Source organism: Ornithodoros turicata, chromosome 1, assembly GCF_037126465.1.
Source record: "Ornithodoros turicata isolate Travis chromosome 1, ASM3712646v1, whole genome shotgun sequence".
NCBI classification, from domain to species: domain Eukaryota; kingdom Metazoa; phylum Arthropoda; class Arachnida; order Ixodida; family Argasidae; genus Ornithodoros; species Ornithodoros turicata.
Genome location: NC_088201.1, coordinates 108,526,697 through 108,598,785, shown reverse-complemented (window position 1 = coordinate 108,598,785; position 72,089 = coordinate 108,526,697). Strand labels below are relative to the sequence as shown.

General features: G+C 46.7%; 1 long non-coding RNA gene across 1 annotated transcript; it reads right to left on the bottom strand.

The window, feature by feature from the left end:
• Positions 1-16,084: 16,084 nt before the first annotated feature.
• LOC135367552 (uncharacterized) lies at positions 16,085-71,087 on the bottom strand. The gene is made up of 3 exons (XR_010414490.1): positions 70,921-71,087; positions 19,798-19,990; positions 16,085-16,176 (listed from the first exon to the last, which is right to left on the bottom strand). It is a non-coding gene; the product is annotated as an uncharacterized LOC135367552 (long non-coding RNA).
• Positions 71,088-72,089: the final 1,002 nt, after the last annotated feature.

The window sequence follows — 72,089 nt, the reverse complement described above, 5'->3', positions numbered from 1 at the left end:
CAGAAGATGTGGGTTCCTTTTTAGTGACTTACTTCTTTCTTCAAAAATTTTATGTTCGAAAACGTCCACTTCTTACATAAATATACATAAACTAGAGTTCCTTCATAAAAGCCGGCAATGAAATGGATTCCCAAAATTGGAAGTAATTCGTATAAGCGCAAGTGTTTTCCGCAATTGAAACGTGTTCAGTATTTGACCTTGTAAGCTTACATATGCGTTACACGTACTAGGTTGGTTGCATGCGTGCAACCTCCATTCACAGCTGATACGCGCCGCCATTGAAATAAAGAGTACAGCGATGCAGCTGGACGGCGCGGCGCGTGTCATCCACCTGCGTGCTTTCATGCTTTTCATGCATTTCAGGGAACACTCAGGTGCATGATGCTCCGTCACAGTTAGGCGGGCTACAATCTTTTTGAGCTCAGGCGGATTATTAGACGGGATTAGACTGAGGAACATAGAGGTGTTACAGCAGGAATGGGGTCTCCCATTCCGTTTCAATTCCATTCCGAGGAATGGAGATTTGCGATAATTCCACACTCTTAAAACAGAGCTTCACTGCATAGCACGCTGTGCGCCAACCATTGCCACGAATGATAGGGTTATCGCTTCCGATTCGAGGAGAGAAGGGGGCGTACGCCTTTTTTGTGGCAATTTGGGTATATGGTAATTGCCACAAAAAGGCGAACGCCTCCCTCTCTCCTCGAATCAAAAGCGATAACCCTATCATTCGTGGCAATGATTGGCGCGCTACGTGCTATGCGGTGAAGTTCTGTTTTTAGAGTGCATTCCTTCCAATTCCTCGGAATGAAAAGGTATGGTCAGTTCCCACTCCTGGAATGGCTTGGCAACCCAATTCCATTCCGTTAATTCCCCCAATAAAAAGAACAGGACCGGTAACCATACTGGCAAGTCCAGCAGTGTTAGAGGAGATTGACATTACCAAGCACGGAAAAAAGCACAAAGACTAGGTTATTTCACTCTTGACCGTGTGTATGGTGCGGTGCAAAGCGTGCGAGGGCAGAAACCAGCAGGTTGAAACCAAAACTGCCACCGGGGCACCCAGACCATTCCATTCCCATTCCTAGGACAGTTTCCGCCATTTCATTCTAATTCCATTCTGTATATGGAATATGCTATGGAATATGCTATATCTGGAATGATTCCAGAATCATTCCAACTCCGGAGTGGCAACTCTGCAACCCTGGTGAGGACTGTCTCCTCCGTTACTCGTAGCCTGGACGAATGTGAACGTCATCAGCGAAGCAACCGCGTGAGCAGCAAACATCGGGAAAACACAGAGAGATAAAACCAGAATACAGGGTGTGTAAATTTGTATAGAGATTTTGCTCAATTTATCTTATACTCAAGCTGCTTGTTTTTTTATTAATGATTTCATTTTTCAATGTGTGAAGAATTTTTCTTTTCATTTTTCTGTTGGTGTATGACATAGTGCACCATCCCAGAGGGATATTTCTGTTGGTGAGCGCTTTCAAATAAATAAAGAAAGGGTGAGCTACAAAAGTGTAATGCGTGGGTTTGACTTTTATTGCTTAGAATCATAATTTTTTATAATGTTATCATTTAATAATTCACTACTTTTTTCTACCGATAATAGATATGTTGAGATATGCAGAATTTTCCTTTATTATGTTCTGTGTATGAGCATATTTATGTAATACAAAGTACAATATGCTGTAGAATGTTAATTTACTTTAATTTGAATGTTGATTACATCGCGAAATTTGAGCAAATGATAACAAACGTAACTGGCATTATATCTACTATAACGTATCTCGTGAACTCGAATAATCATGTCTATCATGATAACTCGAAACACGAATTTGAAACGAATGTGAGTGTCACACGTTTAATTGATGGAGTTGCTTTTCGTGCGGAACACAATTCATAACATAAAATACAACGACAACAATGAATTAATGAATAGTGATGACGGCAATACAATACGTTACGAACTTGGAGAAAAACGGAAAAACTTAACGTACAGAAGTGCGACCTTGTTCGTTCTCTGGAGCAGTTCGATCGTCGTCTAATTCAACGGCGAACGTACTTTGATATAATCCAGTTCAATCCGATGCAATCCTTACTGTAGCTGCAAAGCCTCGACAACGTATATTTTTAAAGTTGTCTGCTTGCTTCAGAGCACAATTAGAAAAGAAAAAAACACAAAAAAAACAAGAAGAATAAGAAAGCAAGACAAACAGCAATAGAAAAGTTACTATTTGTACCCTATTGAACCCTCGTTGTGCTCGAGACCCAACGGAGGCAGCGGCAGCACACTCTTAATCTTATCGTAATCACTAATGACACGCTAATTAGGCACGCGGAATAATAAAAGAAAAAGGGATGGCGTTCTTTCCTAATGAATTAGCCGATTAGCACACGAACAAATCGACCTGCCTGTGGCTCGCTGATGTATTATTGTTTCTGGAAAGTCGAACACCTGCGCAAAAGCATTTCCTGTCATGACGCTAAGCCCCTGATGTTTCATTGTCTAACGGAAATCTAAAGGACAAGCGCGAGATTATTACAGTCGGTTGTATAATACACATTGTGTCCTCAGCTGTGTGGAGGAACGCGGACACCGAATGCGAGCGGCGCTAGGAAATCATCGAACACCGTCAGACCTGCCTCTATATATGCTCTTTGGCAACACGCTCACAGGAGACAATGAAGTCCCACGCTGTCCGGGCATCGAATTGCGCGAGACTATCGGCGTTTAAGAAGAACACGCGGCCATTATAATTTTCTGCGCTATAGCTCACAGTGAAGCTGATCATTATATCTTTACCAAATTGCCGGTGGTAATGGGGTATACATGTATAGAGTATCGCTTCTGGCGATAAAACGCCCCGTTCATTATCACTACGATAAAGCTGTTGTTTTTTTTCTTGTCTAGAATTGACGACTTTTAGTGAACACTGCTCTACGAATGCGACAGATCAGAACACACACATTTTCTACCACGTACTCAACTTTATTCAACAGAGGTGTACACCAAGTTAATGCATGCATTAGATACACGCATTTCCCCAGCACTCATTTAACCCTTCCGAAAGATATTACCACTCCCCGCACCCCTAAATTTTCACTTAAATAGAGGGCTATTCATAATGATCAAATTCCATTACATTACCGCTGTATTCGTGGGAGTGCTGTGCTATTAGAACTTGCAGCTGCTTTTCCTACTGCTACTGCTACTGCTAGTGCTGGAGTAATAGCGCTATTACTCCAGCAGTTGTAGCGCACCGTATTAGTTGTAAGCGTTGTACCGTAAGTTGTACCGTACGACGTAGGTGCATGTAAATCTACCCCAGTAATTCCTATATGAATAATGTACTCGGCATTAGCCGTGTTTCGTAGCGGGACCCGTGACGTAACACGTCTCCAAGAAGGAAGGAGAGGGTCGCGCGGTTATGCTGTTTTAATACCATTGTTCGTTACGCTCGCTAGTTCGGGCATTGTGAGCCAGTTCTTTTATGGAGGATGACATTTGGGAAATGTTCGGCGAACTTTCTAGTGCCCCCTTTAAAATTCGCTTAAACTTTTTCTTGCATTTCATAGGGACCGGATCCGGTGTCCACGCCCGCTGGTTCATGTAATGCTCGTAAATTCAAACTCCGTCTTCAGCAGTTTCGTAGCAGAGTACGAGTGGTACGGTACAAGTTGTTCAGGTACGACGCCCAAGTCTCGAGACTTCAACGTACATCAAAGATGGCGTGCCGGGTCATTGCATCAATCGCGACATAACAATCAACGGACATGCACGCCGCTGCTACCAATATACTGTTGTATAACTTAGAATAAATTATAACTTTTGTAATTATAATACGGAAGACAAAGTAACGGAATGATATAGCGGAACGCAGCGGCTCTATAAACTGTTCTCGGTAAAAGGGAATAATAGATCCCTACCCGAGAAACGTCATCATGACGTTGACAGACAGACCGAAACCGAAACAAATCGGAAGGGGAGGGCTGGGGTCCACGAAAGGGCACTTGTTCGCTGCCTCCTATTGAAAGAAAAGTAGGAACGAAGGTCATGTCCCTTTTAGAGACCATGGTAATTCCCTCAAGACCGTGTCTTTCGGCCGCGACCTTGTTCACCTCTAGCATCAAGCATATAGTTCAACTCTACCAAATTGGTGGCGCTGTCGAACACTATAACGTTATTTGTTTACAAACAGGGAGAGGTCTATTCATAATGATCAAATTCCATTACGTTACAGCTGTATTCGTGGGAGTGCTGTGCTATTAGAACTTCCAGCTGCTTTTCCTACTGCTACTGCTATTACTCCAGCAGTTGTAGCGCACCGTATTAGTTGTAAGCGACGTACCGTACGACGTAGGTGCATGTAAATGTACCCCAGCTATCTTATACCAACAATGTGCGAAAGGGATGCCTAAACGTTTTGGGACGCTAATGAAATTGGGTGTCGCCACTGCGCATGCCCAACTATACTATACTATACGAAATACTATACCGAAATACTATAGCGTGAGTACCCAAAGTAAACTTGCATCGTGTTACGAGAGAACCGCACGGTAAAAAAAAGCGAAAGAAAGACACACCGTTTCATGTAACATACATTCAGCGACGATATTTGGGACGAAAGTTCATATTTTTCGAATTAAATGAATTTCGGACGCCCGCTAATTGACGGTGCTACAAGCGCAAAGTGCTTGGGTTTTGGGTTTTAAACCCTGTTCTAATGCTCTCTCGGCGTTCCTTTCGTTTGCGTCCCCGTGTACGACCCGTTTATATACTGGGTACGCTAAAACTGCGCCCGCTATTCTATAGAATTAGCGAAGGGACTCTTTAATTGGCGAGTGATTCAGCGAGGGAAATGTTGAAGACTTTTCTAATGCGTGGGGATATCCATCTGCCTACTTATTCGAAACCAATTTAGAATGGACGAAGTATGAAGAAATAAAGAGTCACTTCGTCATAATTTACCACAGTTACTCAATCAACAGCTCAACAATAGTACTACTCCAAGTATACGTACTGAAAACGAACTTTCTTTGTTAAGAAATAGAAATGTTATTTTTACACCATTCCCAGTTATTGTACATTGTTATTATTTCCCACGCTTGGTATAAATAGTAGGAAGGGAGTTGCCTCAGGACAGAAGCCGCCGATATTTCGAACAGAGACTGTTCTTCTTCTGGACACCGTCCTCATCATTGGCATGGTATTTAAAGGGTGATTGATAAATAGTGATTGTTATGTTTAGTTTGTGTATGTATAATACATGACATGATGTATGCTGTTGAAACTTTGGGCGGCAGAGCCTTGTCAAGTTACTTCCGGTAACTTTTAGCTTTGCCACCATGTAATGTAGCAAACCAATAAATATAATTCAATTTAATTGAATTGAAATAAAGAGTGGAGAAATTATCCTGGAAGCTGGTAGTACGGGTACATGGGGGAGTTTTTCGGCTAATGCGAACACTCAGGAAAATTAGTCTAAATAGTTTTGCGTTGCGGATTACACATAAATACTTATAGTGTGTAACGATTTGTAAGCAATGCGTGTTACATTAGGGACACTGTTAATCTCTAACCCCGTTAATACTGGTTGGCCCATACCTAAGCATGAAAATGTACTAAAGACGGCCGTGCACTGGAGTGGGCGGCTGCCTGTGGGTTGCTTCTACGGACATCCACATGTAACAAGCTGGTTCTGTGGACTGACAAGCAATGAGCCAGTCACACCTGCGCACTCACGTTGTCAATTCTATCATTGATAAAGAAAAACTTATCTGTCAATTCACTTGTTGTATTCATATATACTTCACATATAAATATATATAAATATCAATAAATAAATACAATAATAAATTAAAAAATACACAAATAAATATATAAATATACAGGTATACTTCGCTGTAAGTGCAGCAGGAGCATTGGTGCGTTGCTAACGAACCCCGTTCAATATTCAATATTACAAAAGCATTTCGTGATCCGCTCTTCGTAGCAACAGTCAACACTTTCATTATTTCACCTACTCTTTCGCTCTCATTATTTCATACCGCGCAGTATTCACGATCGTACAGTTTTAATATATTTTACGACATAATTCGTACGAATATTAAATAGGAGGAGTTGATCAGTTCACAGGCGTGCGAGTGGGCCGCAGTGAGAAAGCTTTGAATGTGAAACGCGTGAAGTACGTTATATAGAAACCACGGAGCTAAAAATACTACTCAAAGGAAATAGGATATACAAGGTACTCGTGCCAGCGGAAGTTCTCCTTAATCTACCGCAACGCAATTTCCGTTTTTCTTTCGTTTCTTCGAGTGCTTTTTTAGCAGACGACCCCCAGCACGTGCCTCGAATGATGACGTCCATACCGGAATCCTCATGGACGTGATTCGCAAACGAACGGACTACATGGAGAGGGGGGAATATACAGTGTGTCCCAGAAAACGTGTCCTTGAATTATAATAAACAAACTACACCACCTAGAGTCATGCGGTCAATGGCATTTGTTCTTACTGGGTTTTTGCCACGTTCCTCGTGTGAATGCCGTGTAACGTAAATTTAATTATGTAAATTTTTGCGAGCTTAAGTCGGAAATTTGCCAAGTAAAGGTCACTTTTTTACCCCACCAATGTGAAGAGCGTGTCTAATTTAGTCAAATTAATGATAATTGACAGGGATATTCAGAAGCTATCTCATCGGAAAAAATAGCCGAACATCATACTCTACGGACGTCGCACAGAATAGCGCACGATGAATTTTTCAGCGCAATCTTTGTCAGTCCGACGAAAGGAGGTTGCAAACCCAGCCCTCCCAGACACCGCAGAAAGAGATAAAACAGGCACGGCTTATCACGTCCGACTTTCGCTGGGATAATGCTTTCCCTCTCCCAATTTTAGGAACTGTTACTTTTTCTACTATCACTCTGTGGGCTGGCTTCGGAACTTCCTTTCGTCGCACTGCGAGTGATTGCCCTCAAAAAGTCATCGCGCGCTATGGTCCGGTGCTCCGAAAAGCATGATATTCGGCTATTTTTTCCGATGGGATAGCTCGTGAGTATCACTGTGAATTATCATGAATTTGAGTGAATTCGGCACGCTCTTCATATTGGTGGGGTAAAAAAGTGACCTTTACTTGGCAAATTTCCGAGTTCATATTTATAAATAAATTATGTAAATATTTACATAATTAAACTTGGAGTACATGACATTCACATTAGGAGGTGGCAAAAACCTAATAAGAACAAATGCTGTTGACCGCATGATTCTAGGTATCGTAGTTTTTTTTATTATAATTCAATGACACGTTTTCTGGGACACCCTGTAGAATAACACATCTCTATTTTTTTTCTTCCCAAGTACTACTTCTTTTAACATACTTTTTATGGTCTGCAGGGATTTTTTTTCTCTCTCTCTCTCTTTCAAATATTCTCGTTCTGGTTCGCGTGGTTTCTTTGAAAACGGCGTACAGGTGGTTCCCATGGTCGCCGAAAGATGGCCGAGGCTACTTAAAGGGAAGCAAAAGCTGCAGCAACCGTATAGGAAGACTAAGAACGCCTTAGATAGGATAAGAGTACGAGCGTACCTGGAATAGCATATTGTGAGTTACATTCAATAATGAGTTGTTGGCTGTACTGTAGTATAATGAAACAGCTCCAGGGGGCGCTGAGGGTGTTAGTGCTCTAGGTGGCTTTTAGCCGGTTTAGATCGGGGCTCGATGCTCAACTTTTTGGTATTCCGTACCGGGCGATAAGTGCTTACGCTTCGCTCTGATTCGTCACGAGCGATAACCGGTCTACGTCTACGTCTAATCCCAGTCTACAGAAACAGTTTTCACGAACCGGCACGTGATGTTTGAAGCGCGCTAACTTGAAATAATAGTGTGTTTTAGTATAGCGTACGCTGTTGCCTTTGCGTACGTAAGGGATAGCGTGATGGTTCTGCGCAATGCGCAATCGCACACGAATGCGAATGCGAATCTAAAAATATAAGAATTATAAAAATGTGTGATCGAGAACCTCTTTTATATGCATTCGAATGACGCCATCTGAAGCACTTCTACGGGAGAAACACGGAGTCACACTGGTTATACATTACACACGAACCTCCCGTCATACATACATGTATGACGAACGTGTATAACAAACATCCTCTAAACATGTATGATCATATAGCGCTGGTCACACTGCTCATACACCAACAAAATATGTTTTAAAACGCCTATGTATAACCAGTGTGACCGTGTCGTCATACAAGCAAGCGCTCTGACGATGTATTTGGGCACTGCCGAAGAACGGTGATGGACAAGTTGGATTAACTGGCGTATTTGCCGCGACAATTTTCGTTCGCACGAGTCAGTGTCAACGACATCGTGATGCGCGTGAGTTATTTTGCACCAGGGCGATTCCACGCGAAATCATCCAGCGGACCTGCTCGGCCCTCACAAAACTATCGCGAATTTTTACGAAAATTTTTTTAGCAGTCCCTAATAGTGCAAAACGACACACCACGAAACATTTCTTCCCAAATATCAATGTGGCGGGTGCTACACACGAGCAAAGTTCGCAGCACTGGCGAAAACCGTGCCTGGCGTGAACGGCAGCTGCGGCTCATAGAAAGCACCTAGAACTGTGCGGTTTTCTTTTGAGTATAGAGGAAACCATGCTTTACACGGCGCTCAAATCCAGGTTGTCGTGCTGTAATCGGTGCTGGTATACAAAGGCCGGAAGTTTCGCAATTTTCCTCCTACTTCGCGATTTTTTTGTGGAAAATCAAACCATTAAATTTTAATGAATATTTTTTCCTGTCAAGGCCCTAAGGAATACTTCAACAGGAAAAATCGCCAGACACGTAACTTTCATAGTCATTGCAGGAAAAAAAGAGGAAGTGTGCGATTTTTCAAAAATTCGCTACAATCGAGCGTAAAACACGCAATGAAGAGGTCGGAAGAGACGCCTGAAACCAAAACAGTTTTATAGAACGAGCCTTCCTCTACAACATATTAAAAAAACTCGAGGGTGTTTTTTCGTATACAGGAGAAAATATTTTTTTTTGTAGTAGAGGGTATTACGACCACAGTGACCCACGTTGCATGTGTCCAGTGGGGTGCTATACTTGTTTCTTGGGCTCCTGTTTTAATTCTTTTGATTTTCACTTTTTCTCTGGTCTGGTTGGGTTTTAATGAGCAAGCAATATGCTGTGGTACAGACTTCTGCAAGGTTACCATAGCCTTTGCTTCTGTAGCATAACACGCGTATTGCAATCCTGGGTGGTTAAGTTTATGGCATTGTTTCCGGTGTGCACGGTGCCGGCAACGGAGATTGGGGATTAGCGGTGATGGGCAGGTCTAAGTAATACTTTTTGTCGTGTGAGCTAAAGCCCTGCGGGGATGAGCTTTTTCACATCCGCAGCCTATCCGAAAAATCCGCGTCTCTCACGGCACGCAGCAATAGTTCAGTTTCTATGCTCGATATATCAGGCCAATTTTCCAGGAAATAAACGTTCCCGTCAGCACAAAGCAGAAAAAAAAAAGAAACAAAAAAAGCTGTCACCAAACTTCATCCACACGGGCGACTTCCTCTCTCTCGTTCCGACAGTGAGAACCCCGGAGCGGCATAGCTTTTTAGCGAGGACAGGTCCTGAGCGTCCATGATGCTACCAAAGGATACACGACAGCAAGTACAGATTTAGCTTCCACGAAAGATTATACGGCACCAAGCACAGCAACACATTTTGCACCAAACGGGATAAGTAGAGTTTATTGCAAGTGAAACGCAAGATCGGCGCCGAACGCGCACCTCGACTCGAGACGCCAGAGCCAGAGATCTCTCTCAGATGCGCGAGCTGCTTTCGTACACCTTGTACTCTATCTTCTGTACCTAGTGTGAAGCAAACTGATGGCGCAATCTCGCGGTTTATCCGAGTCTGACCCGCTCCTGATCCGGCGCCATCCACGTACGATCCGCAGATCACAACAAGCGTCCATATTTCATCCGAACCCAAAAGTTTCTTGCGGATATCCGCGGGTATACGCTTCCATACACGAGTGGTGCGAGGCTTTATATAGCTGTGAGCCTCACTGGAACCTAGGACAGCATGGACGATGAACCACCACCACGAGATTCCGTCGTTTCCAGTACTGCCATGTAAATGACTTTTTTGCACGTTCGTCTTTTCCTCTAGCGTTATAATTTGTTAGACTTTTCGTGGTTAATATTTTTGCTGAATTGTTCAGCATTCAGTTAAAGGAAACTTTCATCAACTGAACCTGCATCTACGCGCCTATAATATTCATACTGGTGAATTGGAACTCCACAGCGCTCAACTGGAGCGATGTTCCTTTGGTCCGGGTGGCTGTCATATTGAAAACCAACCAGAAAAAAAATCGGAAATACGAATAATTAAAACGGGAGCCCAAGAAACAAATATAGCACCCCGCCGGATACATGCAATGTGGGTCAGTGGCCGTAATACCCTCTACTGCAAAAAAATTATTTTCTAGAGTATACGAAAAAACACCCTCGAGATTTTTTAATATGTTGTAGAGGAAGGCTCATTCTATAAAACTGCATTGGTTTCAGGCGTCTCTTCCGACCTCTTCATTACGTGTTTTACGCTCGATTGTAGCGGATCTTGGAAAAATCGCATACTTCCTCTTTTTTTCCTGCAATGACTATGAAAGTTACGTGTCTGGCGATTTTTCCTGTTGAAGTATTCCTTAGGGCCTTGACAGGAAAAAATATTCATTAAAATTTAATGGTTTGATTTTCCACAAAAAAATCGCGAAGTAGGAGGAAAATTGCGAAACTTCCGGCCTTTGTATACCAGCACCGATTACAGCACGACAACCTGGATTTGAGCGCCGTGTAAAGCATGGTTTCCTCTATACGCAAAAGAAAACCGCACAGTTCTAGGTGCTTTCTATGAGCCGCAGCTGCCGTTCACGCCAGGCACGGTTTTCGCCAGTGCTGCGAACTTTGCTCGTGTGTAGCACCCGCCACATTGATATTTGGGAAGAAATGTTTCGTGGTGTGTCGTTTTGCACTATTAGGGACAGCTAAAAAAATTTTCGTAAAAATTCGCGATAGTTTTGTGAGGGCCGAGCGGGTCCGCTGGATGATTTCGCGTGGAATCGCCCACCAGTCACTTGTAAGTCAGTGTCAGCGACATTGTGTTGCATATGTGTTAACAATGGCGAGCTCTTTGTCTGCGCACATGCAGCATGAGACAATCGAAAATCAGGCAAGTGCAGCCCCGTCTTCGTCGTCTTCGTACATTTTGAATAGCGATGTCGGCGAATATAAACTCCACGGTTGGTTACTATCCTCCAGTGATGGGCACTAACTACTTCTAGAGTAGTTTAACTATAACTACTAACTATTTTACGATGGAGTAGTTTAACTAGTAGTTCAACTACTTTTCAGGGGAGGTACTTAAAACTGCTTCTTTAAAGCTCAGCTCCGCCGATTTTCGACTGCGACAGAATGGAGCCATGCTTGGGCTGTGCGTTCGTTTCCGCACTGGGAGCATACATGTGAAAAATTTTCACCCATTTGTTTGTAGTTTTTAAGAAAACAATTTTTAAAATTTTCCTGGCACGGCGGTCCTGTGGTCGGCAAACCCTGACCAATCCCGGCTTCGTCCTGGCTTAGCCGCGCTCGTGGCTTGGCTAACGCCAAATCGTCGATGCGATGGCGGAGATCTATGGGCGAAGGTGAATGTTTTGGGTGTGCTCCGTGATAATTGCAGTTGTTAATAGCCTCAAAGATAGTTTTGCCGGTCTTCTTTAACAAGCCTTACAGGATGGCCTCGTTGTGCAACGACGGCCGTCGTGAGCGGACATTCTGTGCCCGCACTGTGCTTCATGCTACCAACAAGACCTAACACCTAACGTGTGACGTACACATACGCATTCTCAATAGCTTTGGCAGCGCACTATGCGCGGACTTGCTGCGCGTGCAGAAAGCACCACCAAAGCTATTGAGAACGAGAACGTGCTCGAAGACGAAGTATTCCTTATAAGAAACATGATAAAACGGTGCGGTGGTCCCCGATAGCTCGTGACAGCTGTTTCAGCACGATACAGCGGCCATGACGGAGTGTAAACACAAACTGGTTGCCAGGCAGAGCTGGCTAGGTGTGGCCAATCCGCGCAGTTCCAAGTATGACGTCACAAGTGGAACCGCCGCCCGGTAGTTTTTCTCAAATTTCTCACGAAGGAGTATGGAAATTTGGAAAGCAATGTGCGTTTATGAATGAAGTTGGGACCACGGTTCTGAATATCACAACGTCTTCATACTTTCGGAACTACATCGCTAACTACATAACGTTGTCCATCAACACCAATCCCATTCTATAGTGTTCTTGGACACCTAAATATGAATCACAAGCAGCGATAAAAGCAAAGATTTAGTACACATGCACGGCACATTTGCTCTGCACCTCCGTTCTCATCAAACAAGTAGCTCAAGGTAAAAGTCGGAAGCACAATCGTGCCGTAAAGCTTGCGGCAAAATCGGAAGTAGTTGGCGCCTGCAGTAACCTAACTACTGTAGTTAACTACAGAAAATAGTAGTTTAACTAGTAGTTGCACACTACTTTTCTGCAAGTAGTTGATAACTACTTTTTAACTACAACCAGGTAGTTTAACTACATGTAGTTAACTACTGGCCATCACTGCTATCCTCACTCCGTTTGTCAGCGTCGGTACCGTGGGCGTTTTCAGGATTTTTTTCAAGGGGGGAAGTGCTTCAGGGGGGGGGGGGGCAACCGTGCAAACCCCACCTCTTTTTCTGGAGGCGGGCGTTGAGGCCTGTGCAGGTGTTGAGAGATTGCTCTTATGACATCGGAGAGAATAGTCATTACCATCTATGACAAAAGAGTGCACTATTTTCACATGCGACCTTGGAGCTCCGGGGGGGGGGGGGGCACCCCCCCTTCTTTTGCTCCACTCTCGATACGCCCATGGTCTGTACGCCGTTCATAGCTTCAGGTAGTGGTGATGGCGCTGCTTGTCGTAGTCGGCCACGCTCAACATATATAGCCACAGTTGCATAGTGGCGCTAACGCATTTTTCTTGCTCTTTTCTTTTTAAATCACGCGCTCCCAATGAAAATGGTCCATTCGACGCTCTCTTGTTCGTTCGTCGATCCTCGCTTGCACTTCGTTTTCGACGAGACCCGCCTGCTTTCACGCTGGTCGCACTTAACGGGAAAAATGTCGCTGCCTTTTAATGTTCCAACGTTCTTAACCATTAGCTGAGTAATGACAACCCACTTTGCGGAACTCGCCGTAACGATTGCTTTGCCCGTCCTTCGCCGGTTTTCGTTGAAACAGTTATTCGGTTTCTGCAGAAAAAAAAAAAAAACGGTGCCTGTACCGCTATGACAGGATGTTTTTGAAAGGTCCCGGGAAGCATTTGTCGAAACATCTGCGGCTCGGTCGTCCCTGAAATGCTGAACGGAGCGAAATAAAGGTTGGAAGGCGAATTACGGCGCTGCCACGTGAAATGAAATGTGAAATGAATGAGTGAGCGCGGACGCACATGTGGCAATGTTTCGTGAGTTTCAGCGTTGTATAGGGTTGTTCGGTGAGATGTGTAGTGAGTCGGATTGCTCGCTGATAAGATTCGATGGCACGCGTTATTGTTTCGTGTATTTTTAAATCGGGTTGGGGGTTCGTGGAGAATCTTCACATACACTCTTAAAAATGAACTTCACCGCATAGCACGTTCCTCCTTTTTTGTACCAATTATGTACTGCATGAGGGTTGCAGAACGTTGTCAGCTGGGATGATGCTTGGCTACACTCTGAAGACAGAGCTTCACCGCATAGCACGCTCCTAGCCAACCATCGCTCCGAGTGACGTAGTTCTCTGATTTTCTGCAAACGGGAGATATTTCGATGTGACGTGTCAGTTGCCTCCAGACTGTATGCACGACATCCTAGAAGGTAGTTGGGAGCAAGTGCTGCGTCATGTCCTGCAAGGCCTCATATATGGGAAAGCTATTGCATACAGTGATCTCGAATGCATAGGTAACTTTCGTTACGGATTACACGACAGGAAAAACAAGCCCGAACCACTTACCCGTGCTTTTCTGAATGGCACTGCGAACTTGGTTGGAACGACCTCACAAAAATGGTGTCTCCTAAGACTTTCCCCGTTTTTGCTAAGTAACAGTGTTCCCGAGCAGAATGCAGACTGAGATATTTTGTTGAGGTTTCGTGGAATTGCAGACATAATTTTGGCACCAGATATTCCCAGTGATTATTTTGGCTACCTGCGGGTGCAGATTCAGGAATTCTTGATACAATTCACAACGGGGTACACAGAGGCGGCCATGACACCAAAGCTGCCCTCCCTTGTGCACTACCCTCGCTTTATGTCGTTGCTGGGCCCTCTGAAGCAGTACTGGACAGTGCGCTTTGAGTCAAAGCACCAGTACTTCAAGCGGCTGGCATCAAGAACCAAAAAATTTCGAAATGTGTGCAAGACTCTGTCTCTCAGACACCAGCTTCAACAATGCTTCGAGCTCCAAAAGGACATCGGCGGAAGTAGCACATCAACATCAATGGCGAAGCCAGTGAACAGTGATGAACTACCCAGACTGTGCGCAAGTTCTCTTTGGAATAAGTGTCTACAAAGGTACAGAGGCCACTGTTGACACATGCACTTACCGCAGGAATGACATTCTCATGTTAGAGAAAGGGCCAATTCCACAGATGGGCCTTGTAAGTGTCATCTATGTGTCATGTGGTAGCATATACATTGTAACAGATCTGCTGCACACAATTCGGTTTGACAGGCACAATATCTGCTTCCATGTTGAGCCCACCAACGTACAGAGACTCGGCAGTCCGGGAGATGAAGTGAGTCATTCTGGACTTGACCTCCACAACAATCATGTAGTGACGAAATGGGCATTATTGTGAGCAGAACGGTCTGCTGGACGAACTCTCGCCATCACCGCACAAGATGCACCTGTACATAAAGCCTTATAACAACAGTTTGGTTCTCTTCGAATGTGTTAAGGAAACTATGAAGTAACTCCCAGTAACTGAATTTGTGTGAAATAAGAGACTGCAGAAAATCTGGTCTTTTTGCACCCAACTGCTAAATAAAAATGGGACATTCATCTTTCGTTCGCGGTTTCACCAACAGTTCAATCTGGATGCTTCAGCATCCCGAGGCAAAAACTCGGCTCGTCGACATCTGGTACTCACCTGGTACTCTGGGTTGGCCCGAAATGGAAAAAAATATTGCCAGCTTGGGTGGGAAACTACTTTTTTTTCTTAGAGCAAACGTGAGAGAGATGAACAAGAGAAAGAGACATCACCTCTTATACCCGCGGATGAAAAAGCGCGCGTGTATTGGCCCCAAAATGGTAGAAGTGCTGTCGTTCTACCAGCTTGGGTAGGAAATTATACGTTTTTTTTTTCTTTCAGCAAACTTGAGAGAGAGAGGAGCACGGGATGTTGCTGCTTATACCAGCGGAGGAGAAGGCGCGCGTGGATTGACCCGAAATGGTAGAAGTGCTGCCGTTCTACCAGCGTGAGTAGGAAATTCTACCCTGTTCTTCTTATAGCATACGTGAGAGAGGGGAGCAAGGGAAAGGGCCGCCGCCGCTCATACCTGCGGGAGAGAAGGTCGCGCGTGGATTGGCCCGAACTGGTAGAACTACTGTCGTTCTACCAGGTTGGGTAGGAAATTCTACCTTTTTTCTTAGGGCGTACTCTAGATATTTTCCTTGTGTCGGTGCCTATACAGTACCTATAGTAGGTACTTAGCCAGTACCGTCTTAGATTTCCTTAGTTGACCTATCGTGTATCGCGATATTCTACTGAGGGTGTTAACGCTCCACCGCAGCCCAAATACAGGTGTATTAGATGGCAGCATTTCCTTAAGTCTAGGGTTAAACTAAACACGGAGACAGCACGAAAAGGACCTCCTGAAACGTCTTTTCGAAGCTCACAAATCACAATCGAAGCTTATCCGAAACAGGCACGTCACTTCCCACTGTACCGTTCCTCGAGACACATCAGCGGTGCAGGTATCTGTGCAGCCAAAAAGAACGTTGCGCTTTGTATTTAAAACTCATTTATTCTGAATTTTTCTCGAATTCTGGGGTCAAGTCTTCTTGACAGCATTTCAAGAGCTCGCCAGAAGTTCTTCCTGCAATGGAAAGCAAGTCGAGTGTAAATACTTATCCTTCCTCACATTTGTGAAAGGAGAGCACTGCTTGTCGTTTCTAAACTAAACGGTGGAGACATACTGCAATGAGCTTACATGGCCTCCACTGTAAAGCATTGGATAACGTCAAAAATTGCGAAACGTCACCCTGCTCGACTTTGATAGCGTTAGATAATGTGCATTAACGGTATACAGTCGTGCTTCGTTAATATGGACCCCGTTAATATGAACAACTCGAATCATAGACGATTTTTTGTGGGGACCAAACTTTCTCCATCCATTTTTGGTCTCGTTGATACGGAAATTCGCTGTTCGGACAATGGACAGTTACAAAGTTACAAACCCTGTTCAGCCCACGTGTTTTTGTCTCATTATTATGAACGTTATTGGCATGGAGGGTAAGTCGCTCCCAATATTCCCCAGGAGCGCTTTCCGAATTCCGAGAACTCACAGTGGTATCTTGCAGGAAGAGAAGCTGACCCTGTTCTCTGTCACATATATTCTTATTGTCGGGTCATACAAACTCCGAGGAAAACCGGGTTATTGGAGTGCATTTAAAGGGAGCGGGGTCAGTCTGACGTCACAACTGTTTGAAGCACGTCTATGACATTGACATTCATGCGGGGAGTTGGGGCTGCCGTTTTAGTATAAGGCGCGTTCGTAGTGTGGGAACCATACCATCATATCAAGTCGAAAAGGACAGCGCTGAACGCTTGTGTGAAACTTGAAATATGCTAACACAAGAGGCAGCGGCCATCAGAATCCATCCAAGCGGTCAAAAAATGCCCGGAATGGGCCCAGGATAAGCTTGTGTCAGCCATGCCAAGTCAACCTTGGTCATTCTAAATCAACATGGCGGACGTTAAAGGCGACGGGTTATGGGGCTCTTGCTCTGCTCGCATCTATTCGAGGCAGCAATATCCCAACTGCATTAGGAAAGGCAAAGGTCGCTTTCATCTTAAGTGCCAACCGAAGCCTAACGGTAACTCAACGTCAACGACATGTCTGGTTTGTCGTCTGAACACAGCCTTCTCGACTCAGATATCATCGAAACTGTGCAAGGTATTTCACCTGCAGTGGCAGATATTCAGTGGCAGATATTATCTGTTTGGTCGAAGGATTGAAACCTTACCTACTGAAGTATAACCTCTCCATGCTGAGATAAAAAGCTTGCGTACATCTTCAGCTCCTTCAGCAGTTTGGGAGGACAAAGACATTCAACCTTCCTTTCCTTCATTTTGGGCAGATGTCGCTTCTAGAAATAGAACACAGGCCCCCGCGCTAGCTCCTACTCAATCTAGCAAAAAGCAAGTACGTCACTCAAGATCTTCCGTGCCGAATATGGGACCTGTTTTGCCAAGCAATCCTTCCCTCGTTGACAACGAAGCATTTACCGTTGTGGGTAGGCGGAAGCACAGGAAAATGACTGTCGGGTGTGAAAAGAACTCGACGATATCTGTTCCTACCAAGTACCTGTGTACCTTCCAATTCCTGTTACTCCTCCTACAGTGCCAAAGGCCCTTTCTGTTTCTCGCCTGCATCTAGACAGCACTAGAAATGACATCTACGATATGGTTGCTCCTGCTTGGGATGGAAGCTGATAATGGAAAGCTGGTCTGCGTGATGTGTAGTGATCATTGTTGCATTTGCACAGAGCGCAAAGATTGCAATAACGTTCAAAGATATTTCACAAAGGTACTCTGCTTACACACGCAAAACTCACAAGTATTAAAAAAAGAGTACACGTCCAAACACTCGCAGCAACACTATGCAAGTCAGGCCCGCGCAGGCACCGGCAGACACCAAAGTCTCCCCCCAAAGAACCGATGCGCCGCCACGCGTCACCGGGGCGCCCTATGCACCTTTTCACGGCTGATTTCCATCCTTCTCTCGCGGTGTGCGAGCCGCATGCACGTCGTTACAGGGCGGACCCTAATCTCTTACGACACCGCGGGGTGGAGCCTCGGCGGCATGCATACCTCTGGTCAGAACGACCGAAAATTCTCCGTCGATGAACTTGTGTACGGTAGGTCCAGGGGTTTTGGCGCAGTTCATTCCAAGCCTAGCTCTTCAACGGTTCGTATACTATGTTAAATAGCAGTTCAATAAAATATGAGCTAAAGAAATAAAATACCAAGCTCGATATCCACATACTTAACAGATCTTAAATACATAATGTGCATAGGTACAAATTATGTAAGAAACACCAAAACAGAAGGGAATGTAACAAAAATGACCAGGCTTTTAAACACATTACTTTTTGCAATGCCTCCCGTTCTTGTGATTGTGGACGAACCAACACGCTTCTTTTTTTTTTCAGAGCATGGGTTTGAGCAAACAGCACTATTCTGGTGCTGCGCTCACTGATAATCTCTGCCTGGTGTACTACTAAGAGGAAGGTTTCGTCCTTTGCGCGGCTTCAGCGTAAAGAATTTAACTATCATCTTGGTCGCTTCCGCATTAGGACGAGTTATTATACCTATGAAACCTGGGTCTTCGCCTTTGCAGCAGTACTTCATGGTAAGCCCACACGTCACATATTGCAGCCGAACATTAGGATACTTGTGAGTACAACTTGGACCTTCCAGTACTAGTCTTAAGAATATTGATGTATTCTACGTTTGTAAAAACCCAAATTGGAATATATACGCTTCATGCGTTGCGCATTTACCGTACATTGCAGCAAGATATTGACAGTACTGGGTGTCTTTAAAGTAGACGGATCCAAGACGCGACCACCTTCACGGAATAAATCTACGAGCAAATACCATTTGTGCTTCAAAAAGACGTCACCCATCTGACGACGCGTAACGGCACAGACTTCGTAATGAACGGACCGCCACATTAACATCACCATCAATCATTTTTCAGACCATAAAGCCACCGTCATAGCACTGTGTTGAGTAGCGCCGGATGCATGGTGTCTATTTTTAGCATATACAGAATTTTTATTAAAAAAAGCATTGTGAACATCATAGATATCGTTCTTGCAGTTGAGCTTTACGACCAGATGGACATTCTCTCGAAGAAAGTGCACAACTATAAGATGACTAATTACCTAAAATTCATTAATTAACTTTTTAATCGCAGCTGGCTCAAACTGACTCTAATGGCCTCTAATGGCTCTAATGCCCTCTAATGTCTTGCAACTAGGATAGTCTCTCAATCAGCCATCTCAAGATGGTAGATTGAGAGACTATCCTAGTTGCAAGGCATTTCACGTTTAACAAATCCTAAAACATGCACGTGAGTTAAAATATCAATCTCCGAATTTTGATATGCAACTGGAATTTGCTCGATATGCAACATGAATTTCGATATATCACTCGGGGAGCAGATACAGGGCAATATGAAGCCTCAAAATACATAATCTGACCAGATCGGAGCCAGATTTTTATTGTAAGAGATGCCCATGTAACGCCTCAATGCTACCGTTATCGTGAAAAGTTGCTAGATGAGGGGTTATTATTCCAGCGTGGTCACGTAACACTATGTGTAACTGTTGCCGCGGAAAACGCTGACCTTCGATATTTTAGCACGGAGTTAGGATATTTTTGGTACGGAGAGCAACGATACCTGTGTATAACTGATCAGATAACTTACCGTCAATGCATGATAACGTAGTTAATGCATATATCCGTGCACGCTTTCTTAGTATGAAACTGGTTTATGGTGTTCTCTGGATAGCAGACGGGTACGCTTGTGCAAGATCCACCACCTCCCAGTTTAACGAAAGTCCACACGCGGTCTTCGGTGCCTGCAGGACACTTCCCCGGAACCGGGTCTTCACAAGTTGCTGCATGGAGAAGAAAACGGGCACACACAATTATCAGTTTTGTCTGTCATCCTTCATGATGTAAAGAAACCGAAAGCCACGGACAAAAAAAAAATAAAGAAAAGGAGGGGTAACACCCACACACAGATCTCCAGTGCCACTCTTGCTAAGTATGAGACAACCTCGAAGAGCGCAACTGGAAATCTTGAAAGAAAAAAAAAAGACTATCGCGTTTCTTTTTTTATCTTGGTGTACCAAGTTATTTTCAAGTTGTTATTCTTAAGATAAACTACGTCAATTTATCCCTTATAAGTGAAACGTAAACAACATGTCAACGTAACGAAGGGTACAATCGTCATTTGATTTGACGATTGACGAAATGAAATGACACAGTGTATTCAAAGTGAGAGTATGTCGGTGAGCGGACATTTGTAGGCGAACTCATCTTGTATAAACCTGCCTCAATTATTATTATTATTATTATTATTGTTAGTCCAACTGATGGAAGTTAGCTATATTGTGCTGCTCATGTCACTTTCGATATGTGGTTATGCAAAACATATCGCACCGGGGACACGCGGGCTTCTACTAATAAGTCAACTGAAAGATGGTGTCGAAAATAATCTAGCGCTCCCCGCGAAAGTGGATGAGCTAGCGAAAATGAAGATAGCAGTAGAGTCGTCGTTGGCTGTCATACACGCAATTGATGAAATAAATGAATCTGGGTGCTTCTCATCGGAAAATTACGACAATGTTTTGAAGGACTTGCGCATGAAAGAAACAATGCTGTCCGAAATTCAGTCAAAGACGGAGGTGTTTTAACTTAAAGTCTGCGAACAAGAGTGAGATTAAAAAACTATGTACTCAGATTAATATTAGTGAACAGGTGGGTGGGCGGGTGGGCGGGTAGTGTCCTGTGGCTACCACGGGGAAACATCCCATGTCATCATCACCTCTTCATTTATTGTTGTTGTTGTTGTTAGTGAACAGCACGGTAGGCGACCGAATTTGGGGATTAAGGGTGTTCCATTTCTACAAGGAGAGGATCTTGTGCAGGTCCTACAGAATATCGCAGGGAAAGTTGGCATTGAGTTTTCTACTGAACAAATACAGGCGGTTCACCAAATTCCAGCGAAGCCTGACACAATACTCCAATCTTGGTGCAGTTCGCAGCAAGGTAGACTGGTAAGACTGGTAGTTCGTTCGGCCTGCGAGAGGGGGAGCACTACCAGTAAGTATTTTTCCAGAGAGTCTAACCGAACCCGAGCCGAAAACCGTTTTAAACGATACTTTTGGCCGAACTGAACTGTTAAAAAAATACCAGTAACTGGTTCAAAATAACTGTTTATACGGAACTAAGAGCGGAACTTTGCATGTTGTGCATGAACATAAAAACTATTTTTTCGTTTTTTTCTTCTTCTTATTTTATTAGCTTCGTAGCCTTTTTGTTGCTTGCCGAAAAAGCCGTGAACTGTAGGAATTCTCGGGATTTTCTGGAGACGCGAAATAACAACAAAGATGATTACTGTACTGACTACTAATGTCTAAGACATACACATGAATATATATAAGAATTAGGGATCAACGACAGTTTTGGGTAGCATTCATTAAGTGGCATATATTATTATAATATACTAATCAGCCTCAGCTATACAGGATGTCCACCCTAACTGCAGAAATGATCGCTGGCACATAGCGCTGTCAAAGAAGATAAGTTGATAAGTAAACAGAAAATATGAAGAAATTGAATTGCCGTTTGTGTTACAAACGCGCGCTGAATTGTAAGATCAGCATGTCTGTAACACAAACGTGATTGGAGAACTGTCAGTTTTTCTTTGACAGCGTTATGTATTAGAAATCCTTTCTGCAGTTATCGTGGGCCTCCTGTATACAGGGTGTTTCTTTTTATATCACTTACAGGAATTTTTATAAAAAAGCTATGAGAGAAGCATAGATGTCGTTTTTGCAGTTGAGTTATACACCCATGTTGACATCCTCTAGAAGAGATATAACATATAACTACAAGATGACTAATTACCTGAAATTCATTAACTCTTAGATGAGGAAATTTTGGGCAAAATCGAGATAGCAGAACAGGAGACAACCCTCGTTGAAAGCCATCCTATATTTTATACATACACAAAAGAGCGTGTGTCGTCAAATACACACCGCGGAATTTTGGTATGCAAACGACCCGAAACTGAAAATCTCCTCAAGAGCGCATCATCTACGCCGACTGGATGGGCACATCCAGGTCACCAACGTTCGGCCCTCAAAGCTCTCTTCACCTTTCTCGATATCATAGGACTTCGATCCTTATTGTGAAGGGGCTCATTAATTCATTCCCCGCACCACAACCAGCAATGGCCGTATGGCCATTGCTGGTTTGCTGCTTACCACAGCTCACGGCAATGGCAGTATCGCCCCTCGCGATGAAACTCCCTATTCATGATCTCGCAATAAAGTTGTTGTTGTTACGCCGACTGACGCTTATCTGGGCCGGAAAGCGGTTTATCTGGCCAGCTGAGTGACAACTACTCCAACCACTGCCATTGCTCCAAACCACGTGGCCCTCTGACATGAAATGAGCGCCGTGTTCCCTGCGTCCCAGACCCGTTCGCCGCCGTTTCGGTGTTGGCTCATTTCCACAGTTCCCTTAGAAGTCGGCCCAGGACACACATTCCCCAGGGCGTCAGTCGTGACGTTACCCACCTCTGTGAGGCCGACAACAGCCGGCCCGCTCGTCATCACCACCACCACCACATCAAAATTCGGGAATGGATATTTTAACGCACGTGCGTGTTTCAGAATTTGTTAGGCGTGGAATAGCTTTCAATGACAATGGTATCTCATTCTGCTATCTCGCTTTAGCCCGAAATCCCGTAATTAAAGAGTTCATTAATGATTCCTTTGTCCCGCCTGTATGCGCGTATTCCTTGTGTAGTGTGTACCATCTAGACCAACTTGCTGCACTTCTCAGTTCATTAATGATTTGTAAGTAATTAGTCATCTTGTATTTACCTACTTTCTTCCAGAGGATTGTAGTGTATTTAAAATACTTTTTTTTCGTACTTGATACTCAGTACTGCAATTATTTTTATCCTTTCGGGGAATATACAGACTGGTTTGATTTTCATGGGGCCATTGGCAAATATTGAGCTTTCATTACAATACCTCCGTTTGCCAACTACGCGCCACGTGTCGTGCGACGACCGCGGGGAAGAGGGGAGAACAGGGCTGGCTAGCAACTTGCTTGTTACAATTCCAGAAAATGAGCAACTGGGCCGAAGCAAACTAGGGTGAAACAACAACAACAACTTTATTACGGGATGATGGCTGGGGAGTTTCATCGCCGGGGGCGATACTCTACCCCATTGCTAGTGGTGATGCGGGGAATGAAATAATGTGTCCCTTCACAATAAGGATCGAAGTCCTCTGGTGTCCGTCCAGAAAGGTGAAGAAAGCCTTCAGGGCAGAGCGTTGATGTGCTGCATGTGGCCAGTGACCAAGCAATTTTGTGACAGAGAGGGGGCGGGAGTCTAGCTCGTTGAGGTATCCGGAGAGTACGGTTCGGGAAGGTTGGTAGTGTGGGCAATGGAGAAGAATGTGCTCTAGATCTTCAACAGCACCGCGGTGGCTGCGGTGGGGAGAGGCAACTTGTCTCAAGCGGTTGCGCCACTGTGCTGTGAAGGCCACGTCGAGGCGCATTCGATGAACTAATGCGGCATCTTGACGAGAGATATGTGCAGGCATGCGGAAAGCGAGCGCTGGATCTCTGCTCAGCACTCTGCTGAACTCTGCTCAGCATGGCGGGGGGTAGAATGTCAGCGGTCCGTTGGCGGGTAGCCAGAGGAGCCACGAGGCGTCGACGTACGGACCGACGATCTCCTCTCAACAGTGCAATACGAGACGAGAGAGCTGCTTCGGCGGCGCTGTCAGCCTGTTCATTGCCTTCGACACCGCAATGGGCTGGAACCCATTGGAGAACGAGCCTGTGCCCTGCTTCGTAGACAAGTTTGTAAGCCATTAACACATCCATAACCAACGGTGCGGAGGAGCGTCGTATGCCAGAATTTTCAATTGCTTGCAGCGCAGATGTTATTGAGTCAGTGAAGACAACCCAATTCCGTGGGGTAAAGTGAACGATGTGCTGCAGAAAGAAAAGTATGGCACAGAGTTCCGCAGCTGTGGATAAGGTATGACGCCAAAGGCGACGTCCTTCAACTACGCCTTCGGATGGGATGACGAATGCCGACGCGGACTTGCCATTTCGAGTTGCGCCATCGGTGTATGCGGCGGCAGAGGCAGAAAACGTCGCGTGTACGAGAGCATAAAAATAGGCCCGAAGGACTTGAGGGGGGACCTGATCTCTACGGTCCTGGAGGTCAGGAAGACGTACGAAGGTGGGTGGCACAGGCAGAGACCACGGGCATTCGGCGGTGTGACGTCGTTAGATGTGAAGCCAGTGAGAGCCTGGCGTGTCCTCTGCGCTACGCAATGGAAATCACTTTTACTACGGGATCGAATTTTCCGGAGGAGTGGGTGACGCGGAACGTGCGCACGCAAATGTTGGAAATGTTGAGCCGTTTCCCGCTCTCGGAGGACCTCCACCGGGAGTTCACCAGCTTCATCTAGGACTTGCCATGTTTCAGCCATTCTTGGAACTCCAAGGCAGTGACGAAGGCTTCGGGCGAACAGGGTCCGAAGGGTATTTAACTATGTTGTAGAAACCCTGTGCAAGACTGGAAGGCTGTAAAGCATAGTCGCCCTCACCAAAGCCGAGTGAACGGCTAGAAGGGAGTGTTGATCACAGCCCCAGCCTAAGCCAGAAAGATGTTGAATTGCAGGAAGCCTTTGCTGCACTTTGGTTTCAAGGTGCTTAATGTGGCGAGCCCAGCACAGGTTCGAGTCTAGGACCACACCAAGGAAGTGGTGGGAACGCACCGGCTCGAGCTTCTTTGGAACCCACCCAAAGAGGGAGATTACTCATAGCCTTGTGAGTGAAAGGGAGCTCGACGCACTTTTCGGGCGAAACGTCCATTCCAAGTCGCGTAAGGTAGAGATGGACATTGTTTAAAGTGCCACTCCGGTCTCGGAAAACAGAGTTTATTTTATTTAGTCCATGAAAAGCAAGTGTCTCAAGGATTCTATACGAGAAATTTCAATCTTGTTTACGACGCTGTGCATTTCTGTAAATTTTTGAAGATCTGCCGAGCTTCCACAAGTTTCGATGACGCAACGAGCGAGTGACGTAATCATAAGCGCACAAACTGCAATGATGTCATGTTCTGGAGAGGGCATTCATCTCCTAGCAGCGACACCGGCGTCCGGGGAGGGCTGATCGAAAGAGGGGAAAATGGGAGAGACGTCTTCTCCCTCCTTCGTGTTTTCTCCAAGGTCGGAGCGGTGGGATAGTATGTCGCGTGGGGCTCCGCTACCGGAGTGCAAAAAGTGAGCCCCCCGGAAGACTCGAAGGGCAACAATGTTGCCAGATGAGCCTGACATGATGTTGACGCTAGAGAGGTTAACGACAGACTGGCCGAAGCCACCAAGCAATGCTGGCCAGCATTTTGCGGCGCCCGCCGGCATTCGGGAGACGCGCGGTCACGTGGCGGAGAAAGGCGGGCGCCCTGTGGGAGCATAACATGACGTCCACAGTTCTCAAAAATAAAAAATTAATTTCTCTAGTGTCACGTAGAGCCAAAATGTTTTGCAGGCAGGAAGATTTCAGTAACATAACTTTGGTGGGATACTGAAGGCATGAGATTTAGTCCGTGGTGGCACTTTAAGGCTTGTTGCAAACGGCGCTGAATGGCTGGTCGTGACTTGCCTACTGTCCAAAGGGCAACGTCATCGGCATACACGGAGAATGCTACCTTGCGAGGAACTATCGATTTAGTCCTGCCATTACCACATTAAAGAGTGCAGGACTGAGAATGCTTCCTTGGGGTACGCTTTGATGAATGGGGTGCTTGGGGCTTTGGCCGTGGGGTGTGCGGACAGCGACAGTGCGGTCCGTAAGGAAATGGAGCCAGCTAAAGAGGCGACCAGATACTAAAAAAAAAAAAAACGCAACCCGTGGAGCACACAGATGTGCGAGACGGTATCATACGCGCGCTTAATGTCCAGGAAGACCGATACAACGATCCGCCGATGAGCACGAGCATGTTGGACTGTAGAGACTACGTCGAGAACTGGCTCCATGGAGCTTCGGTGGCGACGAAATTCAGCCATTTCTCTGGAGGGAACGCACTCTGTTTTTCGAGCCACCAGTCGAGGCGATGCAAAACCATTCTCTCCATCAGTTTTCCCATACAGCTTGTCCGGCTCACAGGGCTTTCGCCGTTACCGTAACTCAATGGACTCTGTAGTTGATCTCGTCACAGCTGTGCAAGTTGGTAAACAGCGCAGGAAGATTTCCGTCGCCGTTTTTCTTGATGTCAAAAGCAGGGTGTCGAACCGAACCCGAACCCGAACCCGAACCGAAAACCGTACCCGAACCGTTATTTTTGCCGGAACCGAACCCGAACCCGAACCGAAATTTTCATGACACTGTTGAACCCGAACCGGAGCAGAACCGTAAAAAATAATAGCGGTAACCTGTTCGCAACAAAACGGTTCGGACATAAAAGAAGTCAGCATAAGAGTTCCTCTCTATCCCCGAACGAAGACGCATTGGTATCATCATCACGCGCCTATATCATGGATTTCCGAAATTTTCACCTAGCAGTCAGACGACGACGCATAGTAAGTATACTTTCAGCGTCTTTTTAAAACATGTTGAAGCGCAGTTGTCCTTGTGAGCGCCGCGGCGTTGCGGCGTCTACTCTTCAGAAACGAGGTGCCACGCCTACGAATGAAACAGGAATGGAGTAGGCCAGTTATGTAGCTCTACAGGACGAATACGTGATCAAATAAGCGCCCAGGATTTCCCTTTACATGTGAGCAGTACAAATTAAACAAGTCAGAAACATAAGAAGTAGAGAAGGAGCGTACGCAGAACGGTGCCTGTTTGATTGGTCGTGGTTTGAAAAGTAAATGTGGTTCTGCTTATTGGTAGCGCAGTTATGTCGTGACACATTGCCTTTGTGTTGTTGATTAACTAGTACACTGCTGTGAGCTCGGAGGCTGGCAGGCTTATTTTCGACATGCTTCAGTACGGTTTCAGATCGATTCACGCTGCGAAGGCAGTGTGCCGGCAAGTACTGTCGTCTATGTTACGCTGTCCATCTTATTAGGCTTCCTTTAAGTGTATCTTGCTGGCACTGTGCGTGTGAAAAAAGAGATTTTGGAAACAGAAAGTAGCACGACTACATCGCTTCAACAGCGTGGACTCTATTTGCAATAAGTGTTCATCCATTTCTCATTTCTCTCGCTAAAGGGCTACCTCACCGCTAGAGACGTCAATGCAGACAACAGCAGTAAGCTATTAGCCACGCATTTCCTGATAAAATCAGTTTTATGGAACATATAAAACGGAAGCGTTAAACCGGTTCGCGAACCGGTTCGGGGCTGCGAACCGGTTTGCGAACCGGTTCGAGTTTTGGCGTGGCCGAACCGGAACTGAACCGGAACGAAATCAAAACAACGCGAACCCGAACCCGAACCGAACCCGTATTTTTTGCGGTTCGACACCCTGGTCAAAAGGGCGTATGACACTGTCGGTCACGTATCTATCTTGCATGATCTGTACCAAGCCGGTCTCTCGCATCGTACACTATGTTGGCTTCAGGACTTTCTCCAACAACGGTCCGTCTTCGTCCACACATCACAAGGCGACACCGACTTGTTCCCGGTCCCTCAAGGTGTTCCACAAGGAAGCGTCCTGAGCCCGCTCTTATTTAATGTTGTAATGGCGGGCATTAAGAGTTGCATTCGAAGGAAGGTCAACTTGTCCCTTTACGCCGACGACATATGCATCTGGTCCACTGGTACATCTCGCCCTGCCATTCGACAACGCCTCCAGGCTACATTGGACGACATTCACACTTACCTGCTCCGAGCAGGGATGGAAATATCAGCGGAGAAAAGTGCAGCACTCGCCTTCTCCCGCAAATCCATGCAGCGATGCCGTCTGCACATTGGGGACAGGCCACTTATAAATGTCCAGCACCACAAATTCCTCGGCGTAACTCTAACCACTAGCCTCTCTTAGAAACGTCACATCGATGGCATGGAGAAGAAAGTTCAGCGGTGGACCGCTGTCATCCGTCACTTCGCTGGAATGAGGTGGGGACGCGATGAGAAGGACCTCCTGATGCTGCATAACGCCTTGATTCGTGCCACAGTGCCCTGCAGTCTGCCTGTGCTTCACCATCTCCCCAGCACCTTAGCACAGAGGATCCGCGCTATGCTGGCACGGAGCCTACGGGTGCGCCTCGGTGTCCCCCGCGGGGCCGAGACAAGGCTAGTGGTTGCGGAAGCCCGCGACACCCCTTTTGAAGTTCTCCGAAACACATAAACTGTGCGCCAGTATCTCCGCCTGATTGCACACCATCGCCACCACCCGCTCATCCGGAAACTTCGGGCAAGGCGCAGCACGGCGATCCACGGCTGTATAATGTCATTCAAATCCCGCGTTCCGAAATTCGTGATCAGCCCCGCCGCTGAAAACACGGCCCCGTGGACACTTCCGTCGCCAAGCGTCACCGCCTCTGTCCCAGGGATCACGGACAACAAAAGGAGCTACCCCGACCTCGTACTACAGCAACTGACTATGGATTTCATCGGCACCGCATATGACGGGTTCTGCACGGTCTTCACGGATGGCTCCTCAACGAAAACTTCGTCATCCTCATCTTTTGTGGTATCCTCGATACCGCTCACCCGGGGCTGCCGGTTGTCCCATCGCACCTCTTCGACCTCAGCCGAGCTGTACGGAATCCTGCTGTTTTTACAATATGCGGCCACCTGCGATCCACGGCGATGGGTAGTCTGTACGGACTCCAAGTCAGCTCTTCGACGCCTGAAAACCTCAGGTCTCCGCGGCTCACTGGCCACACTTGTGATAAACATTCTACGCCTACTGAAGTCCATAACTGCCCACGGCCACACCATCGCTTTCCAATGGATTCCGGGTCATTGCGGAATCTCTGGCAACCACGTTGCCGACGCTGCGGCAGCGGCCGCTCACCACCTGGGCAAGTGTGTCCCGATTGTTCTCTCAAGGGGGGACAGACGGTCCCTTCTTCGTGACTGGGCTGCCTCCTCATCCGTCGAACAATGGCGTCGGGATGTCCCGGCCAGTACCATACTGGGAATTGTAGACCCAACATTCTCGTGTCGCTTACCGACATCTTTACCGCGCGTCATTAAGTCCCTCCTACATCGCTTACGGCTGAATGTTGCCTTTACGCCGTACTACCGTTACCAGATAGGGTGTGCCAGTAGTCCCTTGTGCCCGGAGTGTGGTGTGCCAGCGACCGCGGACCATGTGATCATCGCATGTGCCACTTATAGGAGGGAGCGTCACTTGTTGGCAAACGACTTTGCGCGGATTGACAGCCGACCCCTTGACCTCAGACTCATTTTGGGACCATGGGACACACGAAAGCAGATGTCCGTCTTGCGACCCTTCATCAAATTCCTGCAAACTACCGGCCTGATTGACTCTCTCTAAAACCCTGCCAGCGTCGTCAGCATCATCGTCATCACCATCCTCTCAGTTTTCCCCAATAGCAATGGGGTAGCATTCTGCTCAATGAGCGGAAATCATCCCCATATCATCGTCATCATGTATTTCTCTCTCTCTCTCACAGGGCGAAAGGAGGATAGGGCATTTGAGCTTCGACGGGTTTCAGAATGGTAACAACTAATGCCTCCTTCCACGTAGATGGTACGGATCCCTGTCGCCAAGACGTATTATAAACATGAAGGAGAGCTTGGAGTGACTGCTCGTCAAAGTTTCGCAGTGCGGCATAGGTGATTTTATCTGGTCCTGGGGCGATCGCACATTCACAAGTTTCAACACAGTCTTCAGCTCGATCAGAGTAAAGTCGCGGTTCATAACGTCCGGTGGGCGGGGCCAGTCTTGGTAGATTTCTGTCGTCAAGCTCTGGAAAAAAATGTTGTGTACCGCAGACGTTGAGGCAGCCGCCGGTGTCGTTAGGACGACGGAGAAATCTGTCACTAGCGTGATTTCGTCTACACCCTTACCGATAGCCAATGCCGCTAGAGGATGCTTTTGCGGGGCGCATCCTTCAGAGATCGAATTGTCCTCCAGGTCTTTGTGGCGGGGTCAAACGGTGAAAGGTGTTGACAAAACTTACGTCAACGCTTCTGGTCTTCGTTCTTAACTTCCGATGTTACCTTAGCATTCATCCGGCGGTATGCCACAATGTCAGGAAGTTACCCAGTAGGGCGAGCCCTTCTCTCTGCTCGGCTACGTAATGCTCTAAGGTGGTTAATTACTGGAGAACGACCGACGTGACCTGTTACCCTTTTAGACAGGACCACCACGTTCTGCATGGCGGAATGAATGCCTTGCGAGAGGGCCTCTGGGGACATACTGGTGTGCACAGCTGTTCGGAGGCCGGCACGAAAGTGTCTTCAGTTCGTGAAAGGGATCAGTCCAGTGGTGGGCGACAAAGGCAGTCTTTCGTGCGAAATAAAGAGGGGAAAGTGGTCACTACCTCGGGTGTCGACATCGGTAGCGCACGACAAGTCACGAATTATGTCTGCTGAGCACCAGGAAAGATCCAGGACATCTAGTGACGGATCAGGGCGGACCTTGCAGGAGACATAATCATAAGAGCGATGTCAAACTGACCCTATGGGTGCAGCAACGATGTCATTTCGAATGTATAACGCTGTTCTGCTCTCAGACGATTGACGAGATCGATAGATTGCATAACCATTAACGCGATGTGCAGCATCCATGCCATGTTCGCATACAGCTATGAAAGGGAACTTGTACTGGTGGAGATGATATTTAAAATCAGGGAGCTTGTTAAGTAGGCTACGAGGATTCCACTGCATCGCGGTAGCCTTTCTATACATTGCCATCATGCGGAGGTAAAGATAATGCCTCCAATGCCAAAAGCGCTTGAACGTCGGGCAGTTGCGACGCACCAGCAAATGCAGAGACAATTGCCTTGACTCCCGTGAGTACCGCAGAGAAGAGTGTCAGAGAAGGGACAGCTTCGGTGGTTGATGGTGCTGTCTTCTCATGCTTGATGAGTCTGTTACACCGGCGTAAGAGGGTGTAATCTGCGTTGATGGACCAGGGTGTGTCGGGTGGCTGGTTCTGATGGGCTTTGTCGCGGTGGTGTTCTGAAACCTTCGTTCGCGTTGTGCAGACCGAGGTGGGAGTGTTGGGAAGTCGTGTTCATTCGTACGAGGCGCGACGGTGCCATTGCCGCCCCTGGGGGCGACAGAAGGAAGTCGTAATATTTGGTCTTGATGTTTTTTGGTGGTGGCGGTCTTCACGGGACATAAAGAGAACGACGCAGGATGGCCAGATTTACAGTTAGCACAATTTGGATCTCTCCTATTGTTGGTGTCTGAGCGGCGGTGAGGCCCAGCGCATATGCCACACCTAGTAGCACCTCTGCAATTTCGAGCAATATGGCCAAATCGTTGACAGTTATAGCACTGCATGAGGCCTTCTATGTATTCGTGATCGATGAAGGTCTGAAACCCGAGGGCAATTCGGTGTGGAAGAGGGATTGTGGGTTGAAAAGTTAGGATGACGCTGCGTAACGGGGTGAACATATCTCCGACATCTTCTGTCATGGAGTGCCGAATATGTCGCCTTGCAGATATAACCCCTTTGTCTATCAGGTAGAGAACGAGATCGTCATTGGAGTAGTCTTTAGGTACAGCAAAAATCTTGCCCATATTTCTGGCGTACGATTGAAGTACTGAAGGTAACACAGGGTTTCCAGCTAAACACTAAGCTTTTCAGACTAGACGGAGACGAAGAGAGATCCATCTCGGTGGAAACAGTGGTGCAGAACCTGTTGTTGGGCCAGCAGGCGTATTTTGCTGGCGACTAATTAGGGCTGACCTTCCGGCAGGAGTAGTCACTAGTTGCTGGTCGGAACAGTACGGGAATACCACCTGTTGACTTGTTGACCTGTAGGACGTGTCATACAGACGTCGGACCACCCGCGGGATTGCGGCGGTCTGCGTGGTTGATGAGATTGCGGCGGGAGGTCCGTGAAACGTTAGATTCCTCCTTTCAAAGAGCCGGTGGCTCAAAAAAAGCCTAAGCCTATAAATTTCGACTATATTCCGGAGCAACGGAAAAACGCGACCTTACCCTTGGACTAGGGTGACAAAGAGGAAACGAAGCTAGGTAAAGTAAGGGTTGCAAAGAAAGGTTATTGCCCCTGGAACATTTTGCCATTGAGTTCAGCTTGCTTCTGAGAAGGTCGGCCGCCGCCTTGCTGAGGATCTGTGCGGATCTTTCGTGCTGGGTCCGTGGACGGCTTTTCTCGGTACCATCTCTATACATAAGTGTCTTCGTGCGGAGGTAGACACTGCGAATGGAGCATGTTCTCGGGGTAACAAAGGAATCTATTTTATGGAGTTCTGTTCTTTTTGCTGAGTGGCCGCTTTTCCTCTGACCCTTTATTATACCTTCATTTCCCCTTAAGAGCGAATAAAGACTTCGTCTAATTTCACAACCTAAATCTTTGCATTTAATTCGACTCCAGTATTTTGAATGTATCTTAAATACTTTTTGAAGTATTTACTACTCGACTGTAAATACACAAATTTTATGAGTATTTAGACCGTATTTTAATTACTTTACGATCGCAGTATTTAGTATTTTATTTCAAATACGTTTTTCGAGTATCTTCTACATGTCTGCTCTTGCCCGTGCTCTGTCTTTGTTCCAGAGACTCTAACGGCGACATGGTAGCACGGCGGCTGTCAGTGATGACACAATAACGTGTCTTTTACATAAAGACCCCTGGCTCAGATTCGCAGGGTGTACCCTGTTACCCACTCTTAATAATAGAACTTATGAAATCCACGCTAAGAAATCCACCCTTCAAAATCCAACCCTTTGAAATTCACGCTGTCAAACTAAATCACAATGGGTCTATGCAGTCCAGTGTTAAGCACGGTTTTACGTGAGAAAATCAGGTCACACTCCAGAATAACGAGTCTTTATGCAATTCTGTGTCGTAATCAGCATGTATCTCGCAATTATTCATTAATTTAATTAAGTTACAGGCGAATAACTACGCGTATGAATACTAGGAAAACAACGCTTCAGCGGTTCGGTCATTCGGCTACTATTGGGGACGAGGCTATTTGAGAAAATGGAGTAACGACGGAGCCGTATGGTGTTGCGGGATGTGCTGCATAAAAAGGATAATCACTGCAAGCTCTAATAAAGAATATGTTTCTTCTACCGATTTCGTCAGGTATTTTTCAGACGTGTAACGATTTGGTGTGCTAACACGCACGTGCAACTCATGAAGGAATTCATGGGTGAAGTGACATTGATGCAGTCGTAGCTGTTTTGGACAGGAAATCGGGTAGTGAAAAATGTCCAAGATGAGCAACACATAAAACGTACCCCAAAACTGCTGTGTCGACCATTTGTCACGACGGTAATCACGTAAACATCATGTAAACGTCCTGATTCCTGATTCTGTGTTAGCGCTGCGAAGCAACTGTGGCTATGAGCGGCGTCATGTAAACGTCTCTTGCTTTCCTCGGCCTCAGCCTACGAAGAACCGCTAATGTTATGTTTGATAAGAGCCGCGAAAAGGGTTCAGCAAGGTAAAACTGTGCCGGGAACACCGTCACATGAGGGAGGTGTTTAATTAAATCAAGATAGCAAACGACTGTTACTGGTCGTGTAGAAAGTAGATCTCGTTCATCAACACATCAATGGAGTGTATAAATAGTCTTCCTGTCAATGGACAACTGACATCTTCCTCCCGTCTATACTGAGCAATGTTGACCCAGAGCTTGGTTTCTGGATGCCACAAAACACTTCTCGCCAAGAAGGTGCACTGTGACTCATGGACTGTGACTGAATGGTGCATTTACAGCTCAGTGTCATTACCACATGAGGCAAGTTGACTCTCTCAGATGCTGTCACTGCAGTGCTGTAGAAGACCCAGAGTATATTCTCTGTCATTGTCTCCCGGTTGGCTACATGGGCCCGGGGGTCACCGGTTCATCCCTCCTGGGATGGTATCTAAACACATTGGAAATAGTGGCAAGTCTAAACTCTCCGTTGGTGTGGGTGTACCCAATCGTTTTAAGTATGCCCTGCTTATGGGCTGTCTGGACAACAGGGAGAGGACCATGTAACACTGATTCTGGTCCGGTAAGTCCAGTGCGTACAAACACAAGGTCACCTTTGAATGTCAGGGACGCTGGCACTGTGGCGACGGTCGAAGTAGTGCTTCATTCGTCTCCTGTACTTCGCTTCTTGCACGGATGTGTTCCTTGCTTCTTTCAACTCAAGTGCGCCAGCTATTCCGAGCTCCTTGTCAGCCTCCAGAACTGGCGGTTTGTTAGTGGAAGCATACTGCGGGGAATAGCCGATTCCCGTGTGCAATAACGTATTAGCGTCTTCACCACCAGGGTGTGTGGCTACGGTACGTGTGCATTGGTCGATCGCAAGATGAAATGCCTGCGTTCTTTTTATCCATTCGGATTTCTTCTTGAGTTCCGCGAAGTCTAAGTGAGTAACTTCGAAAGGCACGCGGGAGTGCTCTGGTAACGGCATTCTGTCAGCTCGTTGACGGTACTTGATTTTGTAGCGCTGACATTTGTCACATGATCGTACGTACTTCGCAACGTCCTGCTTCATCTTTGGCCACACAAAGCGCTTAGAGATTTTCTTGTATGTGCGACAGAAGCCGTCGTGCATGGTAAGAGGACAAAATGGCGAAAATCATCCAGTTTCATGTTGACCTTGCAAACAGATTTCATGAGTAACTCATCGACGTCGCTCACCATTGTCTTGGCGAGGAGATACTGGATGAGCTCGACCTGTGCGCCGGGCAACGTTATGTCCTCATCTCCAGTGACGCATTTAGCAACCAGTGGTTGTGAAGGGGTTCCTCCAAGTTGAAACTCTACCCACATCATTCGTAAGCTGTCGGCTGCGCCAATGTAACAGTTCTTCTCTCAGAACCTTCTCTCTCTTCTTCTTCTTCTTCTCCCCAGGAAGATGGCCGCGATCTGCAAGGGAGATTGGCCAGGGCTAATTCATTATGACATGAGTGTGATAGTGACACTAAGGGTTAGCGTGCTAGCCATGTCACGTCGAGACTGGGAGGTACCCGGGTTCGAATCCCGGTGCCGGCTGTGCTGTCTGGGGTTTTTCCTGGGTTTTCCTCATACGCTTTCAGACACATGTCGGCACAGTTCCCCTAGAAGTCGACCCAGGACGCACATTTCCCCAGGGCGTCAGTCGTGACGTTGCCCATACGTGAGGCCGACAACGGCAAGCCCTTTCACCATCACCACCACCACCACCACCAAGGGCTAGAACCAGTTGGAGCCGGCAACGCATGAAATGAGATTATCTGCGATGACGGGATTCCATTTTCCGGTATGGGACGCACCGAACGAGAGTAATGCGCGTAATGAGAGGTGCACGCTGAACCTTAGCAGTGGAAGGGTGAGGGACTGTAGGCGAAGGCGGCGGTAGGTACTACAGTCGAGAACGAAATGTTGGAGGGTTTCGTCGTGACCGCATTCAGGACACCCTGGGGAAGGTTGCACCCCACCGCGATGGAGGTAAAAGTTAAGCGGGAGGGCAAGACACCGAAGACGCGTCAGACAGACTTCTGCACGTCGAGAGCGGCAATAACTCCGGTTCCAAGCGAAAGAGAGGTGTTCATAGCCGAGGCGGGGAGGAGGCCGAGCAAGGGATAGATAGCGTCTGTAACGGGCACGGACAACGGCAGCAACCGGCGGGAGGATAGGAAGCACGGGGCCGGACAGGGCCATCTTCGCCAGGGTGTCAGCAGCCTCGTTGAGCGGCAGCCCACAATGGCCTGGAACCCAGGTTACAATGAGGTGTGATATGTGAGAGGGGGCGAGTGAGGACAGGACTGGGAACAACGAGCTATCGCGACAGTCCAAGGCCGATACCACAGATGAGGAGTCGGATATGAGAAGTGCCTTACGGAAAAGCGGCGGCACTTTGAGTAGTGCGAGGACCATTGCCAGGAACTCGCTCTCGTAAACAGGTGTGTAGTCGGGCAAGCGGATAGGAAAACGGGCGTAAAGTTGTGGGATGACAATGCCCACACCGGCCCGCTCGTCCGAGACAGATGCATCAGTTACGATGATGAGGTGATCGGAGAACCAAGAGAAATGGCAATTCAACACTGTCTGGAGATGATTCAAGGGGTGTGCTTCGCGCCGGGACGAAATATATCGAGAACCTGGACGGAAATTGGCACTGAGGAGGGCATAGGTGAGGCAATGTCTACAAGCGACACGTCAACGGAGTCAGCAGAAGCTGAGCAAAGAGGAGTTGAGGGATGTTTGATTCGTCTACACATCGTCTACACATCCAGGATCACATATATCCTTCTTCTTCTTCTTCCACCACTAGGAATAGTGGCCACCAGCCACACAGGGCGATTGGCCAGGGTTTCGTGCGGAGTAGTCTCTAAAGACTCATGAGACCCACGGCTTCACACGCGGGACAAGGAGGATGGTAGGATCGCATGATAGTAGAAGGAAGCCATAGCAGAGGGGAGGAAGGAGGCGGAAGGTGCAAGATGTTTCGGAAGCGGCCGCAGATGGTCAGAAAGGCGGCGGCTCTCGACGCTATTTCAAACCGCCATTTTTCGGTGTGGGAGGCTCCAAATGACAGGATGGCGCCCAGGGAGAGGGGAACCCCTTGTCTAGCCAGCGGCTGGGCAAGGTAGCTAAGGCGGGAGCGGTCGTAGAGGGGGCAGTGCAGGAGAAAGTGCTCCACAGTTTCCTCTTGACCGCAGTGGACGCACGCAGGAGAGCGGCTGACACCCGCGCGGTGCAGATAAAAGTTCAGTGGAAGGGCTAGACAGCGCAGTCGAGTCAGCAAAACTTCTACATGACGGGAGACGCAGCGGTCAGCCTGCCAAGCGTGGGAAAGGTGGGCGTACCGGGCTGGCAGTGAGCGGAGAGCGGTCAGCTCCAGCAGCCTTCTATACCTGGCCCGCGTTATAGAGGGCAGGGGCGGAAGGACGTCAATGATAGGACCAGAGAGGGAAATTTTTGCAAGGCTGTCCGCCAACTCGTTGGGAGATAGGCCACAGTGACCAGGAATCCATGTCAAAACCACTTCCGTGATGTGGCTAGGACTCAGGGCCTGCAGGAGCTCGAGCCAATCGCTGGGGGAGGCTGGCTAGGGCGGTGATGGCCGATAGGAAGTCGGACAAAAGCAGGATCCTGGGAAATGTGAGGGGCACCATTATGAGAGCCAGTATCATGGCGAGGAGTTCGCTCTCGAACACGGGAGTGTAGTCAGGGAGGCGGATGGGGCAATGACAGTCGAGCTGAGGGAGGACGACGCCGGCACCCGCTAGCTGAGCCGAGACAGAGGCATCTGTCGCGACAACAACGTGAGATGGGAACTGGGTGATGTGCGCCGAGAGGAGGGCTTCAAGCCGGGGAGACGGAGCGTAGGCAAGGCCGGGCTGGAACGCGTCGACAACTCGCAGGGCCATGGACGAGACCGGACAGATGGGCGCAGGAAGGGCAGCCAGAGAAGTATTCAGCGAGGCTAGAAGGGATTCGACAAAGACGAGCTGCGGGGTGTTGGATTTTCGTTACCTCCGGGTGATCCACTGGGTCCGATCCCTGAGAGACTGGTTCTGTGTGGTGGCTAAAGGGCTCTGGCATAGCGAAAGGAAGGTGTTCACAGTGAGCAGGCGGAACCGAGTCCTCAAAGGGGGAATGCGGGCTTCGGCATACAGCGCCTGGTTGGCCGTGTACTTGGGGAGGCCCATGGACAGGCGGAGGGCTCTTCTTTCTACGGCGAATAGCCTGCTCAGACGGTAGTCGGGGAGGTGCGAGAAAACGACACACCCAAACTCAAGAATTGGCCGTACGTAGCACTTGTACAGGAAGAGCAGGGTGCTCCTGCGCATACCAACACGGGCGCTGGCGCTGCGGAGGATTGTGCCAATTGCTTTCGAAGCCTTCTGGCTTATGACTTCCACATGATGGTCCCAGTGAAGCATGTGATCATACCAGACGCCTAAGTAGCGCAGCAGGTTGGTCTGGCGAATGGTCTGGCCGGCAACATCTAGAATGATGGTCACAGCTCCTCCAGCCCAGTTGGTCTGGGGGAACACCAGGACTGCAGATTTCTGGACGTTTAAGGTGAGATGGACGGAACGCATCCAGGACGACAGTGCGAGGAGATATTCTTGCAGTTTCTCACGTAGCGTATGCAGCGATAGAGAGCAGGAGAAGAAGGCAATATCGTCCGCATAGGTCAAAGTGAGGATGCCCGGGTCGAGAGGTAGGGAACTCATCAAAATGCTAAACAGCAGTGGCGAAAGGACGGACCCCTGGGGGACGCCCCTCTCCTGCGGATGCGAAGAGGAGACAAAGCGGCCATCCAAGCAAAAGAATGATCGTCCAGTGAGGAAGCTGCAAACCCATGAAACGATGTACGGGGGAATGTTGAAAGCTGCCATACAATGGAGGAGGACGTTGTGTTCCACGCTATCGTAGGCCTTCGCAACATCCAAGGTAACCAGGGCAGACATCTTCCCACACTCGCGCGCAAGGCAAATCTGACTTTCCAGGTTGGCGTGCGCCATCCAGATTGAGCAGCGGGGGCGAAAGCCGATCTGGCTATCATTAAGCGCTGAAGAGGCTTCCAAGAAGGAAGAGAGCCGGCGGTGCAGAATCCACTCAATACTCTTGCAGAGGACGGATGTCAGGGCAATCAGGCGAATGTTATCCATGGCCAGGCCCCTCGAGGCGGTCTTCTTGACTATAACCATCTTAGACACCTTCCAGTCATCCGGTATCCACGAGTGTTCAATGGAGACGTTCGCAATGTTCAGGAGCTCCTCTGGATGGGCAGCCCACAGGGACCTCACCATTCTGCTTGGGACACCGTCCGGGCCGGGAGCCGAGCTTGGGAGAACGCGCACCACTGAGTCAAATTCCTCTGCAGAAACAGCAACGAAGCCGGACGACGACGTCACGGGAGGCTGCCGCACGCAGGAAGTAGAGCGTTGGAAGCGGAGAGCCAGGCCCCTGGCGATATCTTCCAGCTGGGCCCTCGCCGCGTCATCGGACATGACGAGAGAGTCAGGGGGGAACCCTGAGGAGAGAGACCTGCTGATATTGGAAACGTGCCTGTGTAGGGCTTTCCTGTTCTTCGGGCCGGAGAGGAATGAGTTTCGTTCAGTGAAAAAGGCCCGCTTTGCCGCAGAGATGGTCAGCCTGAACACGGCTTTATAGAATTGGTAATTTTTTAAATTCACGTAGCATGTATTTGCGAGCACCTGTTTCCAAGCGGCCTTGCGGCTCCGGTAGGCCCTTGAGCAATCAGCATTCCACCATGGCGCACAGCCTGACGGCGATCGCTTGTCGATGCGGAAGGTGGATGACACTATTGGGCGGGTCAGCGAGGAGGCAGCACTTATAGCACGGTTGACGGGCGGGAGCTCAGAGCTGCCTTCCAGGAGGCGGGCCAGGTTCTTGTCTTGCAGGGAGTAATTATGAGAGGGAGCGCGAGGTAGCAGCGAGTCTAGACGGTATGACCACTTCAAAGAAGACGGGAAGGTGATCACTGTTAGAGCCCGAGGTCAGCGTGCGCCACGAAGATAGGGGGGCTGCAGGCAAATGCAACGTGAGATCGAGCACCGACCTTGCGGTGCCACGCAGGAACGTCGGGGATCCATCATTTGCAACACTGAGGTTATGACGACATATCCAGTCCCACAGCTCCCTGCCGCTAGAGTCAGTCTTGGAACCCCACGAAACATGATGGGAGTTGAAATCACCGGCAACGATGTACCGCTGAGACACATGAGAGAGTGCACCACTGAACGCCGAGGGTGACTGGAAGCCAGCCGGACAGTACACATTGAAGACATCCAGGGGGCCGAAGCGTGGGAGAGTGACCCGCACCACGAGGGCTTCGCAAAGAGGGGACAGGGTTTGCCACACAACGCGGGCAGAATGCACTAGGCGAAGGGAGATGAGCGTTAACAGACCTCCTCCCCGTCCCACGGGCCGGTCCAGGCGAAATACCTGGAAGCCCAGAAAAGAAAAGGATCGTCGGGGGGATAGCCACATTTCTATAGCCACAAGCGTGTGGAGGTCGGGTAGAGCTGAAGAAATCGCAAGACAGTTCCACCGCAAGACGCGCAAGCTACTCATCACCCAGTATGGATTGAGCGACTGCGGCAGCGAGGATGTCGTCACCACTGTTCGGACGGCCACCCTTTTTTGACCGCTTGCCATGGGGCTTTTCGCAGGGGCTGCACCACATTAGCGCAGACGAGGCGTCACGCTTGGAGTTGGAGGAGGACGCGTCCATGGCCTCGTGGGATGAGGCCGGACACACGCGGCCAGGCTGGACGGAGGCCGATGAGCAGGAGGGAGAGCTGGGTTCACAGGGCTGATGAGAAGGATCAGCAGAGGGCACAGCGGCTACAGCCACTTGTTTGTTGCCGGAGATGGCGTTGACAGTCTCGGAGAGGGACGAAGAGAGGGACGCAACCATGGTGCAGAGTGAGTCAAGTTCCGCTCTAACCTTCGAGACTGCAGCCTCGACGGCGGCATCAATCATCTTCTGAAGCCTATCGCCAGGGGATGGGGACTGGACAGCTTGCTGGGTTCTGCTTGCGAAATCCGAACCGCGCCTCTTCAAGGCAGCAGCCGCTTCCGCCCATGAACAGTGGCGAGCGTCCATGACCTCTAACAAGGAAGACTCTTGCTCACGGCAAGGGCTTGATTGGTTGTCGGCAGAGTGCTTCCCGCCGCAGAGGCAACATTTCGGGGAGACACTAGCAGGGCACGTGGGCTCGTCATGGCCTTAGCCGCAGTGGCGGCAGCGGGGACCGGATCTGCAGTTTTTGGTGGTATGACCGAATCGGAAGCATCGCTTGCATTGTAGTGGTCTTCGCTTGTAGGTGTCTGCGCAGAAGATGAGTGGCCAGGACTTGATTTCAGATGGGCAGGCGAGTCCCGCAAAGGACACAACTACGGACCGAGCCAACAGGGCTGCTGGTGGCGCATCAACTTCTGCTATGTGTCGCTATAGCCCCCCCCCCCCCCCCCGCTGGAAACGACGAAGAGCGGTCGGCCCAGGTGACGCGCTTGGTGGAGCTGGTGGAAGCAGCGTAGACAGGCGATGGGCCGGGGAGCGACGAGGCGACAAGGTTAGGATTCTCCAAAAAAGCTGGTTTCAGCCTATCGACGCTGACCATATCCTGCCTGCCGTTGATGGCTATACAGAAGGTCTTGTCCGATCTCTGAAGTACAGGATAAGGGCCGGAGTAGGGGGGGAAAAGAGATTTCTTGATGGCGTCGGAACGGAGGAAAACGTGGGTGGCGGTGGATAACTCTTGCGGAATGTAGGGCTGAGCTGAAGAGTTTGCACGCGTGGGAACTGGGCGGAGGCTATCGAAGGCATGCCGCAAGCGATCGAGCAGCGCGGAAGGCTGGAGATCTCGTTCTTGTGGGGCGAGGAACTCAGCGGGAAGGCGCAAGGTGCAGCCGTAGACTAGCTGGGCGGAGCTGCAGCTGAGGTCCGGTTTGTAGGCGGCACGGATGCCCAGAAGCACGAGTGGCAAAACGGCTGTCCAGTGAGAGCGGTGGTCGTGGGCCATCAAGGCGGCTTTCAGATGACGGTGGAGCCTTTCGACCAGGCCATTCGAAGCAGGATGATATGATGTTGTTCTGATGCGAGATGTGCCAAGCAGGTTCGTGAAAGCCGTGAATAGCCTGCTTTCGAACTGCGGGCCCCTGTCAGTAGATATACGAGACGGCACTCCAAAACGGGAAATCCAGGTGGAAAGGAAAGTGGAGGCAATGGTCTCAGCTGTGGTGTCCCTGATAGGTGTTGCCTCAGGCCATCGGGTATACCGATCGACGATGGTTAGCAGGTACCGAAAACCGTCGGATGGAGGCAGGGGGCCGACAATGTCCATATGAAGAGAGTCGAAACGGGCGTCTGGCAGGGCAAACTTGTTGAGCGGGGTGATGGTATGCCGCTGTATTTTGCATCGCTGGCATGCGAGGCAGGCTCGGACCCATAAACGGATGTCTGCGTTCATTGAAGGCCAGACATAACGTTCCGCTATGAGCTTCTGAGACGCTCTGGCGCCAGGATGAGAGAGTTCGTGAAGGGCGGCAAAAACTGCGCGGCGAAGCTCTGATGGGACGAACGGTCTAGGACGGCCGGTAGAAGTGTCGCAGCAGACGCTTAAACCCGTGCCTGGCAGAGGAAAATCTTCGAACTGGAGAGAGGTTGAATGGTTGCTGCGGAGCAGAGGAAGTTTTTCGTCTGCATTCTGCGCGACAGCTAGAGCTTCGGGAGAAATGGATGTTGACGGAGCAGACAGGGGAGCCATGCGGCTGAGGGCATCTGCGGGGCCGTTCTTGCACCCGGGCACGTACTGTATATCTGTGCAGAACGCTGCGAGGAAAGATAGATGCCGAATCTCGCGGGGAGAATAACGGCTACTGGCCGACCGGAAAGCGTAGATGAGCGGTTTGTGATCCTCAGGATAGTGAAGTTGCGGCCTTCCAGGAAGTGTCGAAAGTGCCGGACTGCAAGATAGGCGGCTAACAGCTCCCGTCCGAAGGTGCTGTATTTCTGCTCAGTGGGCTTGAGAGCCTTGCTGAAGAAGGAGATTGGGTTCCAGACACCGTTGAGCTCCTGTTGCAGAGCTGCTCCAACCGCTTCGACAGACGCGTCTACCATAAGGGTAGTTGGAGCGCCATGTTTTGGATGGAAAAGGAGCGTCTGCGCAGAAAGGGCGGTCTTGATTTGGGAAAATGCAGCCTGCGCCTCTGCGTTCCAAAGAAGAGGGTTGGCGCGGGTCTCCCGCTGGCTGAGGAGCGATTCCAGGGGACGGAGGATGGTGGCACAGTGCGGAATGAATCGCCGGTAGAAGTTCATCAGGCCGAGAAACCTGCGCAGCTGCCGGATGGATTGGGGCTGGGGATAACTGTTAATGGCGGCAACCTTGTTGGCTAGAGGGGCGATTCCGGTGCAAGAGACCAGGTGGCCGAGGAATTCAGTTGACTCAACGCCAAACTCGCACTTCTGAATGTTTATGACAATGCCATGGGCGTCCAGGCGAGTGAAGAGTTGACGGAGATGGTCTGCGTGCTCCTCGGGGGTCGAGCTTGCGACAAGAATGTCGTCAATGTAAGCAAAGACGAAAGGAAGGCCTCTTGTGACGGAATCGATAAATCGCTGAAACGTCTGCGCCGCGTTGCGTAATCCGAAAGGCATCCTTTGGAATTCAAAAAGGCCGAATGGAGTGGTAATCGCTGTCTTTTTGACGTCTTCGGATGCGACGGGAATTTTATGATAGGCCTTCATTAAGTCGATTTTGCTGAACAGTGTGGCGCCGTGCAGGTTGACCGTAAAATCCTGCAACCGTGGTACACAGTAAATTCAAAAATACCCTTTTGGGTATAAACCGCTTACACCTTTTTGTCCTATGGCTGGCACCCTTTTTTACACCGCATCAACTGTAACACCCTTTCAAAAAGGTGTATTGTGCAAAAACACCAGTTTAAACACCCTTTTAGGAGGGTGTTTAACACTCTTACACCCTTTCGAAAGGGTGTAAGCTCCCGCGGCAGCATGCCGAGCCATGCAGTCCGACGTTTTTGCTTGTATGGCAACAACCACCCTAGCGACGGCACAGTTCCAGCCGTGGTTCCACAGCAGAACCTAAACTGGAGCGCAGTGCGTCACTCGCAACCCTCATTGTCCTAGCAACACTGTGAGTGAGAAAAAAAAGAACAATTCAAATAAAATGAAAACAAAACAGCTGGACATATGTAAGGGAAGAGGTGAAGATCGCAACATCATAACGCCGTCCGTGCTCGTGAAATGAGCGGCGTTACGATGCTGCCATCTTCAGACGATGCCTGTAATGAGCCCGTGAGAGAGAGAGAGAGTGTGTGTATTGGCATCAAATGGAAGGCCGGCCACAGGGGCAGGCTTCCTGTAGCATCTCAAACAGACTCGAACAACATTCTGAATACCAACTCTCGCCCGAGCACTCTCGGTAGCCTAAATTGGCGTACCAGATTGATCATATACTGAAATGCAGTTCGTTGGAGTATATTCGCTAAGCTTAGTGCGGTAAAACTCGTCTGTAACGGTGACGAACATGTGTCTTTGCAATTAACACGTACGCCTGTAACGAGTCAAGATATCAGCGAGCTTCCTGACATCCCTCCCTGTCAAATATTGTGTTTTCAACTCAAGCTATCGTCTATAATGTGATTACCTGATGAGCGGAGCTGTCAAGCCAATCTAATTTTTCTCTCACGAATGAAAACACCGTTTTCAACACCAGTGTAGAAAGGGTGTATGTAACGTAAACACCTATTTCGACACCAGTGTTACTTGAAGGGCGTAAAGACAGGTGTAAACGCATAAAAACACCCTTTTCGATACAGCACTTGGTGTAATAAAGAGTGTATTTTCTCATACACCTTTTTTAGCACCATTTTTGCGGCCTTTGGTTATCTTTGTGGAATTAAAAAAAGGTTTGCGGCATTTGCTTAAAAACACATTTTTTTACCCAGAAAGGGTGTTTTTGAATTTACTGTGTAGATGGTAGCGGTCGGGAACTGTGGCGATGTTAAGTGCCCGATAATCGCCACATGGGCGCCAATCTCCGGTTTTCTTTGGCACCATGTGCAATGGAGATGACCAATCACTCGAAGAGGGCCGTGCGACACCGATGGCGAGCATGTGCTCAAACTCGGTGCGTGCGATTTTGAGTTTTTCTGGCGCTAGCCGTCGTGGTCGTGCGAATACGGGTGGTCCAGTGGTGCAGATATGATGGACCACATCATGAGCGACAGGCCTTGACCAATTCGGCGGCTGAGCGAGGGAAGGGAACTCCCTCAGGATGGAGGCATAAGGCGACGTCATGGCAGGAGAGGTAGAAGTGGAGGCCACGACGGGAGACGACGGGGCGCTCTTGACAAAGACGGAAAGGTTTGTTGTCGAGTCGAGAAGTCTCTTGTGTAGAACGTTGACCGTGAGACCGAAGTGTTGAAAGAAATCTGCACCCAGAATCGCTTGACCGACGCCGGCAACTAAGAACAGCGAAGAGAAGCTTCGGCGCAGTCCTAGATTGAGGCGGAGGATTTGCTGTCGGAAGACTGGAATGGTGGTGCTGTTGACTGCGGTGAGATGAAACAGGGCCGGGCGGCGCCTATCAGATGGGGAAGCAGGCAGCACACTGACCTCGGCACCGGTATCGACCAAGAAACGCATCTTGGTCACACGGTCAGTAACGTAGAACAGGTGACTGATGGAAGACGCCGGGAGACTGCTGGTCGCCGTCAGTGCTCCCCTGCCGGGTTTCCCGACCAGCCGCAAGGCCGTGTGCACTTCTCCGCACGAGCTCCGAAACGATGGTGGTACCAACACCAAGGAACTGAGGAATCTTCGGAGCGCGGAGAAGACGAGCGGCGGCGTGTGCGAGAGGTCCGTCCTCGGAAGCGGCGGCGGTGCGGGGAATGTTGACGGCGGGTTGTACGATCAGCAGAAAGAGCGTCGATGCACTCGCGGAGGTGGGAAATGTCGGCTGACAAGGAATCAAGGCGCGCGTGCACGGGGTCATGGCGAGAACGGTCAGCATCGCAGCGGGATTCCAAAGGGTCGGATGAGGGCTGGGAGAGTGACGCGACGCCTGGGCCGACCACTTCCATGATTTTGTCGGCTTGCTGAGCAAGATCGTGAATGGGAATACTTGACGCTGCGGCCAGAATCATCTGGGCTTGCGGGGGAAGGCGTTGCAAAAACAGCTCCCGCAGCAAAAGGGCGTCGAATGTCGGGGCACGATCGCCGAGCAAAGACTCCATGGACCGTAGCAGCTGGGACGGTCGGCGGTCACCGAGCTCCTCCGCGTTGAGCAATTGCTGTAGCCGCTTACGCTCAGTGAGAGTGGTACGATCTAGGATGGCAGTCTTCAGGTTGGTGAACGGATTCTCGTGCGGTGGGGCTTGGAGCACGTCGGCAACCTCAATAGCAATTTCCGGCGGTAGCGCTGCAACAATGTGCCGGTACTTGGTGAGCTCTGAGGAAATGCCGGAGAGCTGAAATTGCGTCTCAGTTTGGATGAACCATATGCTGGGGTTCTTGTGCCAGAAGGGAGGCAAACGGACAGCGACGTAGTTCATCGTAGTAGGGTGCTGGCCAGATGCGGTGCCGGCCCCTGCGTCACCAAGCATGTTGAGGCTGACGGCGGCAGTTCGTTGTTCGGGTCACCAGTGTGGGAAACCTAAGTGAAGTAATCCCAAAACGGTAGCGGAGAAGGCTGTTTATTGTGTGGCCGTCAGAGCAAGACTGGATAGTCTCATGGCGGCCAAAACCGTCGAAGAATTTCAAAGCTCGCGCCTTGCGATGTGCTGCTGGTGGCGCATCAACTTCTGCTATGTGTCGCTACAGGTGCCTAGCATAAAGAATGATCTGTTAATAAACGTACCTGGGAATTTCTGAATGAGAAGATCATAGGAGAGAAAGGAAGACAAACAAATACAACAGAGGGTGCCATTCATTTCTCACACTTCTGATTTCGGTTACTTATTGCGCTTGGTTTTCTTCAGTTCCGACATCTGATAACCAGAATTTGCACTGTATACCCAGGCGAATAAAAAAAATGCAAAAATTTCTGTGAGAAAATTTCATGGTTTTTAAGACCATGAAAATGACATTCCTAGGTTCCAGGGTATTCAAAGACCAGTGAAAACAAAGTGCTTGAAGTATTATGTCTAGATACATCCCTTGCAGCTTTGGCATGGCAAAATCGTTGTCTAGAAAGGTGCGCGAATCAATGTGGATGTTCGTGAAATTAGAATCTTATTTCGTTACACTTTGAGATTACCGTATGCTGGTTACAAAAAATTAGGGCACCTCCGCTGACTCAAGTTATTCATCCGAGAGAAAATAGTTTTTTCTTTCAAACAAACAAACAATTTCTTCACAATCATATGCAGCTTATTTGCAGAAATGCATTTCGAGAGTCTGTCCAGTACCTGTTCCCTGCATTTATCAGAACGTTGGCTCACAAGGAAAACCACAGACAGGTTCCGATTTCACGATTCTACGGTTCTGAGGCTGGAACACACAAACACATACAGACGGAGAAGCACAACACATCCACACGGTATCGGAATCAGGCTTTTTCGTCGATCGTCACTTTGAACTCTACGATTTCACAACCAAGGCAGCCCTGCAGTAGAATGGCGACGTTCGCGACAATGTTCATAATATAGCAGGTGTACACCATAGCTGCAACAAACACCGGGAACTCATTTGGCGACACGACACGAATTCAGAGTTCGATATACTACTCAAATTTGACAGGCGAGCAGCAGAACAAAGCATTAACTGCAGTGTCAACAGAATCCTGGTAGCCGGCGAGAATACAGTAAACGATTCGTCCAGGCTCGGTACTCTCGTTCCCAGCCTACCGCAGAGAGCCTCACGCTTCACCCTGCGGGGAACTATATTGAGACGCGGGAGCCAAAAGCCTTCGCTGCTCTGAGCTCTGAGGCTGTCGTGGCTGTCGACCAATCAGAGACGATTTATTTTGAAGTTTGAATCTGAAGGGTTTGTATCGCAAAAGTTGATTTTTACGGCTTTATCTTTACACCCTGGATTTTTTCGTGATTGATTTCGAGGAGTTTATTCTCGAAGTTTATTTTGCGGAGTGTAAAGCAGAGTGATCCCCAGATTCGCACCATTGCAATCCAACTACCGTGAAGCGTCGTTTGCTGATTAACGTCCCCTGATTGGTAATCAATAATTTTAATGACTTAACAACCCGATGGGTTAGTTAACCACCGCGACATGAGCTGCGTGAGGGGTCAGTCAACCCAAACCGGTAACTAATGGTTATGCTCAAGTCGTAACCACTCCTACTCTTGTCTTTCACATCGCGCAAAACCCTTCAAAATCTTGAACGACAGTTGACGTCTTCCTGTCCACTTCAAGCATTGTACTACACAAACGGAAGTGTGCTTTAATCTGCCTGTTGTGCTTCATTACCCGTGCCTGAACCGGTTCGAACCACTATAGTAGTCTTCCGGAGCTGAACCGAAACTGAACCCGTATCGTCCAACCTAAACGTTTAGGTTCGACTACTGATTTTTTCAATGACAACTTGACGCCGTTCTAACTAATAGCTCACCTTAACACAGCATGCTCTCTTGCCGCTGGGAGGCAAAAATGGTAATAAACATACACTAGTACAAAACGCTTTAGAAAGCAAATGCGAATGTGCAGCAGCAATTTGATCATCAACGTCAGACTATGGTCAGACTACAGTCAGACCGCCACGCGACCTCGCAGCGACAGCATGAGCGCGCGGACTCACGTTGTAATGCCGTTATGGTTCACCATAATGCCGTTGAATGCCTTTACGGCGTGGTTTCAGTTATTACCGCTGTGGAACGCCACAACATGAGCGAACTAAGCGAGCTCACCATGTATGCACTCTTAAAAATGAACTCTACCGCATAGCACGCTCCTTGCCAACCATCATTTCGAGTGGTATCGTTATCTGCCCTGATTTGTTGAAAACGGGAGGCGTACGCCTTTTTTGTGACACTTATGCTGTTCATAATTGTCACAAGAAAGGCGCAGGCCTCTCGTTTGCAACAAACCAAGGCAGATAACGATATCATTTCAAATGATGGTTGGCTACACTGCAAAATTCTGTGCACCCTTCTCGGTGCGAATTGGGTGTAATTTGGGTCTAAATCGTTTTGCACACCCCTGTTACACCCTTCTGGGCAAAAAAAAAAGTTTGCATGGGGGCGTTATATGGGTGTAATAGTTACGGAGCCTCATCGTGAGGATGTATCTGTGGCTACTGGTGTGAAAAGGGTGTAACTGAGGAAACTCTTTAACATTGTCCTGGAATATGAATGGCGTGTACGCTGAGTCTAAATTTTCCCTCATACCAAAACCAGTAAGAAACACAGACGTTATCTTGATGGTGAGTTGATACTCCAAGGAATTCCTCACTTGAGTGTTTTTTTGTGTATACAGGGCGTCCCAGCTAACTGTGAACATATTTTTTAAAAATATATATAACACTTTTTCCAAGATGAAATCAATTGCAATATAGCATATGCTGAAGGGCACTCCCTAGGAGGGCATTAGCAAAGTCCAAAGGCAATCTCTTAATTAACTTTCATTAATTAACTTTTTAATTATAAAAGCTACAAAGTTGTCCCAATGAGAACATCTGTTCCTTTCGGTCACCTGATATCGTAGCCGTTTTCAGAACTACGTGGTACGCTATGAGGAGGCAAACAACAATGCCAATCGCCTTCGTTATTATGTCGCTCGTGTACACCAGGTACGTCAGTTTAGTATTCGACACAGGTGAGGATTTTGGACGGTTACTTAGTGCCCCGACAAAAGACTTTGTGGAGATTCAGACAGCTTCGGTTGGTAAGGTTTCAAATACAGAGCTGGGATGCTAGACTCGTCAACACCGAACTTTCTTCGGGAGATGACGTCGCGGGAGGCGGAGATACGAACTTTACAAAGTTCAAGAGAAAGGCGTTCTTTTGTCTTTGTACCAAAGTTGGGTCTACGTCAATCTTGATAAAACTACCTGCGCGCTCGCAGCCCGCCCACTGATAGAATAAAAGACGTAAAAAAAGTACATTCCCCGTTCGACGACGCTGAGACTGTTATCGACACTGATCTCTATAGTGATAAGCTGGATAGCGGATTGAGGGTGCAACCTTACGGTCACCAGCCGCCATCTTGCGAAGCTCAAAACATTGCCGTCCGCGACTCAGCTGCATATTCTGCATGCGCCTTTGCATAGCATTTTTGTGGTGTCATGCCTGCCTGCTGTGGTTATGGGTGTACTGCCCGTACTGGCAAGATACCGGGGACGACATTTCACAAGTAAGTGACTTAGTTTTACTAATAAATGTGATTTATTGGTCCACGAGCGGGGCGACAAAACGTTGCTGTTGAAGCATGTGCGCGGCACTTTGTGACTCGTATCTCGATCTAAACGTTAATCTTTAAGCAGCACGTTATCTGGATAGAGTCACTGTGATAGTCCAGACTTCCTGCAGTTCACGGGTATGGTCTCGGCACGTAGCAGGCGTTGAAGTGCGCTTGTCAGCTGTGGGATCTACGACTCAGTTTGTTGGTCACGGTATTGATGATTGCTTGCTTGGATCAGCCTTGTCATCCCTGCCGTAACTGATGGCATAAATTGTTCAATGCAGGTTCCCTCACAGCCACCCACAACATTTAAAAAAGTGTGTGGTGAATGTCTGGCGAAAGGACTGGACGCCGTCGAGGACATCTCTGGTCTGCAGCAAACATTTTAAAGACAGGTGCTTCGACAGAACAGGGCAAACCGTTCGACTGAGGCCTGACGCTGTGCCCAACAAGTTCGACTTCCCAGAACACCCAAAAGAAAGTAATAATGCATACGTCATATGTAGAGGCCGGATTTATATGCACTAAAGCTGGTTGAACACACATGCATGAAAAATTCATTAATCTTGCTCAAAATATGCACCTCTAGAAATTCACTTGCATGCATTTAAAACACGCAACAAATTCACTGGGGCAAAAGTATCTTACTTTATGCAGTGTACAAAAAGCATGCAGAGTTGAAACCATAGATGAGAAGTTACCAGTCAAAAGGAACTCCCTACGAAGTTACCGTGTGAAAAATGTAACTAACTTAATAACAAAGTTGTTCAGCCCGAAAACGTAACTCGCAGTTACTTAAAAAAACGAGTTACTCCCAAGTTACTTCGGACACAAAATAGCACTACACAAGTGCAGCGCGTGTGAGCAGTTGAGTTCGACCCTGAGTTGCCTGCGTTGAGGCTTCGTGTATGTCCAACAATGCGAACGCTTTGCATCTTATTCCCTGTGGGCACACAATGGTTCAGCTTCATTTCAACAGCAGCGGTTCTTACCTCATGAACAGAATACTGTCATTGACTGAACATCACGTTTTATGACATAAAATGCCATGGAAGAACCGGAGAGAAAGCAAGAAAACAAGTGGACGTGAGTGAAAAGCGAATTAACAGTAACTTGGGACTTAAGTTACTTTGGCAAAGTTACCTGAAAAAGAAATGGGTTCCTCTGAAAGTTACCACGGCGCAAAAGTAGAGAGTTAAGTTATAAGTTACCAAAAAAGGAACTTAGTTACAGTAATGAGTTGTCTCGAACTCTGGTTGAAAATGTGTATTTGCATGAAAGTCTAGCCTCTATGAATCGTGTTCCCTAGTTAAGAGTTTCAAGCGATGGTTGATGATTGGAATCAGTACTGCATGAAGGGCAGCTTACAGCTGCAACTAGTCCAATATATGAAAACACTCCTGAATTATGCATTCATATGCAGTTAAAAGCCACACCATATTGGATAGGACAGTACTAAGATGGGCAAAAGCATATAAAGAAAAAAGTATTGCATGAAAATTTTGCCTAACGTACAAACTCGTATTAGTGGGACATACAAACACACCAGCCACATGTCTCTTTGGTGCGTTCCAGCATGTTTACTTTACTTAGAGACAATAAATAATTTTTCAACCTCGAATGTCTACTCTTTATTCTCCCTGCTTAAATTTGCGACAATATATGTTTGAATGCAGCCCAAATGAAAACAATGTGATCCGTCTGATCAAAGAAGTTTCCCAGTGCTACAGCAGACTGTACCACCTTGCCAAGGAATATACAGAGAAGGTGACAGCCAGGCCTCATCTGCGAAAGAAATTGTCAATGTTGATCATATTCAACAACCAGTAATGCACTCTGCCCACTTACCTGGTTGACTGCTTCAAACTTGCAACTGGACTTGTGATACTTTGATGTTGGAGCTTTCACCACAAGACCTTGCTACTTAGTCTTTTTATGACTTATTCACTCTACCTCTAGTCATTTTGAACTGTCTTTACCGCCATTTACTTCCCCAGATTTCTAGTCGATATGTTTTTACCGTCATGTAGCCTTTATATCACATAATATCATTCTAGTCCTTTGGAAGTGCTTTAGTGCCATTCGGCATTTCGTGTCATAGCTAGTCATATCTAAACTTCCTGTGCAAAGCATAATGTTTATACCCAAGCATATTAAGGTGGTTACATAAACAAACACGCCAAACATTCCCTGGCATTCCACACCCCCGAGCAGAAAGAAAATGCATGAAACACGAGAAGCAACAGGCTGCACACGCTGACAGACGACAAAGGAAACGTAACACAACAAATACAACACCACACAAAACCAGCAAATCACATAATCGAAGTTCAAAGTACAAAATTTGAACGACGCGACCTCACCCGAGTACAAAATAGACAGGAAATAACATATATGTGACGGGATTTCACACAAAAAACGTACGGAATCCAATCACGAGGGATTTCTGCAGCGATCCGTGGCAAAATTTTAGCGAAGCAGCAAGGGAAGCGCTCACAAACAGCAAAACTTGTCACAGCTTACATGCATTCCAATGGGCTGTAATGGCTCTTTTGAGCACCTCATTACGGCGGCCGGTTGGCGTACCCTTTCCCGCGATACCCTCACCCATCCGCTATCCAGCTTTTGTACATAGAGATCAGTGGTTATCGACGAGGATGGCGGGACGTTCACAATGTCTTCCGGAAAAGCGCAGGAGGACTCTGGGTCCGCGCGCTTCTAGTGCTCAACTAGATCTACTGCCCAGTTACATGGAGAAGCACCGTTGCCTTGCTATACTCCCTGCTCCGAGCACGCTTCCCTCTTCACACGGGAGCAGAAACGTGTTCCGTGGGAGCAGCTAGTGGGTTCGGTGAACGCTGCTGGGCCGGCACAAAAGAGTAAAGATGAGTGGCAGCAAGTCTGGAGTGGCAAGGTCCGGAAGGCAAAACAGAAGGCGATTCAAATCCGTAGTGATCGGCTCGGGACAGGTGGAGGGCCTCCCTCGACATCATTGACTGACTTCGAGGAGAGGGCACTGGCAGTCGTGGGCCGTGACATTGTTGACTGTACTGGGGCACCAGTACTAGGGTTGCCACCAATGGTAAGCATGAATACACAGTACCATTTGTTATGTATTGATACCACTTATGCATCTAGTCGCCACGAACTGACAGAGATCCGTCTACTGCGAAACCGACAGCCGGACCATCGACTGCCCAGAACTTTTCACAAGCAGCTGGTGAGCCCTTTGCAAACAAGAACGGTTATAACGGTTATTATGCATATTGTAGGTCGTTACTTCTTCATTATTTCACGCTTCACAACTTTTGGAATTTGCAGAAGACGTACAACGGACCCCCACACCAGTTGAATCGTCTGAGGAATCTCCACCACAGACGCCGCCCAAACATAAGCGTCGCCGTCGACCTCTGAGGGCGAGGACCGACCCTCGGGAAAAAATCGAGCTCACTCTTCGGTTCGTCAACTTCCAGGGCGAGCTCGTCGAACTCCAGAGGCAGCAGAACCGCCACCTCTCTATCGAGGCACTACTGTGGCAGCATACTGAGGTAACCCAATAGGCACATGTATGGTAGCGCTGTGGGAGATATACATATGTTGTGATATGTCTGAGTTGATTGCCCGCTGAAAATAAAACGGTGCACGCACAGCATAAAAATGAGGCATAGCACTTTGCAACGGCATATTTTGTTTGTCGCAAACTTAAGTGGCGGCTTTCGTGTGGCCCTCCGTGCTAGAATCTTGTATTTTAAATTTCTCTCGGGGCTACGGAGTAAGAAGACTAGGAGGTGAAACTACCCACAGAAGCAAGCGCCAGCGCGCGACCAGAGACTGTCACGTTGGGGGGAGAAAAAAGGCAGTTGCTGACGGCAGATGGCACGGCAGCACTATCTTCCATTTTGCGCTGTTACATGGAAGGCTATGGGGAAAGCAGTGCTTTTCGCGAGTCGTACGGCAGCCTCGACGGACGAAGACAAACTGATGAACGTGAACGATGTTTGTCTTGGCAATAAAGGTCGCGCTTGTCAACTACATAGCGCTTCCTGTTTAGCGAAACCAACGGAAAACAATTTCATTCTCTTGCCTCTCGGTTCTGTTGAGCAGAGGACAGAGGAGCACGATGATCGAGTAAGCGTTTCATCTTCTTCTTCTTTTCTAGCGTTTAATTCACGTGCTTTCATGCGTTTTAGTCACGCCGCCGGACAAGCGACAGTATCACGTGACAACATGCTTCGGAAATTCTGTGTCCTCGTGCAACAGATGCGGGCCGGGCCGCGGAGCGCGCGCTCCTCGTACATTCTCTGGTCGTACATTCTTACTCCGTGCTCGGGGCAGAAATGGACAGCGGACAGCGAAGAAATGGAACCATGGCGATGCCATTTTTAGCATTGCGTCGATACCAAGAATTGCCAGTTGACTTCAACCAATTTCATGACATGGCATAGTGTCGATAAAAAGCCCGCGTTCAGGGACCTTTTCTCGCGTAGTTCGGCAGCCACGCGATGAAAGGACACCCGGGAGCCCAAGCTAATAATCTTTAACTTTTCATGGACTGATAAGGGGTGGGGGGAGGCTGCCAATCACAAGCATAATCATTCAGCTCCATCGCGACTACGCCTTTCTTGCGTCAGCCTTGCCTTTCTGCAAGGGTGATGTGGGTTTCGTGGCACCAAGAATCCGGGCATGCAAACCCGGGAGCTTCTGAAAAGGGTAGCCAATCCACTCTTTTCAAGCTACCTCGTGCATTCAAGAATGGTTGAATCGACAAACTTTTCTTATTAATGATATGAAAAATTATATTTTGCAGATTCCAGAAGTGACTAACTAAGAATTAAAATATCGATGAGGTGTGGTACAATGAGTCATTCACTGTAAAAACAGATCTTCACTGTATAGCACGCTGTGCGCGAACCATTGCACAGAATGACAGGGTTATCGCTTCGAAGTCAGAGAGGGAGAGAGTGGGCGCACGACTTTTTGTGTCAATTTGGATATATGAGGGAGTACGCCTCCATCGGTCCTCGAAGCTTCGAAGCGCCTTTGAAGCTCGGGAAAACTCGTGGCGCAATAATTAACCAATACCTACACTTTTAAAGATGGGGGGGAGGGGGTTCGAAGTAGCATGCAGTTGTCGGCCGCACACCAGTGGGTGTGGTCACGACAATAGCAAAAAAAAAAAAAAACGGGGGGGGGGGAGAAGAAAGTTAGAAATAGACTTGATCGCATGGCACGCTCAAAGCCAACCAGCATCCCAAATGACAACGTTCCCTCTATAGGATTTCATGAACACAGGGGCGTACGCCATTTTTGTGACAAATAGGAATGCCACCAAAATGGTGTATTAGAGGGAGAACGTCTCCATTCGGGATGATGGTATAGGCTGAGACCATGCTAAGCGATCAGGTTCTGTTTTTAGAGTGCATTAATTACGCACCTATAAATTTGGGGATCACTCTGGTTTACACTTCGCAAAATAAACTCCGAGAATAAACTACTCGAAATAAATCACGAAAAAATCCACGGTGTAAAGATAAAGCCGTAAAAATCAACTTTTGCGATACAAACGCTTCAGATTCAAACTTTCAAAATAAATCGTCTCTGGTTGGTCGACAGGCACGACAGCCTCAGAGCAGCGAAGGCTTTTGGCTCCCGCGTCTCAAAATAGTTCCCCGCAGGGTGAGGCTTTTTGCGGTGGGCTGAGAACGAGAGTACCGAGTCTGGACGAATCGTTTACTGTATTCTCCGCCGGCTATCAGGATTCTGTTGGCACTGCAGTTAATGCTTTGTTCTCCTGCTCGCCTGTCAAATTTGAGTATATCGAACTCTGAATTCGTGTCGTGTCACCAAATGAGTTCCCGGTGTTTGTTGCAGCTATGGTGGACACCTGCTATATTATGAACATTGTCGCGAACATCGCCATTCTCCTCTCAGGGCTGCCTTGGTTGTGAAATCGTAGAGTTGAAAAGTGACGATCGACGAAAAAGCCTGATTCCGATACCGTGTGGATGTGTTGTGTTTGTCCGTCGGTATGTATTTGCGTGTGTTCCAACCTCAGAACCGTAGAATCGTGAAATCGGAACCTGCCTGTGGTTTTCCTTGTGAGCCTACGTTCTGATAAATGCAGGGAACAGGAACTGGACAGACTCTCGAAATGCATTTCTGCAAATAAGCTGCATATGAATGTGAAGAAATTGTTTGTTTGTTTGAAAGAAAAAACTATTTTCTCTCGGATGAATAACTTGAGTCTGCAGAGGTGCCCTAATTTTTTTGTAACCAGCATACGGTAATCTCAAAGTGTAACGAAATAAGATTCTAATTTCAGGAACATCCACATTGATTCGCGCACCTTCCTAGACAACGATTTGCCATGCAAAAGCTGCAAGGGATGTATCTAGACATAGTACTTCAAGCACTTTGTTTTCACTGGTCTTTGAATACCCTTGAACCTAAGAATGCCATTTTCAAGGTCTTAAAAACCATGGAATTTTCTCACAGAAATGTTTGCATCTTTTTTATTCGCGTGGATATACAGTGCGAATTCTGGTTATCAGATGTCGGAACTGAAGAAGACCAAGCGCAGTAAGTAACTGAAATCAGAAGTGTGAGAAATGAATGGCACCCTCTGTTGTATTTGTTTGCCTTCCTTTCTCTCCTATGATCTTCACATTCAGAAATCCCCAAGTACGTTTATTAGCAGGTCACTCTTTATGCCAAGCACTCACGCCAAGAAGAGGTACAAAATTCATGGTACCAGCTACTTCATTGTATGGTACCCATGCACCTATTTTTAGAGCTTATAAATATTGCGCTGAAATATGAAATCGCTGTAAAATTTGCATCCTGCACGACATTACATTAAATGTGCTGCTTGCAGTTCTGCAGCGTTGTTTCTTCCTCACGTTCAAGTGAAAATGCAAAGAAAAAAAAAAAAAAACGCTCCGAGACTTACTCTCACAGGGCCATCTCCTCGCACTAAATGGTCACGAGCATACTTTTGAAAACTATAGCGGCACATAGCGAAACCGACGTTGCATTTGCACCGACCTTCTATTTCGAATAATTAGTACCTAATTAGTACATCCACTTGGGATGTAGAACATGTTGTCACCCCTTATAACTGCAAAAATATGATTTCTCTAAGAATAAAAGAAATCAGTCCATGGACACGCTATATCCACCGCACCTACTACACTACATGGAAGCTAGCTGGTACCACAGTACCAAACAGGTGAATTACACACAGCACACAGCAGAGCAGTCACATCGCAGAGTGAATAACAACCACCATTATTGACTCAGTTTGCTTGGTCGATGGCAACTGAAGGTGGCATATTTCTTTCCTCAGATTTTTTTTATTGGTTTATTCCAGCTTAAAACAGAAGCCATACACTGAGCAGCAGGGCATAATAAAACCCTCCATAAGCGTCACTTTGCCTCTTTGGCTTTGGCAAGCATGGCTTTGCCTCCACAAGCATGTCTTTGACATAATTGCTTTGTGCCGTGATAAAGGGTACTATGACTGTGTTCGCAGTACCATTTAAAACGTTGGCACCTATAGGGCTAGATTGCAGCCCCCTATTGCGTGCAGATATTCTGATGCCTGCAGAGCTGTAAGCTGTTCTTCCTGGTGAAAGATAGCTTGAAGACTGCATACGTTGTGGCTCACTGCCAAAGAGATACGGTTGGAGAAGAAATTACTGGACATAAAGCACAGTGAGGCATGCTCCACCCAGGCCACAAGGAGGTACTATTACTTTGAGCCGCCTTCTGTTAATGCAGCAAAAACACCTAATTCCACTGAAAGAAAGACTGAGCTTTTTTTCTGTTGTGGTTGAAGGGCACACGAGATCATAATAAATTGTTGCCAAAAGCTGTTACGTCGCATTCTGACATAATCTGAGCCAATATGGTCAGCTGATGCTATAAGATCTAGAGAAAACACATGCCAGCAGATTCATAACATTCTCTAGGAGAGGGTATGCCCTTGAAATGATATTTGTTCACTTTCCAGATGACTTCAGGTATGTGAAAACAATCATAAATGTTGACAAAGCTGTTATGAAGCAGCGACTGCAACTAATCTGTAGAACTGTGCAGAACAGTTAAATGTAAAATTTGTTCATATAGATGGGATATGAATGAGCTGACGAAACATTTTTCTTGCGTAAGAACAAATACACCAGCAGGTTATCAAAATGGGAAAGCAGAGTGTCAGTTTTCGCAGGAAACAGCCGCAAAGGCATCTTTTTTTTGTTTTTTTTTTTTTTTTTGCTTCCTAGATGGCCTCAACTGACGAACAAGCTGCAGCACATTATGGTGACAATTTTTTTTTGTTTTTTAAGGAAAAATAAACCTGTAGATTTTCAATATCTTACAGGAGAGGACTAGTTATACAAATAAGGGAATATTTCTTTTAGACGACCTATATGTGAATACACTATATGAAAAAAAAAAAGTAATTTTTTGCAAGTGCTTGATATTCTCAAACACTTGGTTAAACAATGAATATAGATCAGCTTGTTATTTTTTATGTGAAGCTAATCACAAGCAATCAGTTACAAGCATAAATAATCTGGGGCTCCTTCAAGAATGCTAATTTGCCGGAAATTTATCGTAAATTTTACCCAAAATGTGCTCCGTTCTTGAGTTCTCACTACGTCACCAGATTTATACTCGTTCTACATGCCCTTTGGGATGGCAGACCCGTGCTTCCCCTCTAAAACTAGGCAAGAAAAGCGCGCAAATGATGGATATGTAGATGTTAGAAGGAAGCACGTAAGGGACAACTTCATATTTCGGCACAGCTTAATGCGCCCCCATTGTTCAAGAAAACAAAATGATAATTTACATTCAATACATGCATCGTCTAAAAAATTCACACAATTTTTTTCAGTGATATTTAAGAGAGTCAAGATACATGTCTGGCTTGTTTGGGTTGGAATAGCCCAAACTGACAGTTACACAAGCTGATGTATGTCACCATTGAAAATATAAAGGAAAAAAGGCAATTTAAAATGCCTCACTCAATTTACTACTTTTCAAAGCTTACACCTTGACAGGTGTTTTTGATTTTATTGCAACAATCCACGAGAATGGGCGTCATCACATTAACAAGTTTCAACTGTATACCAAGTAATAACAAACATGTGCTTACTTTTTCTGCAATCAAGATGTGAATTACATCGTTGAGTTGCAGGCTTCAGTGAAAAATCACTGCTGAGTGAGTACGGCACTTCTAGCGACGCAACATGCGATTCCAGTGTTTTCACCCCACCCCATGTTATTTCATGAGCAATTAGCATCAGAATCAATGAGCTTGCATGATGCACTTATGAAGGGTAATTTTATGTGTGCATTTTCTGCCATAAACATTAGAGGAGCGAAGACCCCCAAAAATGTAAGCACTGTTTACGTGCATTTGACAACCTGCATTTTTATTACTGAGAGGCTCTCTTCGTAGCTAGAGGGAAAGGGTGCTGGCAATGTGGCACCTGTTCATAAGATGTAGAACCAGAGACACAGAAAAAAAAAATGACAGCATATCATGATCTCAATCATGCCATTGTGTCCGTATTTCTGTCTCCTGTTCTGTATTTGTTAACCTTTTGTGTAGTTGCTGGATTTCAGCCCAACAGCAGTGATCAGCAATTAGAGAATATCCAGAACATGCAAGGCATACATTTCCTCATTCTCCGCGTTCCTCATTCAAGTAACGTTGAAGAAGTAACCATGCGAAGAAACAATACAACAGTGAAGCTGCCTTCAGTACACTACAATATGTCGCATGTAACAATATACAGTATGCCTCAGTGTTTCCCAAATCATGTGTCAGGACCCCCATTGAGGCTGCGATAGCCCAAACGGGGCCCAAGAGAAAGCAGATGAAATGAGCGCAGTATGCCACAAAACCAAGGAAACTATCTCGCTACGCGTGCATTATATTGAAGTTGTTTTACAAAAATGCAAGTTCAGTTCAGCGCACAATCAGTCGGGAAACAAGCTAACTCGCAGCAATGCTTTCAATCAAGTGTGTCGCAGTATTCCTCACTGTATTATGACGAGACCCGGGACCTACATCAGACGCTACTTGCGCGCACTAGTATAACATTCATATTTATTTATTTATTTTATTTATTTCGAGAACCCCAAGGGTACGGAGGACATTACATGGGGGGTGGGAACTGGTGCGTAAGATACATTTACAGCAACTTGATAGAAACAAACAAGCAAGCAAAAAAGAACAACACAATTCGCAGTAAGTAAACAGGAAAATAAAGAAACGACGACAGTACAAAGTTATATGAAAACAAGTATTAAAGCATGAAAGAGAGAGTTCGTTCACATAAGTACAGATAATTAACAAATATGATAAGGGGGGTGGAAGGTTAAAACAAAGTCAAGGGTTGACTGTGTGGCATGAGTTATTCGGGGGGGGGATATATTTATTAGACGAAAAGGAAAAAAAAAACGGGGAAAGGTCAGCCAAACGGGACGTCGGCTTGCTATTCCAGAAATAAGAAATAATAATAAATAAATAAAAAGAAAAGATAAGAATTAAAGAAAGAAAGAAATAAAAAATAACAAAAATAACAAAGACGGTTAAGAGCATCAACTGTTTACTATATACATAAAAACAAGACTTTCGTGCAGTAGGCTGCACTTCTTCAGGTTTTGAAGAAGGTCCTGAAGAAGTGCAGCCTACTGCACGAAAGTCTTGTTTTTATGTATACAGGGTGTTTCAAAAAACGTGTCATTCGGACTTTATAAAAAAACGGGGTGACGGAAAACTACGGGGTAAAGGGCACTTGTGTGGCAACTGAATTTGCCATCTTGCAAAAATATTTTCATTTGATTTTAATTAAAATAAATTGAATTTCTTTAATTCAACTCCAAAATGTCCCAAGTCAACCTAACGTTTTTTTTTACAGAATTTGAAAGCCCGTAGCGAACTTAGTCAGATCCACCAAGAAATCCGCTCGATATTGCGAATGGAACTTCCCAAAAAAAGTCCCGAAGTTGAGGCTTCAGAGTTCCGGGTATTCAACAGCGCACCAAATCAGTCGGAAAAATGCGCGAAGGGCAGGACATGCTCCTGCCCCCATGAAGCTAGAACAGTTTATCGCCGGACCGGCGTGGAGCACAAGACGCGCAGATAACAAGGCTGGTGACATTCCACCATACGTTGATAAGCGGCAAACAAAAATGATTCCGCCTCTTTTTTTCCCGCCCTGTGTTTTTTCGACCTTTTATCTTTCATTGGGGCAGGAGCATGTCCTCCTCTCCACGAATCTTTGCGTCTGATTTGGTGCGCCGTTAATACCCGAAACTTTGAAGCCTCAATTTCGGGACTTTTTTGGGGCAGTTCCATTTGCAATATCGAGCAGATTTCTTAGTGGATCTGACTAAGTTCGCTACGGGCTCTCTAATTCTGTAAAAAAAACGTTAGGTTGACTTGGGAAATTTTGGAGTTCAATTAAAAAAAATCGATTTATTTTAATTAACATCAAATGAAAATATTTTTTCAAGGTGGCAAATTCAGTTGCCACACAAATGCCGTTTACCCCGTATTTTTCCGTCGCCCCGTTTTTTTATAAAGTCCGAATGACACGTTTTTTGAAACACCCTGTATAGTAAACAGTTGATGCTCTTAACCGTCTTTGTTATTTTTGATTCTGCATCGCCGGAAACTTGTACATTGTTTTTTCTTCACGTTCTACAAAGAAAGAAATAGTAAGGAATAAGAAATAAATAAATAAAGAAAATTAAGAAATAAGAAATAAATAAAAAGTTATTCGGGGGGGGGGGGGGGGTAGGATGTGGAACGACATGCGATAGATTAAATGTAAGGCATAAATCCACAAACAGTGTCTCTTGTGAACTCCGGGATTGATTGCAGTGGAGAAAGTCCCAATTTATTGATCGTATATGTATCAGGGTATATTGAAGGTATATATTTACAGGGTGTCCCAGAAAACGTGTCATTGAATTATAATTAAAAAACTACACCACCTAGAGTCATGCGGTCAATGGCATTTGTTCTTACTGGGTTTTTGCCACCTCCTCATGTGACTGTCGTGTAACGTAAGTTTAATTAAGTAAATTTTTGCGAGCTTAAGTCGGAAATTTGCCTAGTAAAGGTCACTTTTTTACCCCACCAATCTGAAGAGCGTGTCTAATTTAGTCAAATTAATGATAATTGACAGGGATATTCAGGAGCTATCCCATCGGAAAAAATAGCCGAACATCATCCTCTACGGAGGTCGCACAGAATAGCATAGGTGGGCATTTTCCTGCAACCTCACTCATCCTCACCTCACGAAGCACCGACTTCATTGGCCTCACTCACCCTCACCAGATTTTCCTCACCAGTAACTGAACCTCAGTCGCCCTCACCCTCACATTCCATTTTAAATTTTGCCCTCACAAACCTCACCTCAGGGCATCGGGATCCTGAATGGCCTCGCCATCCTCATCCTTACATGCCTTCCCCTCATGAGGCTATTCACAACCCTCATGGCCTCACGTATCTTCATCTCATAAGGGTCCTCACGTGCCCTCACCTCATGAGGGCCTGCATGGCCTCATGTACCCTCTTCTCAAGAGGACCCTCATAGCCTCCCGACCCCTCATCCTCACGAGCCGTCGCCTCGTGAATACCCTCATGGCCTGACGTGTCTTCAAGTCACTAGGAGGAACATGAGCATCAAAAGAACTTTCCGTCATGTTAACATGACACGTCGGCGTTTAACTACTGTGTCGGTAGTTGGCACTAATGATACTACGCGGCATTAAACTGTTATGAGGATTTCATGCTGTGCTTGGACAACTTTGGTAACAGTTGTTACTGTCACAGTGGGGTTTAACGGTAGTGTTTTGCATCAGCAAAGAGGAGCCCGAACCCATCACCTCATCCGAGAGGCCCTTCACGAAAGGCCTCATAGTCTCAACCGTGAGATCCCTCACGAAAGGTTCCTCACGAAAGGCTTCACAGCCTCATCCGTGAGGTTCCTCACAGAGGGCCTCACGGCATCATCCGTGAGACTCCTCACGGAATACGTTGTACACTCAAGTATTGATGGCCTCACGACGACTGGCCTCATGAGGGCCCTCACGGTGGGACTCATGAGGGACAATGCCTCACGACTGTCCTCGTGAGTAACGTTCAGCGTGGTCTGGCCTCACTCACCCTCACCTCATCGTCGTGAGGTGAGGGTGAGCCGTCTTCATGAGGGTCCTCATGAGTGAGGACGCCCAGCTATGCAGAATAGCGCACGATGAATTTTTCAGCGCAATCTTCGTCAGTCCGACGAAAGGAGATTGGAAACCCAGCCCTCCCCGACATCGCAGAAAGAGATAAAACAGGAACGGCTTATCACGTCCGACTTTCGCTGGGATAATGCTTTCCCTCTCCCAATTTTAGGAACTGTTACTTTTTCTACTATCACTCTGTGGGCTGGCTTCGGAACCTCCTTTCGTCGCACTGCGAGCGATTGCGCTGAAAAAGTCATAGCGCGCATTGGTTCCGTGCTCCAAAAAGCATGATATTCGGCTATTTTTTCCGATGGGACAGCTCGTGAATATCACTATGAATTATCATGAATTTGAGTGAACTCGGCACGCTCTTCATATTGGTGGGGTAAAAAAGTGACATTTACTTGGCAAATTTCCGAGTTCCGTTCGCAAATATTTACATAATTAAGCTTGGAGTACATGACATTCACATTAGGAGGTGGCAAAAACCTAATAAGAACAAATGCTGTTGACCGCGTGATTCTAGGTGGCGTAGTTTTTTTATTATAATTCAATGACACGTTTTCTGGGACACCCTGTATGTATCAGGGCAGATTTCAAGCTTCCTGAGCGCGCACAGACGGTGATCTCAGTTGTCTCGCGACGTAACAGACGGAGAAAGACACCGGCTGTCACACACACAGCCATCCCGAAAGCTATGCCCATCTTTATTGATGCACCCACGAATCCACAGGAAGACTGCCGAAGCTCTCCCACTCGTATTAAGTACCTGTAGCTTGAACTGCAAACAGTTTGGTGCACACTCCACAAAACGAGAACAGCTGATTGCTGATTGCATGGGCGCGGCCATGCGAGCCGAGAAGGACAGTTGAACAGAGGAGCAATTTTAGGTGAGTTCGAACGTGGTGCTAGTCGTCGGTGCAACAATTTAAAGAGTGAACCGACCTCGATCAGCTCAGATAACGCTTTTTCATTCCTTTTCTTTTTAGTATTATTGATTATTATTTTAGATTCATTTCCAATTCTAATTCCAATTCCAGCTCAACCGCTCAGCGCGGTGACACTAGTGCAACGCAGAGTCAATAAATCTCTTGCTTCCCTAAGGAGAAGGGTACTTGAAGTATATTCGTGTTTTGTGATTCATTTTTCCTCTCTCTACGTTCCAGAAAGATACGGTTTTCGAGCCAAGACAATACAGTTGCGAGCGCAGTTGACGTACAGAAGTATATACAGATCCCGTACCGTGAAGCCCACCACCCCAAACGTGGTTGCCACGGTTTCGGTTTCGGCCCATTTGCATGTCAAAATTCAGGGATGGATATTTTAATACACGTACGTGTTTCAAAATTTTTAAACGTGGTGTGGATTTTAACTAGGATAGTCTCCCATATCGGTATCTGGCTTTTGTTCAAGACGTCCTTATTAGAGTTAATTAATGAATTTAATTGATTAGTCATCCTTATTAGTCATTATAGTCTTTCTTCGAAAAGATACGCGCCCGTAGAACTCAACTGTGAAAATGACGTGCTCTCGTGACTTTTTTATAAAAATTGGCCAAGCTGAAATACACACACACACACACACACACACAAAATAAACTGGAACGTGCCACAAAGGCATACTTCGTGGTCGTAGCCATTTTTAATAGAGAATTTTTTTAAATAAAACAACTAGGACTACGTGTACATTAGTTTCGCACTTACGCGTATGCGAGTGGAGGAAAACCTTATTTGCAAGGTATGTTGGCATTCTAATTTCCATAATTCACTAAGATGTTTTTTTTTTGTGTGTGTGTGTGTGTGTGTGAAGCTGTTTTTCTTTCTTTTGAGAAACAGAAAGAGCAGAATTGAAGGAGAGCACTGCGGGACATGGAGTTAGAGATTGAGAAGTGCGGCATATACAAAGAGGTCCTCAAAGCGAAAATTCGGGGGGGGGGGGGGGGCAGAGCCACCGTGAAAACTCGAGGAGCGGTGGACTGTTCCCCCTGCCCCCACATTCCGATTTATACCGAAACTAAACAGGAGCAGCGTTCCAACCTAGGGCTCCGGAACGAACCGACAACAGTAAAAAAAGATAAAGAAAAAAAAAGAAAGAAAAGAGAGGAAGGAAGCAGCAAAAGGTATATTCGCTTGAACCGCAACGGGACAAAAACCATTGCAAACACGTTTTTCTTGTGCCGGCCATCGGCATTTAGCAGCCTTTCTGAACCCTGATGTGAATTACAGGCCCAAATAATGACAAATGAGCAAGCAAGCATCCTCGCTGCTCACTTTTTGGTGTTTTACGTAGTTTTAAGTGCAAATTGTTGGCCCACCACTACACTCTGAGAAAAAAAGGAGTCGAACGAGAGTATTCGGTAATTTTACACCCCTTTATGCAGTTTAACTCTCACCAAACACCATTGCAACTCCCTGTTTCTGCGTTTCTATGTTTTCATGCTCTAATAACTCCATTCAACCAGCGCTTTACTCCGTGGTAAGAGTTGAGCGCGAGGCGTCTTCATATTCTTGGACCGTTTTCGTTCTTTTCATTGCGTAGTCTAGCAACACTGACATCGCGCGGTCGTTTAGCGGTTGGCCGTTGTCGTGCGGGAACTTGAAACTGTATCAGTGATGTTCTCAAAGCTAAATAAGATTATCTTCGAAAAACAACGTCGGCGTGCTGAAGTGCAATGAATGCCACAACTACAAATCATGTGTCTCAGTGTCGTCCTGTATGTACTTCAGGTAAGTATGCGTCCTGTGTTACGTACACGAATTATGAAAATGTGGTAGCTGTTCACAGTTATGCTTCTTCAAGAGAGTTTCTTTTCGTAAGTGGACCTTTGTATCCTAAGAAGTCTAACTTCTTTGAAGAACAGGAACTTCAAATTGACGATAAGTGAAATCGCATTTTGGATAGGACGCTTTGTTAATTAATGTTAGCAGCATTGCAGAATAGTCTGGCTTTGATGGAACGCACTGCAGATGACGAAGGTGGCTGAACTCGTAAGAAGCAAGTAAGCAAGCAAGTTACCTAAAGGCTAGCATCACTCGGCATGGCTCTGGAATGAGAAGTCAACTGTACAGGTTGTGGTAAGGAGGTACCCTGCACTGGTAAGTTTCAATGGGGTAGGTATTACCGCCGTTCTGTATTATCATTCACGTGTATCCTGCCGACGACAAGTGGTGTCAGTGCAGGGGCGGATCCAGTCCGTGTCGCTTTTGTTTTTGTTGTTGGGGGGGGGGGCGGTTTGTTTGTCGAAGCCCCTAAGTGGGGGGGGGGACACCGCAGCTAAACCTACTGTTTTGAGCAGGGGGGGGGGATCGCCCAACCGTCCCTCCCCCCGGATCCGCCACTGCATCAGTGTTGAGTTCTAATGCTGTTGTTACTGTTTCAGATTTACGAGTCGTTTGCACGGCACATTGGGCAGACAGAGAAAAGAAGGTGCTGCTCCACCTCCACAAAGGATGGATGCACATTGCAAGGAAGAGAAAGGGACTAGTTAGAGTAATGATCAGCTCATAAATGAGAATATTATTGATGAACAAGATTGTAAGTAACCGACATAGCACCAATCACTTTTTGCACGCACAGACATGATTCAAACCACTCATTTTCCTAGCATAGTTTGTTTGGCACAAGAAATTGTTAGTTATGAAAGTATTTGACTTATGATGACGTAACATATCGCCACTGCTCAGGCTCCATTACCTATATTTATGTTGCAGATTATTACCCAGCATGAGTAATTCATGCCCTTGCTCATCTGCTGAAGGAGGTGCATCTGACCTTTTCACTTGTGTAAGTGCTCATCTTATTACAGGTGTTTTACAATAGATATATTGGGAAGTGTATACACACATCTATTTTAGGCAAGATATTCTTGTAGGCTCCAAATTGTGAATTGCATATGACAGCAGTTTCTCATATAAGGCAACTACCCTTCTGCCAAGAAAAAACAAAAATCTAAAGTACATGTACTGCACTTTATGCCTCAGCCAGATGCACTTCAAAAGGTGCGTCTCCCCCTGCTTTCTCATGAAAAAGCAGAAAAGTGGGTGCCGATATGCCAAATTCCTATGCACTGATATGTTAATGTATAGTGACAGATGAACTTCGAATAACTGTTTTGTTTCCTGTTTGACGAGTTGGAAATATATGCCAGGTGATAGTTGCATTGGGTGTGTGGCAACCTTATAATGGAAGAATGTACTTGTACCTGTGGCATCTTACCAGTTATTTTCATAGGATCATATTAAGCACTGAAAGCTTCCTTTTTCTGTTCTTGCCAATTTGTATCAGAGACACAATAAATGTTTCTTATTTAGATATACTGTTTTGCAACACTTATTTGCATGATCTTCAAGGTGAGGAGACGACTGGAGTAATGTGCACTACAGGTGAAGGGCATAACTTTTATGCCTTATGTAGCATAACAAGAACTCCCCAGTGGAGTTATGCTAGCCTCATGAACGGAGTTACTTTTACACCCGATATGCTGGAGTAAATAGGGAGCTGTATGGGAGTAACTTTTACTCTGTACCATAGGAGTAAATTTTACTCCGTAGTTCCCGGAGTTGCAGATACTCTTCAAAAGGGGTGTTATTTTGCACCCCGGAGTTTTTACGTTTTTACGTTTTACCCCCGTAAAGGAGTCGGTACAACTCCTTTTTTTTTTTTTTTTTTCAGAGTGTAGCGCCACATTCGCGTTCACCTAAACTTGCTCCTCTGTTGAATTGTCCTTGTCGGCTCGCATGGCCGCGCCCAGGAAATCGGCAATCAGCTGTTCTCGTTTTCTGGAGTGTACACCAAACTGTTTACAGTTCAGGGCACATGTACTTAATCCGAGTGGGAAAGACTCGCCGGTCTTCCTGTGGATTCATGGGTGCATCAACGAAGATGGGCATAGTTTTCGGGATTGCTGTGTGTGCGACAGCTGATATCTTTCCTCTTCTGTGCCTGTGTGCGCCCTGACACATATACATTAATATAAATGTTATACTACTGTGCGCAAGTGACGTATGCTGTAGGTTAGGGGATCCGTCATGACACAGTGAGAAATAATGCGACAGACCTGACGGAAAGCACTTTAGCTCGGTTCCCGAGTGTTTGTGCGCTGAACTGAACTTCTATTTTTTAAAAACAACTTCAACATATTGCAGTTGTAGCGAGATAGTTTCCTTGCTTTTGTCGCATATTGCGTTCACTTCATCTGCTTTTTCTTTTCGCCAAGTGGTGTAACCCCCGCTTTGACTATTGCGGCCTCCCTAAGGTTTATGTGTCAGTTTTGGAAACACTGATATTGTTACATGTGACACATTGTAGTGTACTGCAGCCAGCTTCACTGTTTGACTAATAATTTGCACGGTTACTTCTTTAATATTATTTGAATAACTTTCATCTGATACTGTACCATTAAATAGGATAGGAATCCATTATGGTTTAGAATTATTTTTCCTTTGCAATGTTCCCACACTAATCTTGGTGACAAGTTGTCTCTCATTAAATTCCTTTTGAGTTGTATTTCACACTGCCTACAGCATAATGTGAGAATGAGAAAACGTATGCTTCACATGTTCTCAGCATCCTCAACAGCAACTGCTCTTGGGCTTAAAATCCAGAAACTACACACGAAAAAAAAAAGTAGACCAGACGACACAACAAAAAGGACACGACAAAATGATTGGGACTGTGTTATGCAATAATTTTTTTTTGTGTGTGGGTCTCTCTGGTTCTGCATTTTTGTGAACATGTGCCATGTTGCCGGCACCCTTGCCCTCTTGTCACAAAAACAGCCTCAGACATAAAAATGCAGACAAAAAATGTAGATAACTCCAACTTAACATAACAAGAGAGAACAAAGATGGGGACACAGGAAGCTTCTAGAGTCTTGGCACATACGCGGTGACCCCTGGGTTTGTAACAAAAACCGTGGCCCCTCCCCGAACAATACTCCCACCTCCTTAAATAGCGACCGGTTGTGCAATCTCTCATTCAGTTTGGCACTGATGATGTCCGTCGCATGACGGACGAAACGTCTGAGTAAACCTTGTTATTTTGTTGCGTTAAGTCGGAGTTCTCTACTTTTTTTGTCTAGTTGTGTCATCTCCCGGCTTTTGGAGTATTTTTGCATAAAGATGCAGGTTGTGAGAGGCACATAAACACTGCTTACATTGCTGACCTGTCTATCACAAGACATGAGAAAGAATTGCCAAATTAAAATTCAATAATACAAAAATGATTCGGAAATACATAATTCCAATAGAAGGGACAGTAAACATTGGAATAACAGGTAGAGGTAAAGCACTGAAGTGTTGGCATTCTTCTGATGTGTACGATATACTGCTCTATTTAACCCATGACATATATGTTGTCAAACATTAACTTCTTGCATTCAACATCAACGTGCTATACCTATTCCATCAAAGTGACTCGTCTTTACACGGACACGTGGCACACCATTTTGGCACAAAGATTTGATATCTCTGCTTGTTGGTCATATCAAGCAAATACTCTGCCAAAATTGTGTTACCTACATGACATGCTGCATCTGCTGAGATATGTTACGGGAGAAACACTCCTGAAGCGATTAAAGGAAGTGCATACGAGTACATATGCTTTGCAAAGTTGTTCCAAAGTTCCAAGTAATTGTTACAAAGTATGTTCGTGTTGAATTGGCAAAGCATCTCATAACAAAGTGATGAAAGAAAATAGTGAGAAATGCAAAGCCGCAAGCACTGTTGCAGGGCCATGTTTGCAATGGGCAATGACGCTTTTCACTTTGCGTACCGCGGACTGACTATGCTCATGAAAGAACTGATGTTCTGAGGCTGGAACAGCTGACCATGCTCAATGCTCAATGACTGACTATGCTCAATGAGTGGTTTGCAGTGTTTATGATTGATATAGGCCATGGCAACTAACGATGAGCTTTGCAGATTGTGCAATGATATCTTTTGTGAACAAGGCAAACCTCAATATATTCCCGTTTAATTTTGATCCTACAATTAATTGAGTTGAGGGTTTCAGGTATTTAGGTGTGCACCTCTCTTCTGATATTTAGTGGAAATCACGTCTTGGAAATCGCCTTGGCCCAGATTCTGTAACATATTTATCAGCCATTTGTGTTCCTATTTGTGGTACTCTGGCAAACTAGCCACTCCACCCACATACCAGCATTCCTAGATTACACATAACATGTAGTTCAGCAAGCGCCGTCTTCTAGCAGTGCGAGGAAGCAGAACAAGAAACAAAACAAATAAAAACAGTGCTGTTTTCAAATGCTACAGACCAAAGCGCTGTGTGCGGGAACTAGCCCTTATAGAGTGAAACGTGCTTCACAGGTATCCATGTCGTACGTGTCCTTACGCACGAAAAATATTGCGTTGCATTCGTTCCTTCACATTTCTCTGGAGATTGTGCGAAGAACTAGTCTAATCGCGGACACATGTACAGCAACAGTTGCGGTTTCGCAGGCATTCATCTTTAACCACTTCGCTCCTTAATGCGTGGCTTCTTGATTTTCTTCCTGAGACTGCACCACCTTAGAACATCTTATAAAAAAATATCCAAGACATATACTCACTGTCGTTTGGGTGTTTCGGAAAACGGTCGCCGTAAAAATCTGGTAAAGCGTTGACAGGGAGCAGAAAAACGAAGAGAAAGAGCTTTGCTTGCATGACTGAGACGAATGGATACCTTCGACGAAGAACGGTGATACTGACCGGTTGCCCACCATGTAGGCAGTATAGTGAATAATACACACTGTAATGACATTTGTTTGTTTAGAATGCAGTAAATATTGATTGTGTAACATAATAGCTCGAGCAATATAATGGCAAATGTCGAGGCATTAGGCATTAACATTACTTTGAATGATGAGGTTATTGTTCGACTATCATTTGCCAGACTGTTAGCACTGCACTAATGACTGAAATGACCTGTTCCCTTTGTTGTCTCTTCCTTTCGGAAGGATCACTGACATAAGCTGAAAGAAACAATAAGTGTGCGTACCTGCTGCATATTTCACGGTAAATTTCAAGGAGCTTTTAAATTATTTTGTCTTCGAACACATTTTGTAATTAAACATGCAGTGAAGCAGTATGTTAAAAAAGAGTCATAAATAGGAAGTTTTTCGTGAGGCTATACACGTCTCCATGCACTCTATGTTTACTCAGTAATTGAAAGGCACTTCGAAGGCTAGATAGAAAGAAAGAGCAAATATATATACAACGGGAAGAGGCAAGACTCGCACCTTCTCATGAAGAGGAGCGCGCGTCGCTTTGAACAGAGTTTGAACAGTAGCGACTAGATCTGTGGAGGCTGAGGGAGCGAAGTGCATTTGGTTGCCCTGCCAGATTACCGGTTTGGAATAACTACTCAATGCGAAACCATTCTAGTTGTTTGAGGGTACTGTAGACGAGAGGGTAGAGAGAGTAGGTACTGTAGAGGGGGTACCCAGACTACTCTCAGAAAAAAAGGAGTACCGGGGGAGTAACTTCCCACATTTACTCCATCTCCACTCCCCCTGTCAGTCTCTTATTCCCTTTTTCTTCCTGCATTTACCATGTAACTCCATCACTGCAAGTAGGTACTCCCTCTTGTCGCTCAAATTTTAATGGCCAAGTGATGTGTGACATCACCCTCCTCCTCGTACAGTGACTTTCGAGTTATAAAGTTGTGTACTACAACGCAGCCATCCATATATTGCATCATTGTTGTATATTCCATGGTTCCGCACTAAGGCTCTCAGTT